The 72,089-nt window shown below is 45.4% G+C and overlaps 2 protein-coding genes and 1 pseudogene across 2 annotated transcripts; all 3 read right to left on the bottom strand.

Moving 5' to 3' along the window:
- Positions 1–27,691: 27,691 nt before the first annotated feature.
- On the bottom strand, positions 27,692–28,337 carry LOC123142645 (POU domain, class 4, transcription factor 1-like; annotated as a pseudogene).
- Positions 28,338–35,121: 6,784 nt separating this feature from the next.
- Positions 35,122–41,236, bottom strand: LOC123145431 (probable RNA-dependent RNA polymerase 1). The gene is made up of 5 exons (XM_044564839.1): positions 40,975–41,236; positions 39,347–39,897; positions 37,089–38,935; positions 36,686–36,836; positions 35,122–36,084 (listed from the first exon to the last, which is right to left on the bottom strand). Exons 2-5 carry the CDS (start codon positions 39,875–39,877, stop codon positions 35,251–35,253), a joined length of 3,363 nt encoding a protein of 1,120 aa, XP_044420774.1. The 5' UTR covers positions 39,878–39,897; positions 40,975–41,236; the 3' UTR covers positions 35,122–35,250.
- Positions 41,237–53,638: 12,402 nt separating this feature from the next.
- LOC123145430 (microtubule-associated protein 70-2) lies at positions 53,639–60,963 on the bottom strand. Its single transcript, XM_044564838.1, has 11 exons — positions 60,580–60,963; positions 60,376–60,461; positions 57,976–58,041; positions 57,731–57,901; positions 57,401–57,571; positions 57,147–57,302; positions 56,901–57,047; positions 56,300–56,371; positions 55,679–56,209; positions 55,409–55,596; positions 53,639–54,226 (listed from the first exon to the last, which is right to left on the bottom strand). The coding sequence occupies exons 1-11, from the start codon at positions 60,749–60,751 to the stop codon at positions 54,187–54,189; spliced, it is 1,800 nt and encodes a 599-aa protein (XP_044420773.1). The 5' UTR covers positions 60,752–60,963; the 3' UTR covers positions 53,639–54,186.
- Positions 60,964–72,089: the final 11,126 nt, after the last annotated feature.

Below are 72,089 nucleotides of genomic sequence, written 5' to 3'. Positions count from 1 at the left end.
CACAAGTGAGTTGTGGGCGATACAAGTCATACTTCTTACAAGCATGTCATACTTTGATTCGGCGGCATTCTTGGATGAAGCGGCCCGGACCGACATTACGCGTACGCTTACACGAGACTGGTTCTACCGACGTGCTTCGCACACAGGTGGCTGGCGGATGTCAGTTTCTCCAACTTTAGTTGAATCGAGTGTGGCTGCGCCCGGTCCTTATGAAGGTTAAAACAGCACATACTTGACGAAATATCGTTGTGGTTTTGATGCGTAGGTAAGAACGGTTCTTGTTCAGCCCATAGCAGCCACGTAAAACTTGCAACAACAAAGTAGAGGACGTCTAACTTGTTTTTGCAGGGCATGTTGTGATGTGATATGGTCAAGACATGATGCTAAATTTTATTGTATGAGATGATCATGTTTTGTAACAGAGTTATCGGCAACTGGCAGGAGCCATATGGTTGTCGCTTTATTGTATGCAATGCAATCGCCATGTAATTGTTTTTACTTTATCACTAAGCGGTAGCGATAGTCGTAGAAACAATAGTTGGCGAGATGACAATGATGCTACGATGGAGATCAAGGTGTCGCGCCGGTGACGATGGTGATCATGACGGTGCTTTGGAGATGGAGATCAAAGGCACAAGATGATGATGGCCATATCATATCACTTATATTGATTGCATGTGATGTTTATCCTTTATGCATCTTATTTTGCTTAGTACGGCGGTAGCATTATAAGATGATCCCTTACTAAATTTCAAGGTACAAGTGTTCTCCCTGAGTATGCACCATTGCGACAGTTCGTCGTGCCAAGACACCACGTGATGATCGGGTGTGATAAGTTGTACGTTCACATACAACGGGTGCAAGCTAGTTTTCCACACGCAGAATACTCGGGTTATACTTGACGAGCCTAGCATATGCAGATATGGCCTCAGAACACTTGAGACCGAAAGGTCGAGCGTGAATCATATAGAAGATATGATCAAGATAGTGTTGTTCACCATTGAAAACTACTCCATCTCACGTGATGATCGGACATGGTTTAGTTTATGTGGATCACATGATCACTTAGATGATTAGAGGGATGTCTATCTAAGTGGGAGTTCTTAAGTATATGATTAATTGAACTTTAATTTATCATGAACTTAGTCCTGGTAGTATTAGCATATCTATGTTGTAGATCAATAGCTCGCGTTTAGCTCCCCTATTTTATTTTTGATATGTTCATAGAGAATACTAAGTTGAAAGATGTTAGTAGCAATGATGTGGATTGGATCCGTGATCTGAGGATTATCCTCATTGCTGCACAGAAGAATTATGTCCTTGATGTACCGCTAGGTGACAGACGATTGCAGGAGCAAATGCAGACGTTACGAATGTTTGGCAAGCTCGATATGATGACTACTTCATAGTTTAGTGCACCATGCTTTACGGCTTAGAATCGGGGCTTCAAAGACGTTTTTGAAACGCCACGGAGCATATGAGATGTTCCAAGAGTTGAAATTAGTATTTCAGACTCATGCCCATGTCGAAAGGTATGAGACCTTTGACAAGTACTTTGCCTAGAAGATGGAGGAGAATAGCTCAGCAAGTGAGCATGTGCTCAAAATGTCTGAGTACTACAATCACTTGAATCAAGTGGGATTTAATCTTCCAGATAAGATAGTGATTGACAGAGTTCTCTAGTCACTATCACCAAGTTACTAGAACTTCCTGATGAACTATAATATGCAAGGGATAACGAAAACAATTCCCAAGCTCTTCGTGATGCTGAAATCGACGAAGGTAGAAATCAAGAAAAACATCAAGTGTTGATGGTTGACAAGACCACTAGTTTCAAGAAAAGGGCAAAGGGAAGAAGGGGAACTTCAAAAAGAACGGCAAGCAAGATGCTGCTCCCGTGAAGAAGCCCAAAGCTAGACCCAAGCCTGAAACTGAGTGCTTCTACTGCAAAGGAAATGGTGACTGGAAGTGGAACTGCCCTAGATACTTGGCGGATAAGGATGGCAAAGTGAACAAAGGTATATTGGATATACATGTTATTGATGTGTACTTTACTAGTGTTTATAGCAACCCCTCGGCATTTGATACTAGTTCAGTTGCTAAGAGTACTAACTCGAAACGGGAGTTGCAGAATGAACAGAAACTAGTTAAGGGCGAGGTGACGATGTGTGTTGGAAGTAGTTCCAAGATTGATATGATCATCATCGCACACTCCCTATACTTTTGGGATTAGTGTTGAACCTAAATAAGTGTTATTTGGTGTTTGCGTTGAGCATGAATATGGTTTGATCATGTTTATTGCAATACAGTTATTCATTTAAGTTAGAGAATAATTGTTGTTCTGTTTACATGAATAATACCTTCTATGGTCATACACCCAATGAAAATGGTTTGTTGGATCTCGATCGTAGTGATACACATATTCATAAGATTGAAGCCAAATGATGCAAAGTTAATAATGATAGTGCAACTTATTTTGTGGCACTGCCGTTTAGGTCATATTGGTGTAATGCGCATGAAGAAACTCCATGCTGATGGGATTTTGGAATCACTTGATTATGAATCACTTGATGCTTGCGAACCATGCCTTATGGGCAAGATGACTAAGACTCCGTTCTCCGGAACAATGGAGCGAGCAACTGACTTATTGGAAATAATACATACTGATGTATACGATCCGATGAGTGTTGAGGCTCGCGGCAGGTATCGTTATTTTCTAACCTTCACAGATGATTTGAGCAGATATGGGTATATATCTACTTAATGAAACATAAGTCTGAAACATTTGAAAAGTTCATATAATTTCAGAGCGAAGTGGAAAATCATCGTGACAAGAAAATAAAGTTTCTACGATCTGATCGTGGAGGACAATATTTGAGTTACGAGTTTGGTCTTCATTTGAAACAATGCGGAATAGTTTCGCAACTCATGTGTAGCGACCCGACCTCAAACGGTCAAGTCTCTCTGCTTCAGTGTCATCCCTGGATCGGTAATGCTGACACACACAATACTCGAAGGATTTATAACAGAGTAGCAATCACACACTTATTACATCGAATGTCTCAAAGAGAACTATTACAATAAATATGGCCTAAGGCCATCTAATACGATAACAGCGGAAGGCTTGGAAGATAAAGTGAGTCCATCAACTCCAATGGCATAGCTGAGCTGCACGGCAACGACCTAACGGACCTTACTCCTCGTCTGAAAAGTCTGCAACATAATACGTTGCAGCCCGAAAACGGGTCAGCACATGGAATATGTTGGCAATATAACACAGTAGAGCAAGAACAGAATAATGCTATCACTACATGCATATTTGGCTGGTGGAAAGGCTCTATGGTTATAGTTTTGCGAAAAGCCAATTTTTTCCTACAACAAAGGAATAGATTTTATTTAACTATCATGGTAGTTGAAACATCATTGAGAAGGTTCCTCCAACTCAATCCCAATTAAAAAGTAATTATCAACCCAAAAATATTAAATTAGAGTGATGAGATACATATGATAATCCAAGTACTAGATACTCAAGATGTCCACAACCGGGGACACGGCTAACCATGATTAGATTGTACACTCTGGAGAGGTTTGCACACTTTTCCCCACAAGACTCGATCTCCTCCGTTGGATTTCTTGCACTACATGGTGTTTTAGAAACGGATGACCGAGACACAGTCTTTCAAAAGCATTAACTCTAACCCCGGGTAGACAGTACCAACCTACATCCCTCTACATCTGCTAGCCTACCACTGGAAGAGGTCATGCAACTTACTCAACTATGCTAGAGCCCATAATAGCTTGTGGCTGCACACGGAAGTTTCTAGCATGAAATATCTCAGTTCCCTTTGAGCCTGGGTGGCGGACCTTAGGATTATCACACGGGACTCCGGGATATCCTAGGACAACACCGGATTCTCCAGGTGCCCGACAAGCAATCCACCCAGATGTGTATTAAAGTTGCCACCTTAAGTTGAACCATTAATTAACAACCTCACATCTGTCATGGATTCACTCACCCAAACCGCGTCTACGAGCATAGCATAGCAATATAAGCAATACATAGAAGTAACTCCTGAGGGTTTGATAATAACAGGGCAATAGGTTCTACCTCATCAACTACTTCCCAATACCCACAAGTTAATCACATCCTAATCATGCAGTGTTTGAGGATTGGAGCTAATGCATAAAACTGGGTAATAATGGGATATGATCAAAGTGTTACTTGCCTTGCTGATGATCCGCAAAACCTAGAGACTCGTAGTAGCACGCTTCGCACTCCGGGAATTCTATCGCAAACAAACAATAGCATACATAAGAAATCAAGCAAAGATGCACGGGTAAAACTCAAATAAGAAGATCTAACCAGAAAGTTCAACTTAAGAACTCCGGTTTGCAAAAAGAATCAAATCAAACGGAGCAACGAAACTCAAACTACGAAAGAAACAAGATTCGTTTACTAATCTGGACTAAAGTCAAATTTTTACAGTACCAAAATCTTCTTCAAGTTGGTTAAACAGAAAGAGGGCTTCGAGACGAAGATCTAGGCGCTTGAATCGCCTGATTCCGACAAACGAGCAAAAAGTTAAACTAAAACAAAAATTGGATCAGAAATCGCGATCGAAAATAATCGCGAAAAATCCGAGAAAAAGAAAAACTAACGAACAGGCTAACGAACGAACGTTCGCTGTCTCTGGGTAATGGGTGAAAACCATTCGTTAAAACGAACGAACAAACAGGCGTTCACTAAATAAATAAACCGACGGGAAAAACCGTTCTAAAAGAATAAACCGGAATTTTAAAAAACCGGATCTAGATCTAGGGTTTACCAAAATAAACCAACGAGAGAAAAAAAACGGCGGCGGCTCCGGCGAAGTCGGCAGCGGCGGCGGCGCGGGCGAAGGGGCGGCGGCGCGGCGGCGGGCTGCAGCGGTCGAGGCGGCGGGGCTGGCGGCGGTGGTGGTGTGGGGGTCGAGGCGGGGGCCGGCTCGGCCTTTAAAGGGCCGGGCGAGGCGGCGGCTTGGGCAAGGGGCCGGGGGAGGAGGAGTCCTCCCCGGACTCGGCGGCAGCGGCGTGCGCCGGCCGGACTCCGGTCGGAGTCGGTCGGGGCGAGGGGTGGGCTGGCGCGGCTGGCCAACTGGGCCTCGGTCCAGTTCGGTCCAGCGGATTTTTTTTAAAATAAATTCTGTGCAGAAAAACGCCGAATATAAATACTAAACGGACGCCAAAAATCCCAAAATAAATTTTCTCCGTCCTCTAAAAATCTACCGGACAAGGTGAACATTTATTTGGGCCTAAAATGCAATTTTGAAAAACGTGAATTTTTCCTATGCAAATAAAATAGCAATAAAATCCCAAATAAAATATTTATTTGTTTTTAATATTTTTCCTCCAATATTTCATTGTTTTTGGGGAAGTCATATTATCCCCTCTCTTATATTTTTTATATGAAATATTTTTGGAGAGAAAAATAATAAAACAAATTGATCCTCGTTTCGATATTTGATAAAATTCAAATATGAAAACAGTGAAATCCCCAACTCTCTCCGAGGGTCCTTGAGTTGCTTAGAATTTCGAGGATCGCGAAACGAATATGCAATAAGATATGATATGCATGAATGATCTATGTATAACATTCCAAATTGAAAATTTGGGATGTTACAAACCTACCCCTCTTAAGATGAATCTCGTCCTCGAGATTCGGGTTGGCTAGAAAATAGGTGTGGGTGGTCTTTGCGAAGATCATCCTCTCGTTCCAAGGTGGCTTCATCCTCGGTATGGTGGCTCCACTGAACTTTGCAAAACTTGATAACCTTGCTGCGGGTGACTCGGCTGGCAAATTCAAGAATCCTCACTGGCTTCTCCTCATAGGTCAGATCACTGTCCAACTGAATCGCTTCCAAGGGCACTGTATCTCTTAGCGGTATCTCGGCCATCTCAGCATGACACTTCTTCAACTGTCAAACATGAAACACATCATGAACTCCTGACAGTCCTTCAGGTAACTCCAACTTGTAGGCAACCTCTCCCATACGTTCCAAAATTTGGTACGGTCCTACAAATCTCGGGGCTAACTTTCCCTTAACTCCAAAACATTTCACTCCTCGCAGAGGTGACACTCGCAGATATGCTCTGTCCCCAATTTCATAGGTTACTTCCTTGCGTTTCGAATCTGCATAACTCTTCTGCCTGGAGTGAGCTACCTTCAGTCTATCTCGGATCAACTTAACCTTCTCTTTAGACTCCTTGATCAAATCTGGTCCAAACAACTGTCGGTCTCCAACTTCATCCCACATCAACGGTGTTGTGCACCTTCGTCCATACAGAGCTTCGAACGGTGCCATCTTCAAACTGGCTTGATAGCTATTGTTGTATGAGAACTCCGCGTAGGGCAAATTGTCATCCCAACTAGATCCATAACCTAGTGCACAAGCTCTCAACATATCCTCCAGAATCTGGTTGACTCTCTCGGTCTGTCCATCTGTGTGCGGATGGAATGCTGTACTGAACTCTAGCCTTGTACCCAAAGTCTGGTGCAGCTGATGCCAAAACTTTGAGGTAAACTGTGTTCCTCTATCTGATACGATGGTCCTTGGAACTCCATGCAGACATACGATCCTGGTCATGTATATCTTGGCCAACTTCGTACTTGTATAGGTGGTTTTCACTGGGATAAAGTGAGCCACTTTGGTCAAGCGATCAACTACTACCCATATAGAATCATATCCTGATTTGGTCCTGGGCAATCCGGTGATGAAATCCATGCCAAGCTTATCCCACTTCCATTCGGGTATCGGCATAGGCTGTAACAATCCTGCTGGCTTTTGATGTTCCGCCTTCACTCTCTTACATACATCACATACGGCTACATACTCGGCAATATCCTTCTTCATACCAGCCCACCAGAAATGTTCCTTCAAATCCAAATACATCTTGGTGTTTCCGGGGTGTATCGAGTATGGTGAGTCATGAGCCTCCTGAAGTATTAACTTCCTGATCTCTGTGTTATTGGGCACATAAACACGGTCCTCAAACCATAAGGTGTTATGCTCATCCTCACGAAAACCTTTGGCCTTTCCTTTGCTCATTCTCTCTTTTATCTCGGCAATCTCTTTGTCATCCTTCTGAGCTTCTTGAATCTTTCCTAACAATGTAGACTGAACTTCCATTGTTGCAACAAAACCTCTAGGAACAATCTCCAATCGAAGTTCCCTGAGATCCTCTGCTAACTCCTTTGGCAATCCTGTGCTTACGAGGGTGTTAGCATAACTCTTCCGGCTCAAATCGTCTGCTATGACATTGGCCTTGCCTGTATGACAGTGAAGCTTCATGTCATAATCCTTTATAAGCTCCAACCATCTCCTCTGCCTAAGGTTCAGCTCCTTCTGTGTGAAAATGTACTTCAAACTCTTATGATCAGTGTACACATCACAACGGTTTCCAATAAGGTAATGTCTCCAAGTCTTGAGCGCATGCACTACAGCTGCTAACTCCAAATCATGCGTGGCATAATTCAATTCGTGCGGTTTTAGTTGTCGTGAGGCATACGAAACAACTCTTCCGTCCTGCATAAGCACACTTCCAAGTCCTAAGCGAGAGGCGTCGCAATACACTTGGAAATCCTTGCGTATATCCGGCAGAATTAGCACTGGGGCTGTAGTCAGACATTTCTTTAACTCCTGAAAACTCGCCTCACATTCTTCCATCCATTTAAATTTGGTATCCTTCTTCAATAACTCCGTCATTGGCTTCCCAATCTTGGATTTTTTTAATGAATCTCCGATAGTATCCTGCGAGTCCGAGAAAACTGCGGATCTTGCTAACTGAAGTGGGTGCCAACCATTCAGTGACTGACTGAACCTTGGTGGGGTCTACTGCTATACCTTCTCCTGATATAACATGTCCAAGGAATCCAACTTCCTTCAACCAAAACTCACATTTGCTGAACTTGGCGTACAACTGATGTTCCCTGAGTTTCTCGAGAACTAAACACAAATGCTCCTTGTGCTCCTCTTCATTCTTCGAGTATACCATTATATCATCAATGAACACCACAACAAACTTATCCAAATATTCCATGAACACCTTGTTCATCATGCTCATGAAATAGGCAGGGGCGTTAGTCAGTCCAAATGACATGACCGTATACTCATACAACCCGTACCTTGTGGTGAATGCTGTCTTTGGTATATCCTTCTCTCGAATTTTTAGCTGGTGATATCATGACCATAGATCGATCTTCGAAAACACTTTAGCTCCTTGCAGCTGGTCAAACAAATCATTGATCATCGGCAAAGGGTATTTGTTCTTAATCGTCACCTCATTCAACACCCGATAATCAACAACCATCCTCAATGATCCATCCTTCTTCTCAACCAAGAGCACTGGGGCTCCCCACGGTGATGAACTTCGTCGGATGTAACCTTTCTCCAATAACTCCTTGATCTGCTTCTTAATCTCCTCCAGATCATTTGCGGGCATCCGGTATGGTCTCTTCGATATAGGCCCGGTGCCTGGCAACAGTTCTATCAAACACTCGATGTCCTGATCTGGCGGCATGCCTGGTAATTTCCTCTGGAAATACATCTGGGTAATCCTTTACGACAGGCACTTACTCCTGAACAACTCCTGAGAGGGAATTTACTTGATTTCTCCTTGTGGTATGCCTGGATACATACTTGATCCTTTTTCCCTCCGGGGTGGTGAGATAAATCGACTTACTAGCACAGTCAATGCTTCCTCCATACTTTGACATCCAGTCCATGCCTAATATCACATCCAATCCTTGTGACTCCAAAATTATTAGGTCTGACGGGAAAACATGGCTACCAATGGTTAAGGGTATCCGGTCGCACCATCGGCTAGCCATATACTCTGCTCCAGGTGAACTTACTAACAGAGGGGTCCTAAGGGCTTGGGTTGGTAGTTTAAACTTATCCACGAATCCCCTTGATATGTATGAATGTGATGCACCAGTATAAAAAAGAACAAGGGCGGTAAAAGACTTAACCAAAAACTTACCGATAACCGCGTCTGGCTACTCTTCAACCTCCTCCACGTTAACGTGGTTCACTTGTCCTTTGTTGAATGGATTGGGCTTCTTCCCAGCGCTCCCATTACCATTTCCATTCTTCGCTTCAGGGCACTCCGTGGGATAGTGTCCAGTCTTTCCGCACTTGAAGCAAGTAATGTGACTTAGGTCTCTCTTGGCGGGTGTGGCTGGATTGGAGCGGTTCTGGTTGTTGCTTGTTCCATTCCCAGTCCCATTCTTGGAACCATTGTGGTTATGCGAACTTCCTCCATTGTGGTTATGACCTCCATGGTTATGAACAAGTCCTCCCGAGTTCGGGGTTAGACGAGGCTTCTGCTGAGCTCCTGAGTTGTATCTTCCTTGTCCATACTTCCTCTTACGGCTCTCAATCTGCTGCTGCTTCCCTTCAATCATAAGAGCCGTATCTACCAACTCCTGGTAGTTGTTGAATGTTGCCACCATCAACTGCATGCTCATCTCATCATTCAACCCTTCCATAAATTTCTCCTGCTTCGCGGCATCTATGGCCACATCATCAGGGGCATAGCGAGATAACTTGCTAATCTCATCCACGTACTGAGCTACAGTACGGTTCCCCTGGCGTAAGTTGTGAAATTCATGCTTCTTCATGCTCATAGCTCCAGTTGAGACATGGGCTGTGCGGAAAGCTTGCTGAAACTGATCCCAAGTGACGTTGGCTATGGGGAAAGTGGCCGTATAATTCTCCCACCATGAGGCTGCTGGTCCATCCAATTGATGTGCGGCAAAGCGCACCTTCTCAGCATCTGTGCAACCTGCGGTGGTCAACTCCCTTCCAATACGGCGTAGCCAATCATCAGCAACTATAGGCTCGGTGCTACTGGAAAACACCGGCGGCTGCAACCTCAGAAAACGAGCTAAGTTGTCAACTGGAGGCGGGTTGTTGTTGTTGTTGTTGCCTTGGTTCTGGACTAATATCTGCATCAAGGCATTCTGCTGCTGGATCAACTGGGTGATCTCCGGTGGGAAGACAAATCCGGTGTCACGTCTCGGAGGCATCTGATGGGTTTAGAGGGGAGAGATTAGAATAGAAAAGGGGTCTAGTGAGAAAGCACTACCCATATGCACATGAGACAAACACAATCATATCACTCAATCAATCAAGCAAGGGCATACAAACGGTCTAGAACTATCGTTAAAAGTGCTCAAACTACTATTATATACATGGGGGAAATACTACTAATCATTTGGTGGTCATCTAGAAATTTTGATCGGTGGACGACTCCATGATGTCTGCTCCAGCTTCGTCTTCAAAGCCATCTTCACTGGGGTCGGAGTCGGTGTCGTCGATGATGATGTAGTTCTCCGAGCAAGTGGAATCGTCGTCCTCTCCTCCTGGCGCCGGGTCTCCCATGAATACTCCGATCTTCTGTATCAGGTCGTCATTCTTCTCCAATAGTGTTGCAGTTTCCTCCTCACATCCATCGCGTGTAGACTTGAGTTCTTCCAGCTCGGTGATCCTTGTCTTCGCCTTCTTCAAATCTATCATGTCTGGGCACATCTGATTCTCCTGGCGTCGAATGTGCTGGTTTACCTCCTGGATGAAAGCTGCAATGGATCTGTCCTTCTTGGTGCTGATCATCTCCCATTTCTCATCTCGGCGCCCACATATTTGGTAGATAGTGTCCTTGAGATCCTTGCTGTAGACTTCTCCAATACGTCCCATGGCAATGTGGGCTGCCATGCTCTTGCCTAGACTCCAGGTTGGTGCATCAAAGGAAAACTCTATGGGCTCAGTGATTGGCACGAATGTCCTTCCTGGAACTTGAACTTGAATCATCCAGTGCTCCTCTTCTGGTAAAGTGGAGTTGTAGGTCCCGGTGAAGCTTGTTATTCCGATGTTCAGGTACCTAGTGACTTCCTTCAAGTGTCGTCCAAAGGGGTGTCTTCATCCGGTTGTGCAAACTTGTTCCTCGAATCTGCCATCCTAAGAGTAGAAAATGGAGAGGAGTCGGAAATGAGTAGAGAAGAGTGACCTATGGCTTATCTTAGTGGTCGTGTCCTACACTCAGCGTGTGCTCTGATACCATCTTGTAGCGACCTGACCTCAAACGGTCAAGTCTCTGTGCTTCAGTGTCATCCCTGGATCGGTAATGCTGACACACATAGTACTCGAAGGATTGATAACAAAGTAGAAATCACACACTTATTACATCGAACGTCTCAAAGAGAACTATTACAATAAATATGGCTTAAGGCCATCTAATACGATAACAGCGGAAGGCTTGGAAGATAAAGTGAGTCCATCAACTCCAACGGCATAGCTGAGCTGCACGGAAACGACCTAACAAACCTTACTCCTCGTCTGAAAAGTCTGCAACATAATATGTTGCAGCCCGAAAACGGGTCAGCACATGGAATATGCTGGCAATATAACACAGTAGAGCAAGAACAGAATAATGCTATCACTACATGCATATTTGGCTGGTGGAAAGGCTCTATGGTTATAGTTTTGCGAAAAACCAATTTTTCCCTACAACAAAGGAAAAGATTTTATTTAACTATCATGGTAGTTGAAACATCATTGAGAAGGTTCCTCCAACTCAATCCCAATTAAAAAGTAATTATCAACCCAACAATATTAAATTAGAGTGATGAGATACATATGATAATCCAAGTACTAGATACTCAAGACGTGCATAACTGGGGACACGGCTAACCATGATTAGATTGTACACTCTGCAGAGGTTTGCGCACTTCTCCCCACAAGACTCGATCTCCTCCGTTGGATTTTTGGCACTACATGGTGTTTGAGAAACGGATGACCGAGACACAGTCTTTCAGAAGCATTAACTCTAACCCCGGGTGGAAAGTACCAACCTACATCCCTCTACATCTGCTAGCCTACCACTGGAAGAGGTCATGCAACTTACTCAACTATGCTAGAGCCCATAATAGCTTGTGGCTGCACACGGAAGTTTCTAGCATGAAATATCTCAGTTCCCTTTGAGCCTGGGTGGCGGACCTTAGGATTATCACATGGGTACTCCGGGATATCCTAGGACAACACCGGATTCTCCTGATTCCGACAACACCTGTTCAAGTTGGTTAAACAGAAACAGGGCTTCGAGACGAAGATCTAGGCGCTTGAATCGCCTGATTCCGACAAACGAACGAAAAGTTATACTAAAACAAAAATCGGATCAGAAATCGCAATCGAGAATAATCGCGAAAAATCCGAGAAAAAGAAAAACTGACGAACAGGCTAACGAATGAACGTTCGCTGTCTACGGGTAACGGGTGAAAACCGTTCGTTAAAACGAACGAACGAACGAACATGCGTTCGCTAAATAAATAAACCGACGGGAAAAACCATTCTAAAAGAATAAACCAGAATTAAAAAAATGGATCTAGATCTAGGGTTTACCGAAATAAACCGACGAGAGAAAAAAAACAGCGGCGGCTCCGGCGAAGTCGGCGGCGGTGGCGGCTGGCGCGGCGGCGGGCTGTAGCGGCGGGGCTGGCGGTGGTGGTGGTGTGGGGGTCGAGGTGGGGGCCGGCTCGGCTTTTAAAGGGTCGGGCGAGGCGGCGGCTTGGGCAAGGGGCCGGGGGAGGAGGAGTCCTCCCCGGACTCAGCGGCGGCGGCGTGCGCCGGCTGGACTCCGGTCGGAGTCGGTCGTGGCGAGTGGTGGGTTGGCGCGGCTGGCCAACTGGGCCTCGGCCTAGTTCGGTCCGGTGGAATTTAAAAAAAAATCCGCGCAGAAAAACACCGAAAATAAATATTAAACGGACGCCAAAAATCCCGAAATATTAGACTTCCAATATATCAATCTTCATGTCTCGACCATTTCGAGACTCCTCGTCATGTCTGTGAGCACATCCGGGACTCCGAACAACCTTCGGTACATCAAAACTCATAAACTCATAATATATCCGTCATCGAAACTTTAAGCGTGCGGACCCTACGGGTTCGAGAACTATGTAGACATGATCGAGACACGTCTCCGGTCAATAACCAATAGCGGAACCTAGATGCTCATATTGGCTCCCACATATTCTACGAAGATCTTTATCGGTCAGACCGCATAACAACATACGTTGTTCCTTTTGTCATCGGTATGTTACTTGCCCAAGATTAGATCGTCGGTATCTCAATACCTAGTTCAATCTCGTTACCGGCAAGTCTCTTTACTCGTTCCGTAATACATCATCCCGCAACTAACTCATTAGTTGCAATGCTTGCAAGGCTTAAGTGATGTGCATTACTGAGTTGGCCCAGAGATACCTCTCCGACAATCGGAGTGACAAATCCTAATCTCAAAATACGCCAACCCAACAAGTACCTTCGGAGACACCTGTAGAGCACCTTTATAATCACCCAGTTACGTTGTGACGTTTGGTAGCACACAAAGTGTTCCTCCGGTAAACGGGAGTTGCATAATCTCATAGTCATAGGAACATGTATAAGTCATGAAGAAAGCAATAGCAACATACTAAACGATCGAGTGCTAAGATAAACGGAATGGGTCAACTCAATCACATCATTCTCCTAATGATGTGATCCCGTTAATCAAATGACAACTCATGTCAATGGCTAGGAAACATAACCATCTTTGATCAACTAGCTAGTCAAGTAGAGGCATACTAGTGACACTCTGTTTGTCTATGTATTCACACAAGTATTATGTTTCTGGTTAATACAATTCTAGCATGAATAATAAACATTTATCATGATATAAGGAAATAAATAATTACTTTATTATTGCCTCTAGGGCATATTTCCTTCAGTCTCCCACTTGCACTAGAGTCAATAGTCTAGATTACACAGTAATGATTCTAACACCCATGGAGTCTTGGTGCTGATCATGTTTTGCTCGTGGAAGAGGCTTAGTTAACGGGTCTGCAACATTCAGATCCGTATGTATCTTGCAAATTTTTATGTCTCCCGCCTGGACTAGATCCCGAATGGAATTGAAGCGTCTCTTGATGTGCTTGGTTCTCTTGTGAAATCTGGATTCCTTCGCCAAGGCAATTGCACCAGTATTGTCACAAAAGATTTTCATTGGACCCGATGCACTAGGTATGACACCTAGATCGGATATGAACTCCTTCATCCAGACTCCTTCATTTGCTACTTCCGAAGCAGCTATGTACTCCGCTTCACACGTAGATCCCGCCATGACGCTTTGTTTAGAACTGCACCAACTGACAGCTCCACCGTTCAATGTAAACACGTATCCGGTTTGCGATTTAGAATCATCCGGATCCGTGTCAAAGCTTGCATCAACGTAACCATTTACAATGAGCTCTTTGTCACCTCCATAAACAAGAAACATATCCTTAGTCCTTTTCAGGTATTTCAGGATGTTCTTGACTGCTGTCCAGTTATCCACTCCTGGATTACTTTGGTACCTCCCTGCTAGACTTATAGCAAGGCACACATCAGGTCTGGTACACAGCATTGCATACATGATAGAGCCTATGGCTGAAGCATAGGGAACATCTTTCATCTTCTCTCTATCTTCTGCAGTGGTCGGGCATTGAGTCTTACTCAACTTCACACCTTGTAACACAGGCAAGAACCCTTTCTTTGCTTGATCCATTTTGAACTTCTTCAAAACTTTGTCAAGGTATGTGCTTTGTGAAAGTCCAATTAAGTGTCTTGATCTATCTCTATAGATCTTGATGCCCAATATATAAGCAGCTTCACCGAGGTCTTTCATTGAAAAACTCTTATTCAAGTATCCCTTTATGCTATCCAGAAATTCTATATCATTCCCAATCAACAATATGTCATCCACATATAATATCAGAAATGCTACAGAGCTCCCACTCACTTTCTTGTAAATACAGGCTTCTCCAAAAGTCTGTACAAAACCAAATGCTTTGATCACACTATCAAAGCGTTTATTCCAATTCCGAGAGGCCTGCACCAGTCCATAAATGGATCGCTGGAGCTTGCACACTTTGTTAGCTCCCTTTGGATTGACAAAACCTTCCGGCTGCATCATATACAACTCTTCTTCCAGAAATCCATTCAGGAAAGCAGTTTTTGACATCCATTTGCCAAATTTCATAATCATAAAATGCGGAAATTGCTAACATGATTCGGACAGACTTCAGCATCGCTACGGGTGAGAAGGTCTCATCGTAGTCAATCCCTTGAACTTGTCGAAAACCTTTTGCAACAAGTCAAGCTTTATAGACAGTAACATTACCGTCAGCATCAGTCTTCTTCTTGAAGATCCATTTATTCTCAATGGCTTGTCGATCATCGGGAAAGTCAACCAAAGTCCACACTTTGTTCTCATACATGGATCCCATCTCAGATTTCATGGCCTCAAGCCATTTTGCGGAATCTGGGCTCACCATCGCTTCTTCATAGTTTGTAGGTTCGTCATGGTCAAGTAACATAACCTCCAGAATAGGATTACCATACCACTCTGGTGCGGATCTTACTCTGGTTGACCTACGAGGTTCAGTAACAACTTGATCTGAAGTTTCATGATCATCATCATTAACTTCCTCACTAATTGGTATAGACGTCACAGGAACCGGTTTCTGTGATGAACTATTTTCTAATAAGGGAGCAGGTACAGTTACCTCATCAAGTTCTACTTTCCTCCCACTCACTTCTTTCGAGAGAAACTCCTTCTCTAGAAATGATCCATTCTTAGAAATGAATGTCTTGCCTTCGGATCTGTGATAGAAGGTGTACCCAACAGTCTCCTTTGGGTATCCTATGAAGACATATTTCTCCAATTTGGGTTCGAGCTTATCAGGTTGAAACTTTTTCACATAAGCATCGCAGCCCCAAACTTTAAGAAATGGCAACTTTGGTTTCTTGCCAAACTACAGTTCATAAGGCGTCGTCTCAACGGATTTCGATGGTGCCCTATTTGACGTGAATGCAGCCGTCTCTAAAGAATAACCCCAAAATGATAGCGGTAAATCAGTAAGAGACATCATAGATCGCACCATATCTAGTAAAGTACAATTACGACGTTCGGACACACCATTACGCTGTGGTGTTCCGGGTGGCGTGAGTTGCGAAACTATTCCGCATTGTTTCAAATGTAGACCAAACTCGTAACTCAAATATTCTCCTCCACGATCAGATCGTAGAAACTTTATTTTCTTGTTACGATGATTTTCAACTTCACTCTGAAATTCTTTGAACTTTTCAAATGTTTCAGACTTATGTTTCATTAAGTAGATATACCCATATCTGCTTAAATCATCTGTGAAGGTGAGAAAATAACGATACCCGCCGCGAGCCTCAACATTCATCAGACCACATACATCTGTATGTATGATTTCCAACAAATCTGTTGCTCGCTCCATAGTTCCGGAGAACGGCGTTTTAGTCATCTTGCCCATGAGGCACGGTTCGCAAGTACCAAGTGATTCATAATCAAGTGGTTCTAAAAGTCCATCAGTATGAGTTTCTTCATGCGCTTTACACCGATATGACCTAAACGGCAGTGCCACAAATAAGTTACACTATCATTATCAACTCTGCATCTTTTGGTTTCAACATTATGAATATGTGTGTCACTACTATCGAGATTCATCAAAAATAGACCACTCTTTAAGGGTGCATGACCATAAAAGATATTACTCATATAAATAGAACAACCATTATTCTCTGATTTAAATGAATAACCGTCTCGCATCAAACAAGATCCATATATAATGTTCATGCTCAACGCTGGCACCAAATAACAATTATTTAGGTCTAATACTAATCCCGAAGGTAGATGTAGAGGTAGCGTGCCGACGGCGATCACATCGACTTTGGAACCGTTTCCCACGCGCATCGTCACCTCGTCCTTGGCCAGTGTTCGCTTAATCCGTAGTCCCTGTTTTGAGTTGCAAATATTAGCAACAGAACCAGTATCAAATACCCAGGTGCTACTGCGAGCTCTGGTAAGGTACACATCAATAACATGTATATCACATATACCTTTGTTCACCTTGCCATCCTTCTTATCCGCCAAATACTTGGGGCAGTTCCGCTTCCAGTGACAAGTCTGCTTGCAGTAGAAGCACTCAGTCTCAGGCTTAGGTCCAGACTTGGGTTTCTTCTCTTGAGCAGCAACTTGCTTGCTGTTCTTCTTGAAGTTCCCCTTCTTCTTCCCTTTTCCCTTTTTCTTGAAACCGGTGGTCTTATTGACCATCAACACTTGATGCTCCTTCTTGATTTCTACCTCCGCAGCCTTTAGCATTGCGAAGAGCTCGGGAATCGTCTTATCCATCCCTTGCATGTTATAGTTCATCACGAAGCTCTTGTAGCTTGGTGGCAATGATTGAAGAATTCTGTCAATGACGCTATCATCCGGAAGATTAACTCCCAGTTGAATCAAGTGATTGTTATACCAGACATTTTGAGTATATGCTCACTGACAGAACTATTCTCCTCCATCTTACAGCTGTAGAACTTATTGGAGACTTCATATCTCTCAATCCGGGCATTTGCTTGAAATATTAACTTCAACTCCTGGAACATCTCATATGCTCCATGACGTTCAAAACGTCGTTGAAGTCCCGGTTCTAGGCCGTAAAGCATGGCACACTGAACTATCGAGTAGTCATCAGCTTTGCTCTGCCAGACGTTCATAACATCTGGTGTTGCTCCTGCAGCAGGTTTGGCACCTAGCGGTGCTTCCAGGACGTAATTCTTCTGTGCAGCAATGAGGATAATCCTCAAGTTACGGACCCAGTCCGTGTAATTGCTACCATCATCTTTCAACTTTGCTTTCTCAAGGAACGCATTAAAATTCAACGGAACAACAACACGGGCCATCTATCTACAATCAACATAGACAAGCAAGATACTATCAGGTACTAAGTTCATGATAAATTTAAGTTCAATTAATCATATTACTTAAGAACTCCCACTTAGATAGACATCCCTCTAATCCTCTAAGTGATCATGTGATCCATATCAACTAAACCATAACCGATCATCACGTGAAATGGAGTAGCTTTCAATGGTGAACATCAATATGTTGATCATATCTACTATATGATTCACGCTCGACCTTTCGGTCTCGGTGTTCCGAGGCCATATCTGCATATGCTAGGCTCGTCAAGTTTAACCTGAGTATTCTGTGTGTGCAAAACTGGCTTGCACCCGTTGTACATGGACGTAGAGCTTATCACACCCGATCATCACGTGGTGTCTGGGCACGACGAACTTTGGCAATGATGCATACTCAGGGAGAACACTTTTATCTTGAAATTTAGTGAGAGATCATCTTATAATGCTACAGTAAATCAAAGCAAGATAAAATGCATAAAAGATAAACATCACATGCAATCAATATAAGTGATATGATATGGCCATCATCATCTTGTGCTTGTGATCTCCATCTCCGAAGCACCGTCATGATCACCATTGGTCACCGGCGTGACACCTTGATCTCCATCGTAGCATCGTTGTCGTCTCGCCAATCTTATGCTTCTACGACTATCGCTACCGCTTAGTGATAAAGTAAAGCATTACAGGGCGATTGCATTGCATACAATAAAGCGACAACCATATGGCTCCTGCCAGTTGCCGATAACTCGGTTACAAAACATGATCATCTCATACAATAAAATTTAGCATCATGTCTTGACCATATCACATCACAACATGCCCTGCAAAAACAAGTTAGACGTCTTCTACTTTGTAGTTGCAAATTTTACGTGGCTGCTACGGGCTTAGCAAGAACCGTTCTTACCTACGCATCAAAACCACAACGATAGTTTGTCAAGTTGGTGCTGTTTTAACCTTCGCAAGGACCGGGCGTAGCCACACTCGGTTCAACTAAAGCTGGAGAAACTGACACCCGCCAGCCACCTGTGTGCAAAGCACGTCGGTAGAACCAGTCTCGCATAAGCGTACGCATAATGTCGGTCCGGGCCGCTTCATCCAACAATACCGCCGAACCAAAGTATGACATGCTGGTAAGCAGTATGACTTATATCGCCCACAACTCACTTGTGTTCTACTCGTGTATATGACATCTACGCATAAAACCTGGCTCTGATACCACTGTTGGGGAACGTAGTAATTTCAAAAAAATTCCTACGCACACGCAAGATCATGGTGATGCATAGCAACGAGAGGGGAGAGTGTTGTCCACGTACCCTCGTAGACCGAAAAGCGGAAGCGTTAGCACAACGCGGTTAATGTAGTCCTACGTCTTCACGATCCGACCGATCAAGTACCGAACGCACGACACCTTCGAGTTCAGCACACGTTCAGCCCGATGACGTCCCTCGAACTCCGATCCAGCCGAGTGTTGAGGGAGAGTTTCGTCAGCACGACGGCGTGGTGACGATGATGATGTTATACCGACGCAGGGCTTCGCCTAAGCACCGCTACAGTATTATCGAGGTGGACTATGGTGGAGGGGGGCACCGCACACGGCTAAAAGATCAAATCAATTGTTGTGTCTCTAGGGTGCCCCCTACCCCCGTATATAAAGGAGCAAGGGGGGAGGTGCGGCCGGCCAGGAGGAGGCGCGCCAGGAGGAGTCCTACTCCCACCGGGAGTAGGACTCCCTCCCTTCCTTGTTGGATTAGGAGAAAGGGGGAAAGAGGAGGGAGAGAGGAAGGAAAGGGGGCGCCGCCCACCTCTCCCTGTCCTATTCGGACTAGAGGGGGAGGGGCGCGTGGCCCTGCCCTAGCCGCCTCTCCTCTTCTCCACTAAGGCCCACTATGGCCCATTAAGCCCCGGGGGGTTCCGCTAACCCCTCGGTACTCCGGTAAAATCTCGATTTCACCCGGAACACTTCCATATCCAGATATAGACTTCCAATATATCAATCTTCATGTCTCGACCATTTCGAGACTCCTCGTCATGTCCGTGATCACATCCGGGACTCCGAACTACCTTCGGTACATCAAAACTCATAAACTCATAATATAACCGTCATCGAAACTTTAAGCGTGCGGACCCTACGGGTTTGAGAACTATGTAGACATGACCGAGACACGTCTCCGGTCAATAACCAATAGCGGAACCTGGATGCTCATATTGGCTCCCACATATTCTACGAAGATCTTTATCGGTCAGACCGCATAACAACATACATTGTTCCTTTTGTCATCGGATGTTACTTGCCCGAGATTCGATCGTCGGTATCTCAATACCTAGTTCAATCTCGTTACCGGCAAGTCTCTTTACTCGTTCTGTAATACATCATCCCGCAACTAACTCATTAGTTGCAATGCTTGCAAGGCTTAAGTGATGTGCATTACCGAGTGGGCCCAGAGATACCTCTCCGACAATCGGAGTGACAAATCCTAATCTCAAAATACGCCAACCCAACAAGTACCTTCGGAGACACCTGTAGAGCACCTTTATAATCACCCAGTTACGTTGTGACGTTTGGTAGCACACAAAGTGTTCCTCCGGTAAACGGGAGTTGCATAATCTCATAGTCATAGGAACATGTATAAGTCATGAAGAAAGCAATAGCAACATACTAAACGATCGAGTGCTGAGCTAAACGGAATGGGTCAAGTCAATCACATCATTCTCCTAATGATGTGATCCCGTTAATCAAATGACAACTCATGTCAAGGGCTAGGAAACATAACCATCTTTGATCAACGAGCTAGTCAAGTAGAGGCATACTAGTGACACTCTGTTTGTCTATGTATTCACACAAGTATTATGTTTCCGGTTAATACAATTCTAGCATGAATAATAAACATTTATCATGATATAAGGAAATAAATAATAACTTTATTATTGCCTCTAGGGAATATTTCCTTCAATTCGGACATCGGAAAGGTTCCGAGTGGTTCGGGCATTTTTCCGGAGTACCGGGAGGTTAACGGAACCCCCCGGGAGAAGTTATGGGCCTTATGGGCCATAAGTAGGAAGCACACCAGCCCACAAGGGGCTGGTGCGCCCCCTTGGGCAGGAGGCCGAATTGGAATAGGTTTGGGGGGTGGCGGCCCCCCTTTCCTTCTCTCCTACTCCTCCTTCCCTTCCTCTCCTACTCCAGCTAGGGAATGGGGAATCCTACTCCCGGTGGGAGTAGGACTCCCCTAGGGCGCGCCATAGAGAGGGCGGGCCCCTCCCCTCCTCCACTCCTTTATATACGGGGGAAGCGGGCACCCCATAGACCCAACAATTGATCATTGATCTCTTAGCCGTGTGCGGTGCCCCCCTCCACCATAATCCACCTCGGTCATATCGTAACGGTGCTTAGGCGAAGCCCTGCATCGGTAACTTCATCAACACCGTCACCACGCCGTCGTGCTGACGAAGCTCTTCCCCGAAGCTCTACTAGATCGTGAGTTCACGGGACGTCACCGAGCTGAACGTGTGCTGAACGCGGAGGTGCCGTACGTTCGGTACCGAGGATCGGTCGATCATGAAGACGTACAACTACATCAACCGCGTTGTCATAACGCTTCCGCTTATGGTCTATGAGGGTACGTAGACGTCACTCTCCCCTCTCGTTGCTATGCATCACCATGATCTTGCGTGTGAGTAGGGAATTTTTTGAAATTACCACCCCAACAAAACAACCATAGGAGCCAAATTCATTTTTTTGGAAAAAAGCGAATGCTGAATGCGGATTATGTTTACTGGGACCTAAGTGATATGCCAATGGTTATTTTATAGAAAAAAAGGCCGCAACCCCGGCTATTTGACATGCCCGGGGTCGAAGGCGAAGGAAAAGGGCATATTACAGGCTCGAAATAAAGAGTGCGGTCTACAAAAAGTTATTTTGGACCTCATGTCGCACGTCTGCGCCGCCTGTCCTCGGCGAGGGGATTCCTTGACGGAAATGGCCCCCTAGGTGAGTGTACGGATCCGAACTCCGCTAGAGTCCGTTAGATGTTTAGCCTTTGCGTCACCCGTAGTAAAGGATAATGAAGAAAGAAACAGTAATTAGAAAAAAAAAGTTCGGGAGTGCTTGTAGGCTCATCCGTATTGTGCTTCCGCCGATGCCCCGGATATCTTACGTGCATAGTTATGTACGCGCGATACAAATTTCGCAGGTATTTGAGGTGGGCGGTGGAAGCCGAACTGCTATTTCTGCTCCGGAATTGGTCGATCCTGTTGAATGGAGACTGGTGGCTTAATGGCCGACAAGGTATGCGGTTTAATAAGACCGTTTTGTACTGAAGTTGCCGCAGTATGATCTTCAGTCCGGAGGAAGTGCTTCTCCTGCTCCCTTGTAGAGTTGTGTGTCGCGTATACCATGTTCACTGTTTTTACTTCGGGGGGAAATTGCTTCTGACCCCCGGTATTTGTTTGGTGAGTCTCTTCGCCGTCGCTATCACCGGGCGGCCTCCTCCCCTTGTGTTCGGCGTTGAGCTTGCTGGCCTGCTTGAAGACCCAACAGCTTCTGTTGGTATGATTAGCTGGTTTGTCGGGGTGGCCGTGAATCTGGCAGGGTCGATCTAATATCCTGTCTAAATTGGATGGTCCATCTCTGTTCGCCTTGAATGGCTTTTTCCGTTGACCGGGTTTGGGACCGCTGAATCCGGTGTTGACCGTTGTGTCACGCGTTCTTTCATTATCATTGCGATGTTTGTGTTCGCTGCGTCATGGCTTGCCATTGCCGTCTCGGACCTCGGAAGTGCCCGGATCGCTAGTGTTGTTGCTTCTACGAGCGAGCCAGCTGTCTTCTCCCGCGCAAAAGCGGGTCATCAGAGCGGTAAGGGCTGACATGGATTTTGGTTTTTCTTGACCGAGGTGGCGGGCGAGCCACTCGTCCCAGATGCTGTGTTTGAAGGCCGCTAGGGCTTCCGCGTCCGGACAGTCGACGATTTGGTTCTTTTTAACTAAGAACCTAGTCCAGAGCTTCCTTGCTGACTCTCCGGGCTGCTGGACAATGTGACTTAAGTCATCGGCATCTGGTGGCCGGACATATGTTCCATGGAAGTTGTCGCGGAAGGCGTCTTCCAAGTCCTCCCAGCTGCCAATAGAGTTTTCCGGCAGACTGTTTAACCAGTATCGAGCTGGTCCTTTGAGTTTTAATGGCAGGTATTTGATGGCATGGAGGTCGTCGCCGCGGGCCATGTGGATATGGAGGAGGAAGTCCTCGATCCATACCGCGGGATCAATTGTTCTGTCGTATGATTCGATATTCATGGGCTTAAACCCATCTGGGAGTTCATGCTCCATTACTTCGTCTGTGAAGCAAAGAGGGTGTGCGGCGCCTCTGTATTGGGCCACACTGCGACATAGCTCCGATGGAGTCCGTCTGCGGTTTTCGGTCCGGGCGTGACTAGGCTTGTCGCGTCCGAGTAGATAGTCGTCGCCGCGCGTCGGGGCACGTCCTCGTGATTCGTAGATTGATCTAGTATGTCTTGCTCTGCTGTCCAGGCCCTGCTGAAGGTCATATGTGTAACGTTGAGCTGCTTTATCTCTGCTTTTACGGTGGGGTGGGGCGGGCTGGTGTTCGGCTTGAGTTGCCGCTCTGTCCTGACCACGTTGTGGTCGATTAGCCGCATTATGGGATGATAGCATGGGCTCCGGCGCCTCATCACTGAACTGAGGTAGCAATTTGCGCTTCGGGTAATTTTTGGCTGGGCCACTAAGGCCGTATTCCTCGGCGGCCAGGACTTCGGTCCATCTATCGTTGAGCCGACCTTGGTCAGCTTGAAGCTGCTGCTGCTTCTTTTTCAGGCTCCTTGTAGTGGCTATTAGCCGGCGTTTAAAGCGCTCCTGCTCGAGAGGTTCCTCAGGCACGATGAAATCCTCGTTGCCGAGGCTTTCCTCATCCTCGGAGAGCGGAAGATAATTATTATCCTCCGAGTCTTCGTGTATGGCCTGTTCATCAGGGCTAGCGTGCCCGTCTTCCCGTTCATCCTGTTCGGAGATTGCCCCAACAGGGTCTTCATTGCCTTCGGCATCGTCCGGAGTATTGTTTTCTCCGGTGCCGGTATTGCTGTCTTTTGCACGACGTGACTTAGAGCGGCGCCGTTGACGCCGACGTCTGAGCTGTGTCTCGGGAGGTTTTATCCTCAATTGGATCCTCTTTGTCATCGTTGTTAGTTTCTTTAGGTGTATCCACCATGTATACGTCGTATGAAGAAGTGGCCATCCAGCGTCCGGTAAATGGCGGGTTTTGGCCCTGCTCCTCATCGGCATCGTCGTCCATACCGTCGATGTCTTCAGAGCCGTAATCGAGCATGTCGGTCAAGTCCTCGACAGTGGCTATGTAGTGGGTGGCGGGTGGGAAGCGAAATTCCCCGTCATCAGCCTCCAGTTCGAACCGGACATAGTTCGGCTATGAACCCTCCGCTAAGGATAGATTTTTTAATGAGTTTAACACGTCGCCTAAAGGAGAGTGTCAGAAGATGTCCGCGGCGCTGAATTCGATGATCGACGACCGGTCCAGCTCGATATGCGCGGACGCACATGGTTCGGAACTTATGGCCGGAAACGAGTCCGAGGTTCCGGAGACACAGGTATCACCCGAGGTTGGGTCTGTGTGCGGCTCCAACGCCGTGGAATATGCAGCCTCCGTGGCGGGGTTGAGCTTCCCATCCTCGGATGGCGCGATTTGCTCCGGATCTAAGGTCGGAGTAGTTACAGGTGCAATTTCCTGAGCATGGTCCGAGGACAGATTTAGGTCATGTTCATCGTAGGGACAGGGAGCGGCTGCCGTGGTCTCAAAGCCGTCGAAGATCAAGTCTTCACGGATATCCGTGGCGTAGTTTAAGCTCCCGAATCTGACCTGATGGCCAGGGGCGAAGCTGTCGATCTGCTCCAGATGACCAAGCGAGTTGGCCCGCAGTGCGAAGCCGCCGAACGCGACGATCTGTCCGGGGAGGAAGGTTTTCCCTTGGACAGCATCGTCGTTGATGATTGACGGAGCCATCAAACCTTTTGAGGACGGCATAGTGGAACTCTCAATGAAAGCACCAATGTCGGTGTCAAAACCGGCGGATCTCGGGTAGGGGTCCCGAAGTGTGCGTCTAAGGTCAATGGTAACAGGAGACAGGGGACACAATGTTTACCCAGTTCGGGCCCTCTCTATGGAGGTAATACCCTACTTCCTGCTTGATTGATCTTGATGAATATGAGTATTACAAGAGTTGATCCACCACGAGATCGTAATGACTAAACCCTAAAAGTCTAGCCTGTATGACTATGGCTATATGTCCTTTTTTCCCTACGGACCTAGCCCTTCGGTTTATATAGACACCGGAGGGGACTAGGGTTGTACAAAGTTGGTTACAGAGAAGGGAATCTTTATATTTGATCGCCAAGCTTGCCTTCCACGCCAAGGAGAGTCCTATCCGGACACAGGTGAGAGTCTTCGATCTTCATATCTTCACAGCCCATCAGTCCGGCCCACGGCTAACAGGCCGGACGCCCGAGGACCCCTTAGTCCAGGACTCCCTCAGTCGCACTTGCTACGATAAGCCCAGGAGCACCTGATTATGCGCCTGATTCAGTTTTGATAGCGAGATGATTAGAGTGGTGGCGCTCAATTTCTTCCGCATGTACCCAACACGGTCTCCTCGCTCCCTCCCCAAATCTCTCCTCTCTCTCTCTCTCCCTATGCGTGAGGGTCGCGGAATAGACAGGAAGGCAACACAGTCATGGGCGAACGACACGAAGACCTTGTCTGGGCCACCTAACGTGCCGGGTCCACCACGCGAAGGTAGCCCGAAGCATCCCAACGCACAACCGAATCAAAATCAGCCTCACCCGCCAAAACCAGTCTGCGCAATCGACTATGGAAGCTCCAATCCAAGGAAGCTTAGTGATTTCTAAGATTTGGCTTTTAGACGTGAAGCAATTGGTTTTATGCCCCGACATTGGACTCAATGGAGCCATTTGTAAATATAATCCAATGGATTTATCGGTGCTACACATTCTTTTCTTGGCAGGAACCGGTTCTGATAGAATGTGGCTTGTGTATCTCGAAAAACAGAGGAATATCTATCACAATGCTGAATTTTTACCATGTTTCCAAAGTCTTCTCTTGCCTTACTAGGAATTTACTGCACTTCGATATTAGACAGTTTATTAATTGCACGCAGATATTAGGTATTATATTTTTTTACATGTTAATTATGTGATTAGCACTAGAATTGATAATTGATATGATATTAACTGCACTCTAAGTGGTTGTTTGGCTAATAAAGATTATCCATGGGATTATAGAGAACGTGTTTTTAGCTGATGTTTAGCAAAACCGGTTTTAGAAATTATTTTATGTAAAACCAGTTTATAGAAAAATATATTTGGCTTACTCCTGAGTCCTGACTCCTCCCGTGACCTTCTCTTGATAAAATACTCTTGCCGTGACCCCCTCTTTCTGTCTTGCCATTGGAGACGGTCCGCAAGCTCCAACATCCATTCCTCCTCTGTTTTCGGTCCTGAATCCCTCGACGCCATTACTCGCCTTCCCTTGGACCGACCCTGGACGACTCCACGCGCAGCCGCCAGTACGTGCTTACGACCATCGCCGGCGTCGGGTACTCGCCTGAAGTACTCCAGGTCTCGGTGTTCTATGTCCCATGTACCCCATACATGTCAAGAGACTCGAGGGAGGCGCGGTCGTCCTTGTCCAGCATGAGCTCGCGCGCGCCCTTGCTGACCTTGCGTTTCAGGAGCTCGCGGAGGGTGGCGTCGCCGTTGGGGCGCTCCTGGCCGCCATCCCGTATGTGATCTCTGTACACCGACCTGCCAGTGACATGCCACAGGTGACGCACATCACCGATGGCGTCGACACATCATCCTAGATCCAGCCAACAGCTAGCGGAATCCTGGGCGCAAACGCAGCGACGACCATATCGTGGCCGGAGGACTAGTACGACTGCGCGAGGAGCATCCCTACCAGACAGCGGCGCGTCGATGCGTTCGTGGCCATAGCCGTGGCTGGACGGCGAACGAGAGGAGTATCATACCAGGCAGCGGAGATGTGACGCGGCGGTGGCCATGCCGTGCCAGGCTGGAGGACGCACGCGAGGACACCGATTAGTTGCGATGGGAGTATATGCAAACCAAGCTTTTACAAAAAGACTAATAGTCGTTTTTCTATAAACGCAGATTTTGAGGTTTCCGAAAACCAAGTCTTCCAAAAACGCAAATTAGTTAGAGCATCCAAACGAGATTTTATTCTGTTAGGCTCTGTTCCTGGTTTATAGAGAATTGGTTTTCTACGTTCCACCTATCCAAACAACATCTAAATGTGTTGAGCGTTCATCATTGGAGTAGCCTGGGTCGTCGGATTCGTGATGACCGAGATTTGTTGGACCTCCGTCTTTGGATCTTTTTACATCGGTATAGATGAGTGGTTTTGTGACTTAATTGGCCCCTGTACACAAACGTAAGACGTTACATCCTACATTTGTCTATGGAGGGAGTAGTATTTCCTAGACTAATTACTAGTCTACAAATTATGTTAATGTGAAAAACACTAATTACTTTTACCAGGCACCAGAAGAATCGAATGATGAGAGGGCATGTCCCTCGGCGAATATGTTAAGATTAAACTATAATTTGTAATTAAGGGAAATCTCCCCTTGCCCATCGAACGAGTTGCACCCGTACGGATGCCTGTGTCCGTTGCAACCGTCGCCTCTCTCCCGTCCTCCTGGAACCGATGCATCTCTTCGGGATCGTCGCGTCTCTCTAGGGGATATATATACTCTCTGTAACCATTGACAAAGGATCAATCACTTTTGATTTAGAACACGTTATCACGCACGTAGAACAGCCAGCGAGAGCGAAAGGCAACAGAGAAAGGAGAAGAGAGGAAGTACTCGCCGCCGGTGAGATGACAGGCCTTGTCTCCTTCTTCCTCCGTCTGATCCGCGAGGACGGTCGCCGCTACCGCCTCATTGCCCTTCGCCGCCATGGAGTTGGTGGCCACCGCCGTTTCCGTCGCCGGATGCAAGCCATCCGTCGATTCGGCCGCGGCGCCGCTGGACGTGGCGCTCCTGGCCGCCACCGCGTCGCTGGACGATGTGCTCCTGGCCGCCACCGCGCCGCTGGACGCGCCCCCCGCGGTGCTCCCCTCGCCCCTGGACGCAACCACGATGGTGCTCCCTGCGCCCGTGGCCAGGCGCCCATGGGGTTCGACCCCTGGCTAGTGGCCGGCCCGAGTGCCTCCATGGTGCACAGGGCTGCAGCCGCGCCTGCACCGCCTCCTGGATCTCCGCCTCCACCACCTCCTCCGCCGGCCGCATGGCTCGCGCCGTCGACGCCAACGCCCGCAGCCGAGGCCGCCGGCCCGCCCGGATACTGCCCTGTGCCGATGCGTGCCGTCGTGAACGAGGAGGAGGCGCTCGCCTTCGTCTCCGCGCCGACCGGTGCCTCTGGAGTGGTCCGCCTTGGAGCCGGCATGGAGGGCGCTGACGCCACCGCCACGCCTCTGCAGGAGACGGCTGCGGGCTCGAGCAGCCGAGCCGCACGGGGCTTCGGGCGTCTCTTCGGGCGCGCCGTCGCCGCCATCGACCGTCGCCCCAGCCGCCGCCTCGGTTCGTGGGCTCCGGCGAGCCTCGGCCTCGCCAGCGCCGCGCCAGAGGGTGCTCGCCCGGACCCCGTCGTCATCGCGTCTTCTTCGGATGAGGAAGGCTCGTCGGTGTTGCGCCGGTGACCTCCGGCGCCGCGAGGGGCTGCGGCGGCCACTCCAGTCACCGGCGCCGTGCGGGGAAGGGGATCGAGCGGGTGGTGCGACTTCGGGTCTCAGACCCTTATCCGTAACCGCCGCTTCCTCCCTCTCTTATGCGGTGGGGCTGCGGGTGGGCTGGCCAAAGGCCATGGAGGCCCAGGCCCAGGCGCCTGCTGTGTCCTCCAGCCGCCTCCTTCTGGCCTGGATTCATATTTTGTTTTCTCTCTATTTTCTTAACATTAGTACTAATTATTGTATTTGTGCAATTTTAGTCTATGTTTAGTACGGTTTAGTACTTAGATTGACTACTACTTACATTTTAGTCCTGTTCTAGATTTATTCTATGTTAGGACTTGTGTAATTATTAGTAGGTGTGTTTATATTATGTAATGGATTGATAATATAAATAAAGTACCGGATTTCATCTGGGAAGAATGACATGTCCCATGTGTTTACCACATCTCATTTTTATTGAACATGTTTTTGCGATTGAGATCTTCTCTCGCATATCAAACTTGCAAATTTTTGAATGTTTCTCCCTCATCTTATTTGGAATCACAAGGTAATGAGTTGTGATCTACTGCTTATTTGCAGACTATCCTCTCTTACTGTGAGGTCTACGCTTTGTCATTCTCGACAAACAATTACCTCCAACGTGTATTCCTTATATCTGAATTGTAGCATACACAAGGTAATAGCGATGTAGCCTATTACTGTGAGATCTAAGTGATCTTCAAAGTGTTATGTTCACACAATTGAGGTTGAGAATTTTTTTCAAGTTTACACTTGAGTATCAAATTTTTGCATTCTTATTACACAACCATGATGGTTTTTAATTTACCACTCGTAAATTAATTATCTTTGGTTCTCCCATGTAGGCGAAGATGACTGCCAAAGAGTTTGAGGAGCTTGCCCTCAATGGCCACAATTACCCTACATGGGCTATGGACATGAAGATCAGTCTTGCGTCCCGTGGGATAGCGCGTGCAATACAACCCCCGGAGACTCCTCTCCCGGATGGGTCCACGCCGCTGACAGAACAGCAGAACTATGCTGCCTTATTCATCATAAGGCACCATATTCATCCAGATCTCAAGTCTGAGTATTTACAGGAGGAATCTCCTAGTACTTTGTTTCTGGCCCTCAAAATGAGGTATGAACAGCAGAAGGCAGTAGTCCTGCCAGAAGCACTCCATGATTGGACTCATCTCCGTCTTCAGGATTTCAAGTCCATCGGTGAGTACAATCATGCTGTTCATAAGATATGTTCCAAACTGCGCTTTTGTGAGAAGGAACCTACTGAGGGGGAGAAGATAGAGAAAACTTTGTCTACTATGCTCCCTTCAGATAGGATCCTCCAACAACAATACCGTGCTCGTAACTACACTGTCTATTCCGAGCTTATTCACATGTTACTTCAGGCTGAAAAGCATGATGAGCTACTTGCTAAGAATGGCTCTCAGCGCCCAGTTGGGGCACAACCTTTACCTGAAGTCCATCTGAATGTTGCAAATAGACAAAAGTTTAATGGTACCCCTCAGGGTAAACAATCCAATTTCGAGCATAAGCGAAAGCGCAATGGGAACAGGAGATCTAGATACCCAGGCAAGGGAAAAGGCACTTCAAAGCACAGGCTTGATAAATCTAAGCTTTGCAACAAGTGTGGATGCTCCACGCATTCTACTGAAAAGTGCACAATGCCCAAGCATCTGGCTATGCTGTACCAGCAATCTCAGGGACGCAAAGCACCTCAAGGGAAAAGGTTTGAAGCCAACTTCAACCTTCATCCGGATAGCGCAAAAGGAGCTGGTGGTTCGCACGATGTTCCTCATGGACCGAGCAACGCCGTGGTTCCTTATCTGCCTGAGGCTACTGCTGAAATGGAGAACACGTTGATTGAGTACACCGCAAACAACGTGTTTGGCGACTTCGACTAGTCCCTCAATCTCCTAGTGATCTACTTAATTATGTCCATTTGTGATGATTGTAATAAGAACATAAGTTTGTTGTTGTCTTTATATTGTATTGTATCAGCACATTTGATATAATAAAGATTGTATTCTATATATTACTATGAGGTTTTCTTATTGAAATTTCTTTGTTTTATATAGTTTTCTACGGGGACAATCCGATGGAAGAGGAATTATGCCTTGTGGACAGTGGTGCCACAAACTCCATATTGAGGGAGATGAAATATTTCCAAACTCTGAAAAAGACGAATGGAGATATTCTAACTATCGCTGGACGCGATACTGTGATTGTTGGTACTGGACGTGCCATATTCACCCTCCCAAGTGGTACATATGTGACAATTGAGGATGCTTTACTATATCCCGATTCTGCACGTACCCTGATCAGTTATCGAGATATCCGTAAAAATGGTTTTCATATTGAAACCCATGAAGACAACAAAGAGGAGTATCTACTCTTTACTAAAGATGACGGATATGGCAAAAAGGTACATGAGAAAATTCCTTCTCTATCGTCTGGTTTGTACTATACGTACATCAAACCTGTGGAACATGTTGCATACAAAGTAATTTTTCAGAATGTTAACGCATTCCAAACCTGGCATGATCGCCTAGGCCATCCTGGAATAGGGATGATGAGAAAAATTACTAGCAATTCCATTGGTCATAATTTGCTTGAGTCAAAATTTCCTCAATCTTCTGATTTTGTTTGCACATCTTGTGCCACGGGAAAGCTAATTTTGAGGCCCTCACACCTCAAAATACAAGCTGAACCACTTCAGTTCCTTGAACGTATTCAAGGAGACATTTGTGGTCCCATTCAGCCATTATCTGGACCTTTCCGGTATTTCATGGTTCTGATTGACGCATCTACACGATGGTCACATGTGTGTCTTCTATCCACACGAAACCATGCATTTGCCAAGATAATGAGGCAAGTCATTAAGTTGCAAGCCCATTATTCTGAAAGTCGAATTAAATCAATTCGAATGGACAATGCTGCAGAATTCTCCTCACGTGCTTTCAATGATTATTGCATGGCTTTGGGGATTGAAGTTCAATACTCTGTTCCATATGTCCATACACAAAATGGTTTGGCTGAAGCGTTGATTAAGAGGATCAAACTCATTGCAAGACCTTTGTTGACGAATTGCAACTTGCCAACCTCTTGTTGGGGTCACGCTGTTTTACACGCTGCTGACTTGATACAATTGAGACCAACTGCATATCACAGTTCTTCCCCTCTGGAATTGGTACGTGGAAATCCTCCAAGCATTTCCCATCTGCGTAAGTTCGGATGTGCTGTATACATCCCGATCTCACCACCACAGCGGACATCTATGGGCCCACATAGGAAGTTGGGGATCTATGTGGGGTACAAATCGCCGTCGATTATCAAGTACCTGGAACCCCTGACTGGGGATCTGTTCACAGCCCGTCACGCTGATTGCATATTTAATGAGGAACATTTTCCGGCATTAGGGGGAGATTTCAAGTACCAGAAAGAATGCCCGAAAATTGATTGGAATGCTCATGCCATTTCATCCTCTGATCCACGTACCCAAGAGACCGAACTTCAAGTTCAGAAGATCATTAATTTGCAACATCTTGCAAATAATCTGCCAGATTCATTTACTGATTTGAAAGGTGTTACAAAATCCTTAAACCCCGCCAGAAACGCGCCAGAAAGAGTGGAGGTACCAATAAAAACCACTCAACTCCCTATTCCTAAAAAGAGGGGGAGTAGTACGGCCTCTGACCCGGAGCATGCTTCTAGCAAGCAGCAAAGGAAATCGAGAAAAAAAACCTCGGAGTCAGTAAATGCAGGTCAACTCAACGTTGACAAACACCTGATGGGTAGTATACACCCATTGGAAGGGCAACCTCCACAACCCTGTTCCAGTATGCACAAACTAACTGGGACATCGGAACACCCAGACTCGATCGTATTGGGAAATCACGAAGAGTCACTAGGGGTGCAGGAAATTTCCATCAACTATGTTGATTCTGGAGAATCATTTGACCGTAAGACTACGACTGTCGACATATATTTTGCTGAAAAGATTGCAGATACCCTTCTCACTGATGATGATCCAAGGTCTATCGTTGAGTGCCAAAAGCGCTCCGACTGGCCTAAATGGAAGGATGCAATCCAAGCAGAAATTGCCTCGCTTAACAAAAGAAAGGTATTCACTGAAGCAATACCTACACCTCCCAGTGTTTTCCCCGTGGGATTCAAATGGGTTTTTCTCCGGAAACGGAATGAGAACAATGAGGTGGTGAGATATAAAGCAAGGCTCGTAGCACAAGGTTTCACGCAAAAACCCGGCATTGATTTCACTGAAACATATTCTCCAGTAATGAGTGCAACCACTTTCCTATATCTTATATCCTTGGCAGTGCAAAATCGTCTATCTATGCAGTTGATGGACGTCGTGACCGCATACCTTTACGGGTCACTAGATTCGGACATATATATGAAGGTTCCTGATGGAATCTCTGTCCCGAATAAAAATGCAAAACGCAACATGTATTGTGTAAAGCTGAATAAGTCATTATATGGCTTAAGGCAGTCGGGACGGATGTGGTACAACCGACTCAGTGAGTTCCTTCTTCAGAAAGGTTACTCCAATAGTGATGATTGCCCATGTGTTTTCATCAAGAAGTCCTCTACAGGATTTTGCATTATTTCTGTGTATGTTGACGATCTCAACATCATCGGCAGCACACCAGACATTGATGAAGCACGCAATCACCTAAAGATGGAATTTGAGATGAAGGATTTGGGTAAAACCAAATTTTGCTTAGGTATTCAACTTGAGCATCTTCCCTCGGGAATCATGGTACACCAATCTGCCTATATCCAGAAAATATTGGAGAAATTCAATATGGACAAATCCTATCCATCTAAAACTCCCATGGTGGCTCGATCTCTAGACATAGAGAAAGATCCGTTCAGACCAAGGGATGATGGAGAAGAGGTGTTGGGACCTGAAGTTCCATACCTTAGTGCTGTTGGAGCGCTTATGTATCTTGCAAATTGCACAAGACCTGATATTGCATTTGCAGTGAATCTACTTGCTAGACATAGCGCAGCTCCCACCAAACATCATTGGTCTGGAGTGAAGAATATCTTTCGATATCTCCAAGGCACAAAGGATCTTGGCCTATTTTTCAAGTTCCAGAAAAATCAGGACTCTGATATGATTGGATATGCAGATGCCGGTTATTTGTCTGATCCCCATAATGCCAGATCTCAGACCGGCTTCGTGTTCCTACATGGTGGCACTGCTATATCATGGAAGTCTTCGAAACAGACTCTGGTGGCAACATCTACCAATCATTCTGAAATAATTTCATTATTTGAAGCAACATGCGAATGTGTATGGCTTTGCAGAATGATAAACCACATACAACAGTCATGTGGAATGGGTTCGATAAAATCACCTACCATTATCTATGAAGATAATGCGGCCTGTGTTGCGCAGATGCAAACAGGATACATCAAGAGTAATATCACCAAGCATATTTCTCCTAAATGGTTTTTCCCCCCATAATCTTCAGAAAAGCGGGGAAATAAGCATTCTGCAAGTCAAATCATGCGACAACCTTGCTGATTTATTTACCAAGTCTCTACCAAATTCTACATTTGTGTTCATGGAATTGGTATGCGAAGACTTGGGGACTTGCAGGTGTCAGGGGGAGTCTCTTCTTGAGATATCCTTATTTTAATGACATCACATTATGCTATCTTTCTTTGTGAGTATATGTTTCAGGATCTCATCAAAGATTTTATGAAGAACTTTTGAAGGAGAATCTTTTGAGATGATAGAGCTTCCCGGACAATCGTGAAGATAATTCTACATGGTCAAGCGTAGATTAGGGGGAGTGTTAAGATTAAACTATAATCTGTAATTAAGGGAAATCTCCCCTTGCCCATCGAACGAGTTGCACCCGTACGGATGCCTGTGTCCGTTGCAACCGTCGCCTCTCTCCCGTCCTCCTGGAACCGATGCATCTCTTTGGGATCGTCGCGTCTCTTCAGGGGATATATATACTCTCTGTAACCATTGACAAAGGATCAATCACTTTTGATTTAGAACAGAATAGAAGGTCGACAAGAAAAAGGACCAAACAACAATCCACGCAAGCAAAGCGGCGCGGCCACTACAGATTCCAGCGAGGGAAGACGCCACTCGAGCCTCACTGGGATAACCGTTGTGGAAAAGGGATCGACCTGGATTTCCCTTTTCTGACGATGGTAGGATTTCATTATCAGTTGAATCGCTATTTGTGGTTTCAGTACTTTTCTCTTGTGAACCAGACCACCAGTTATCAGCAGTCTCACAATCTCAAAATTTGGATCCTCCATTCATTTCAACGCAGCAAGCACTGGTCAAACACAGGATTAATATGAACATGCATATTACGAAAAAGACAGGGGAAAAGCAGGTATGATTACAGATCAAACCACAGAAATATATTTAACGACTTTTTTTTGCGAAAGAGAAATATATTTAACGACTGCAACCAAAAGACCCCAAGGTTCGTAGACACATATCCATCACCACATATCATATAGTTTGCAATTATAATTCCTTCGACGAACATTCTAGCACGAGAATCGACATGTTCAAATATATATACAACGCAAACCACAGCCCGATGGTAGCACTCAACCGAATATCGTGTTTCGCCTCATGCTATTCTGGAGATCAAGCACATGAGGCTGCATCCTCCTTCGAAATTTCTTTCTCTGCTTGATGAGAAGCAGCTTGTCATAGACACACCATGGAAAGCTGATGAGATGTGGCCGGCCATATCCTTCATTGTAACAACCCCAGTACTCGGGGTGATAGGTAACATGATACCAAGCGGATGCCTTGGCATACAAGGCTTCAGGGACATCCCCGCTCTCACCGACGTTCATCTCGCTGAACCATGACCTTGCTTCCTTCCGCAATGATTTCACCGCCTGTCTAATAGCATCGGCGTCACTACTCTTGGTAAAATTCTTCGCCATCTTAAGAATGCATCCACTTATTATCTCAGCCTCGCTTTTTATTCCATAGTGCTCCATCAGATTACCCAACTTGAAGTCATACTCTCCCTTCATCCACACAGCTTCGTCGATGTAGTCTTGGTAGCCATCAACAATCAAATCACTGTCATAAGACCGCCTTGCCACATCCTTTGTGAAATGCTCTATGCGAGGGCTCTGCTTCTTAATTTCCCTATACAGCTTCCCTATTACTCCCTCAGATACATAGGTAACCCTGTCGAGCTTCTCCATAAAATCTGGGTACTCCTTCACATGTAGTTCAGGCGGAATTTGAGCCGGCACTCCTGTCTTTGGGTAATCAACAGCAATGGAGAAGAGCTCTGCCAGCTTAATGCATTGTGTACTTTCAGCCTTCAAGCTTTCCCTATCCGCAAAGACCACATGTGCGTTGGCAATGATTCCCAGACTCTCATTAACTATGTAATTTGCGAAATACTCATGTACTTCCTGCACAATATTAGAATAGTTCCAAAGCAGGGTGTCAGATTTTTTTGTACAGGTTGCTTGGAATTTCCTTAAAAGAAGTAATGTATGTACTCATCAGAAAAGAAACAGATTTATTTCTTCCTACTTGCTCCGATCTAAAACATAAGGTCTTTTTATCTTTTCAATTTGATCTTAAGTGTAGATCCTTCTACACTCCCAATACAGTTCTCATGTTTTTCCAAATTAGCCCCACATAAATTTCATCAACAATTGAGCCTATAATTCTAGCATTTACTATACTGGGGAGGAAAAAATTAGTCTGTGAAATAAATGAAGGGTAACATGCCTACCACCAACCTTGGTTCTTGTAACCAACTCTAAAAGTGCCTACATTTTGTATCAAGGGGAAAAGTACAAACTAACTAAAACCTGCAGGTCTCAGGAAATAGGTTCAGGTAGTCAACTCTTCAGAAACACAAGAAGCAGAGTCAAAAAGAAACTCACAATCAGAAGTACGACTTAAGATGAATAGCATGAAAAATGAATAATATGGCAATGGATGTACGGCCGTTATCATGAGTAGCATGAAAAATGAATAATATGGGCTAAAAACTTAAAATACCTCGATCATAACATCATGATCTAATGTTTCTGTTGGTGCTGGAGTATAGTCCATAGGTGCCACCATACGAGTTGGAATGAGATCTGGGTCCCATGAAACAAAATATATGTCCCCATCAAGATCACTTCCTGAACACTCGTTAGGATGAGGCCTGCATGAACAAAATTCGACACTGATTTCGATAACAAATGGCAAAGAAAATAAGAGTACGATATCAAAGTAATAATATGACATCCATGAGTGCCAACAAGTAAAAGGTTATTCGATTTAAAATGTACAGAACTGTTTTATCTTCCACTGCTAGTTTCTAGTACCAAATAAGAACATATGTACAGAAATGAGATTTAGCTAAAAGAAATATTCGAAAAACATAGAAGAAGATGATGCAATAGTAAATACTTGCCTTGGCCCCTGCTGTGGAAAGACAACACAGTTAACCATATGGTCCAGAACAGGGGTATAAACAGCCTCGAGAATACGGATATCACCAGGGTGGAGGCAAGGGTTTTTGGCAACGACAACTTTTCCAGTTACGATGAACTTGTCACTGTCATTTGCACTATTAGAAGCTTGAATGAATACCTGTCCGTACTTGAGTGTGCGGGTTTCATCCAAGCATCCCATCATTGCTCGTCCTTCTGGGATGAATATCCTAGACTTCGTTTTCAGTTCTAGCAACTTGGATGCTCTAAAGGTTTGTAGAATCATAGAAAGATATGGTTCAACATCCGGCTTGTAGCCACATAACAGCAATTCTTTAACAACATTGGTAATCTCTCCCATGGGCATAAGTTCAATTGCATCAATAGCAGCTTGTGGTTCAGTTACCATTCTGTTTAACTGCTTCACAACTTCTTGTTGCTTCAGTTCAAATATGTTATCTCTAACTCCGAGTGTCGAAAGAAGAGTGATTAACTGCCGGTTCAGGAAACATGGCTGGTACTTGCTGTATGCAAGGACATCCAGTGTGATGTTGTCTGACGGAAACTTTGACATGCTTCCTCTTAAAGAAAGTTTCCAGTGTGATGTTGGATCAATAGCGACAACACCTTTGTAACCCCCATACCTTATTTGGAAAGCAGAGGGAGTAAAGCGGGCCAATTTGCACTTCTTAGACACCTCATCTGCAAAATCAGCTGAAATGGTTCCAATTCCATCAGAGAATACATACTTCGTACCATTTTTTACATCTGGAATTACTTGCACCTCATACTTATGTACTTTCAAGGTTTCTGTTGAGGCACTAAAGGACTGACCAAGCCTTGCAGCATACTTTGCCACATTTCTAATATTACGGAAGTTCCCCATCCACTCCCTGATGTCACTGGCAGACAACCCCGGATGAGAAGCAAACATCCACGCAGAGTTATCCCGCAGCTGGCTTGAAGAGAAAGCCAAAAACTCAAAGTGCTTGTTACCAATAGTGATGCCATTCGATAGGACCGACAGAATTCTGTTGTACAGAGCAGTTCTCCTTGCATTATTTCCTGGAGCAGAACGTGGTGATAAATCAGTCGAACGAAGCTTCTCAAAGTCCTCGTCGACAAATGAAATCCGAAGGAAGTTATCCAAATCATCAGCGTAATTACGTGCAACACGATTCGAGACATTAATTTCAGGACCATAAAAGTACACTTTTGCAGGGGTAATTTGCACCCTGTAAACATATACCAACCCATCATCATCCAGAGATATGTTTGGTGATGTTAACATGTAGCGTGATCTCTGAATTTCTTTGTATTGTTCAGATAACCAATTTGTTGGATTCAAGCAAGTCTTTTTTAGGTATGACATATTTTCAAGTGCACGCTTTATATGGTCAATACACACATATCCCGGGCTGACCAGACGGTAGAAGTTGTCATCAAGTGTTGGCCCACTAAGTATCCCATTCTGAACCAAGTGGTTGATCTTGAAGATTATCTCATAGGGGACATTGGTGGAATAAAGAGATTTCACAATTGGAACAAAGCAGGTATTGCTTGAATATGAATGTCCAGGCTGGCAATGAAAGTCATCATTGTGTACTTCACAGTAAACAAAGTACTCCCGAATGTTCGGGAGATCACAATCATTTGGTATCTCCAGACACAGAATATATGACTGCCCAATGCTGGCTAATGGAGTAAAATCAGTAGTTCTGGTCCACTGATCTTCAGTATCATCCCTAAAATAGTTGTATGATGGATCGTCGTACATAGAGCCAGAATGCCGTAGATTTTGTTCGTAAATTTTTGGAGCAGCCATGACCTGGGAAACGCCAAAAAAAACTCAAACTGAGGTTATAACAAATCTAGAGTACCAAGCTTTAAATAAACAGAAACAGTTAGAACTAACTAATAAGCTACTTATTACAGAGATGAATCAGCATTTAAAGAGCTATGCAACCATCAAGGAAATATTGCAGTTGATGTTTCAATCCCATCATCTTGGGTTCTAAATGTAAAACTCAAGTAGCATAACTTCGTATAGATTGATTAGCACTATACGGAAATATTGTGGTACACTTATAAGAACGCACAAACATCTTCCCAAGATTTAGAGCAAACACATGAATTAGCAACAACTAAATATGTCACGTGAATTTGCAGGTAAATGTAAAATGAAATCATGAAAAGCATGTTCAGCACAGATAAACAAGTGTTGTACAGTTTAACATACCTGAATCAAAAGGAACTTCTTTTGTGATCCAGGTGGCTGATGAATCTGGATCTCCCATATGCTCTCATATGAAAGTTCAAGTTTGTATTTCTTCGAGTTGTAGGTCAGGCAAAAGTCAATCTTCTTCATAGCAAATCCAAACTCAACAGAAACGCCTGTTCCGCTCCACAGAACAGATAGAACTCTTTCCCTCAGAAGGCAGCCAAAATGCAATGTTGCATCCTCCTCTAGATTAAACATCGCAGTTCTTGGTTTCAGAACAATGTCACGTTCCGCAGGTCGGACCTTCAAATAATTACTTCCACTCCTAAGTGCATTCCCTCGAGCCGCATTCACCACCAGCGAAGCATGTGCTTCGGTCTCGAACTGAACAATGGCAAAAGATCTTGAGTTTGCAGAGCTGTTCTTTGGAGGCCTGAGCTTGACCGCACAGACTTTACCCACACCGACAATTCGTTCCAACAAATCCTTGACATGGTGAACATTGAAAGTTGCAGGAAATCCTGACACCTGAAGAGTCTTGCCACCCATGGTGATGGTGCGTATGAAAACTACAGCAGTGAATAATCATGGTAAAAAAATCAGTCAAGTCATTGGAAAGTATAGACAGATCTGTACACATATGGCAGGTCTTCTTTTTAGGAAGAAATTCAGGTTGCAGTTTTTATATTAGACTTGTTTTAGTTCAATCTCTAAACTAATGAATAAGGAATGTATGGAATGTCAAACACTAGTACTATAATAAATATACAATCAAATAGTCTCACTCTCACTCAAAACTATGTAGATCCATGTACAACGGTTTCACCCAAAACTATAACTGTTGTGACGAAATCCCATTACAATGGGATGCATAAACATGTCGACCAAAAAACAAACGCCCCTCATCAACAAGAAAAAGGACACCACTAACCAGCAAAGGTCAGATTTTTAAGTAATCTCAGCGGACGCCCTAGTACCGTCGAATCCTGATCGAACGCATGGTAATTACTCTGCACAGTGGCAATTTTTCTGCCATATTTTTTTTACTACATGGAAATTTTCGCTTTAGAAGCATGGCAAATCCCTTACAGCAGCATGACAACTTTATCTATTGTCGCATGGAATTCTAGGCGTTCGGTCGGAAATAATAAAAATCTGACATCAATTTGTAACATTCTCGAAAGCAAATGTCAATCAATAAAACAACCAAGGAGGTATATGTCCCCAATCTGTACGCGCGCCACGCTTCCTCACCTACTTCGATAATACCTTCCAAAAAAAAGAGGAAAAAGTCGAAAACAACGCCCTCTATTAGTGGCAAGCAGGGGCTGAGTGAACGTGGTGTTTGGGGGTTTAGCTGAACGCCGCAAAATTCAGGAAAAATAAGTTGCGCTCGAGCCTGGGCACCAAACCCATCAGACTAGCTCCGATCGATCTAATCTACAGGAGAAACCTCCGATCGACCTCGCGCGCCGCAAAAAGAACAATCTAGCAGAACCGCGGACGAAGCAAACAAATCGGCAACAAATTACGAACGGTTCGGGCCCCGGCTGCTCAATGCCACGGCAAAGCAGACACTGAACCCCAAACGACAAAACAAGTCGAGGGAAGGGAACGATCCGTCCGATCAGGCCAGGATTCCTTACCGGCCAAAGGAAGGAATCAGCCCGACGCCAGCACCGGACCAGCAGCAGGCATCGCCATGTCCGTCGCTCCCGTCGCCGTCGGCGCGGTAGATTGCGGCGCAGCGGCTGCGAGAAGTGGATGGATCTGGGGAGGGAGTTGGGGAAGATGGATGGGCGAACGAGAGGGTTGGGAGGAGTTGATGAGCGCTCGATGGTTTTCCGAGGAGGCGACGGGAGAGGAGGAGAAAGGAGGCGGACTTGAGGAGGGGAGTGTCGGTCAATGTGCACGTAACATTTAAACGAACTACGGAGTACTACTAGGTAGGTGGGGCCGGGGGATGCGGGGTATGGGATGGGATTGGGCCGCATACGTCGAAGGTTCGTTAATTGCGGAGGCTCCCAAATCTGCACCGATATAGGCATGCAATCTATAGAACTCCGCGAAGGAAAGACTGGCACGGTAACAAAATCGGCTCGTTTACTTTCCATCTTCTTTGTACTACCTTCTTCTTCTGGTTTATTGATCCTCATTATAATCTGTGCTAATTTTTAACCATAAATTTAACTAACAAAATGATCATGCATGTCATAAGAAATTACATCATTAAATATGTTCAAATACGAATCCAATGGCATAGTTTTTTTTTTGACATGCACTAAAATTTTGTTAGTTAAATCTTCGGTCAAAATTTAGCACAAATTACATGTGGACTAATAAACCAGGACGAAGGTAGTAACGTGCAAAAGGAAAGCATGCTCGTGTGCAACTATTTTACCCGTTACTCTTAGAAAGAAAACTTTGTGGAAACCACGTTTGAAATGTTGGAAAAAATCTGAAAAAAATACAGGATGTTAAGAGGGTGGTATCCCTGGCCCATCTAGTTTAAGTCCTACATTTGGCTTTAGTGCTCGGATTTGCCTGGATTTATTTCAGGCTTTTCCGGCGATGTTCGTTCAATGGGAGGAGATACTCCCATCGATTACGAGTGGCTCAGTCTCTCGGAGGTGCTCATAGGGATAGGATGTGTGCGCATGCGTTCATAGGGATTGGTGTATGTGAGCGACTTCGATTATACTGTGTTGAAAAAAAAAGGTGTTGTTTTATTGCCATGCGCATGACAATCGAGCATCACCTTCTTAGCATCTCATATTTTTTTAGATTTATTCGAAATTCCAAAACATCTTTTCCGTGTGGTTTTTATCGTATTCCACTGAATATTGGTACTCCCTCCTTCCACTTTACAAGGCCTAATACATTTTTCAAGGTTACCTTTGACCACGGGTTAGCATAATGATATATGTGTTGGAGATAGTTGCAGAAATTAAAAAATTTCTACGCATCACCAAGAACAATCTATGGAGTCTTCTAGCAACGAGAGGGAAAAGAGTGCATCTACATACCCTTGTAGATCGCGAGCGGAAGCGTTCAAGTGAACGGGGTTGATGGAGTCGTACTCATCGTGATCCAAATCACCGATGACCGAGCGCCGAACGGACGGCACCTCCGCGTTCAACACACGTACGGTTGGGGAAGACGTCTCCTCCTTCTTGATCCAGCAAGGGGGAGGGAGAGGTTGATGGAGATCCAGCAGCACGACGGCGTGGTGGTGGAAGCAGCGGGGATCTCGGCAGGGCTTCGTCAAGCTCAGCGAGAAAGAGAGGTGTCACGGGAGGGAGAGGGAGGCGCCAGGGGCTTGGGGTGCGGCTGCCCTCCCTCCCCCTCTTTATATAGGGCCCCTGGGGGGCGGCCCTAGGAGATCCAATCTCCAAGGGGGGGCGGCGGCCAAGGGGGTGGCTTGCCCCCCAAGCCAAGTGGGGCGCCCCCCACCCCTAGGGTTTCCAACCCTAGGCGCAGGGGGAGGCCCAAGGGGGGCGCACCAGCCCACCAGGGGCTGGTTCCCCTCCCACTTCAGCCCATGGGGCCCTCTGGGATAGGTGGCCCCACCCGGTGGACCCCCCGGGACCCTTCCGGTGGTCCCGGTACAATACCGGTGACCCCCGAAACTTTCCCGATGGCCGAAACTGGACTTCCTATATACAATTCTTCACCTCCGGACCATTCCGGAACTCCTCGTGACGTCCGGGATCTCATCCGGGACTCCGAACGAATTTCGGATTTCCGCATACTAATATCTCTACAACCCTAGCGTCACCGAACCTTAAGTGTGTAGACCATATGGGTTCGGGAGACATGCAGACATGACCGAGACGACTCTCCGGTCAATAACCAACAGCGGGATCTGGATACCCATGTTGGCTCCCACATGTTCCACGATGATCTCATCGGATGAACCACGATGTCGAGGATTCAATCAATCCCGTATACAATTCCCTTTGTCAATCGGTACGTTACTTGCCCGAGATTCGATCGTCGGTATCCCAATACCTTGTTCAATCTCGTTACCGGCAAGTCACTTTACTCGTACCGTAATGCATGATCCCGTGACCAAACACTTGGTCACATTGAGCTCATTATGATGATGCATTACCGAGTGGGCCCAGAGATACCTCTCCGTCATACGGAGTGACAAATCCCAGTCTCGATTCGTGCCAACCCAACAGACACTTTCGGAGATACCCGTAGTGCACCTTTATAGCCACCCAGTTACGTTGCGACGTTTGGCACACCCAAAGCACTCCTATGGTATCCGGGAGTTGCACAATCTCATGGTCTAAGGAAATGATACTTGACATTTGAAAAAGCTCTAGCAAACGAACTACACGATCTTGTGCTATGCTTAGGATTGGGTCTTGTCCATCACATCATTCTCCTAATGATGTGATCCCGTTATCAATGACATCCAATGTCCATAGTCAGGAAACCATGACTATCTGTTGATCAACGAGCTAGTCAACTAGAGGCTTACTAGGGACACGTTGTGGTCTATGTATTCACACATGTATTACGATTTCCGGACAATGCAATTATAGCATGAACAATAGACGATTATCATGAACAAAGAAATATAATAATAACCATTTATTATTGCCTCTAGGGCATATTTCCAACAGTCTCCCACTTGCACTAGAGTCAATAATCTAGTTACATTGTGATGAATCGAACACCCATTGCGTCCTGGTGTTGATCATGTTTTGCTCTAGGGAGAGGTTTAGTCAACAGATCTGCTACATTCAGGTCCGTATGTACTTTACAAATATCTATGTCTCCATTTTGAACATTTTCACGAATGGAGTTGAAGCGACGCTTGATATGCCTGGTCTTCCTGTGAAACCTGGGCTCCTTCGCAAGGGCAATAGCTCCAGTGTTGTCACAGAAGAGAGTCATCGGGCCCGACGCATTGGGAATCACCCCTAGGTCGGTAATGAACTCCTTCATCCAGACTGCTTCCTGTGCTGCCTCCGAGGCTGCCATGTATTCCGCTTCACATGTAGATCCTGCCACGACGCTTTGCTTGCAACTGCACCAGCTTACTGCTCCTCCATTCAAAATATACACGTATCCGGTCTGTGACTTCGAGTCATCCAGATCTGTGTCGAAGCTAGCGTCGACGTAACCCTTTACGATGAGCTCTTCGTCACCTCCATAAACGAGAAACATATCCTTAGTCCTCTTCAGGTACTTCAGGATATTCTTGACCGTTGTCCAGTGTTCCATGCCGGGATTACTTTGGTACCTTCGTACCAAACTTACGGCAAGGTTTACATCAGGTCTGGTACACAGCATGGCATACATAATAGACCCTATGGCCGAGGCATAGGGGACGACACTCATCTTTTCTCTATCTTCTGCCGTGGTCGGGCATTGAGCCGTGCTCAATTGCACACCTTGTAATACAGGCAAGAACCCCTTCTTGGACTGATCCATATTGAACTTCTTCAATATCTTGTCAAGGTACATACTTTGTGAAAGACCAATGAGGCGTCTTGATCTATCTCTATAGATCTTGATGCCTAATATATAAGCAGCTTCTCCAAGGTCCTTCATTGAAAAACACTTGTTCAAGTAGGCCTTTATGCTTCCCAAGAATTCTATATCATTTCCCATCAACAGTATGTCATCCACATATAATATGAGAAATGCTACAGAGCTCCCACTCACTTTCTTGTAAACACAGGCTTCTCCATAAGTCTGTGTAAACCCAAACGCTTTGATCATCTCATCAAATCGAATGTTCCAACTCCGAGATGCTTGCACCAGCCCATAGATGGAGCGCTGGAGCTTGCATGCCTTGTTAGCATTCTTAGGATCGACAAAACCTTCCGGCTGCATCATATACAATTCTTCCTTAAGAAAGCCGTTAAGGAATGCCGTTTTGACGTCCATTTGCCATATCTCATAATCATAGTATGCAGCAATTGCTAACATGATTCGGACGGACTTCAGCTTCGCTACGGGTGAGAAAGTCTCATCGTAGACCCCTTGAACTTGTCGATAATCCTTAGTGACAAGTCGAGCTTTATAGATGGTAACATTACCATCCGCGTCTGTCTTCTTCTTAAAGATCCATTTGTTTTCTATTGCTCGCCGATCATCGGGCAAGTCTGTCAAAGTCCACACTTTATTTTCATACATGGATCCTATCTCGGATTGCATGGCTTCAAGCCATTTGTTGGAATCTGGGCCCGCCATTGCTTCTTCATAGTTCGAAGGTTCACCGTTGTCTAACAACATGATTTCCAGGACAGGGTTGCCATACCACTTTGGTGTGGAACGTGTCCTCGTGGACCTACGAAGTTCAGTAGTAACTTGATCCGAAGTACCTTGATCATCATCATTAGCTTCCTCTCTAATCAGTGCAGGCACCACAGGAACATCTTCCTGAGCTGCGCTACTTTCCGGTTCAAGAGGTAGTACTTCATCAAGTTCCACTTTCCTCCCACTTACTTCTTTCGAGAGAAACTCTTTCTCCAGAAAGGACCCGTTCTTGGCAACAAAGATCGTGCCTTCGGATCTGAGGTAGAAGGTATACCCAATGGTTTCCTTAGGGTATCCTATGAAGACGCATTTTTCCGACTTGGGTTCGAGCTTTTCAGGTTGAAGTTTCTTGACATAAGCATCGCATCCCCAAACTTTTAGAAACGACAGCTTAGGTTTCTTCCCAAACCATAATTCATACGGTGTCGTCTGAACGGATTTCGACGGAGCCCTATTTAAAGTGAATGCGGCAGTCTCTAAAGCATAGCCCCAAAATGAGAGCGGTAGATCGGTAAGAGACATCATAGATCGCACCATATCCAATAGAGTGCGATTACGACGTTCGGACACACCATTTCGCTGAGGTGTTCCAGGCGGCGTGAGTTGTGAAACTATTCCACATTTCCTTAAGTGTGTGCCAAATTCGTGACTCAAATATTCCCCTCCACGATCTGATCGTAAGAACTTTATTTTCCTGTCACGTTGATTCTCAACCTCACTCTGAAATTCCTTGAACTTTTCAAAGGTCTCAGACTTGTGTTTCATTAGGTAGACATACCCATATCTACTCAAGTCATCAGTGAGAGTGAGAACATAACGATAGCCACCGCGAGCCTCAACACTCATTGGATCGCACACATCAGTATGTATGATTTCCAATAAGTTGGTTGCTCGCTCCATTGTTCAGGAGAATGGAGCCTTGGTCATCTTACCCATGAGGCATGGTTCGCACGTGTCAAATGATTCATAATCAAGAGACTCCAAAAGTCCATCTGCATGGAGCTTCTTCATGCGTTTGACACCAATGTGACCAAGACTACAGTGCCACAAGTATGTGGGACTATCATTATCAACCTTACATCTTTTGGTATTCACACTATGAATATGTGTAACACTACGTTCGAGATTCATTAAGAATAAACCATTAACCAGCGGGGCATGACCATAAAACATATCTCTCATATAAATAGAACAACCATTATTCTCAGATTTAAATGAGTAGCCATCTCGAATTAAACGAGATCCTGATACAATGCTCATGCTCAAAGCTGGCACTAAATAACAATTATTGAGGTTTAAAACTAATCCCGTAGGTAAATGTAGAGGTAGCGTGCCGACGGCGATCACATCGACCTTGGAACCATTCCCGACGCGCATCGTCACCTCGTCCTTTGCCAGTCTCCGTTTATTCCGCAGCTCCTGCTTTGAGTTACAAATATGAGCAACCGCACCGGTATCAAATACCCAGGAGCTACTACGAGTGCTGGTAAGGTACACATCAATAACATGTATATCACATATATCTTTGGTGTTGCCGGCCTTCTTGTCCGCCAAGTACTTGAGGCAGTTCCGCTTCTAGTGACCACTTCCCTTGCAATAAAAGCACTCAGTCTCAGGCTTGGGTCCATTCTTTGGCTTCTTCCCGGCAACTGGCTTACCGGGCGCGGCAACTCCCTTGCCGTCCTTCTTGAAGTTCTTCTTACCCTTGCCTTTCTTGAACTTAGTGGTTTTATTCAACATCAACACTTGATGTTCCTTTTTGATCTCCACCTCCGCTGATTTCAGCATTGAATATACCTCAGGAATGGTCTTTTCCATCCCCCGCATATTGAAGTTCATCACAAAGCTCTTGTAGCTCGATGGAAGCGACTGAAGGATTCTGTCAATGACCGCGTCATCCGGGAGATTAACTCCCAGCTGAGTCAAGCGGTTGTGTAACCCAGACATTTTGAGTATGTGCTCACTGACAGAACTATTTTCCTCCATCTTACAACTGAAGAACTTGTCGGAGACTTCATATCTCTCGACCCGGGCATGAGCTTGGAAAACCATTTTCAGCTCTTCGAACATCTCATATGCTCCGTGTTGCTCAAAACGCTTTTGGAGCCCCAGTTCTAAGCTGTAAAGCATGCCGCACTGAACGAGGGAGATCAGCACGCTGCTGCCAAGCATTCATAACGTCTTGGTTCTCTGGGATGGGTGCGTCACCTAGCGGTGCTTCTAGGACATAATCTTTCTTGGCAGCTATGAGGATGATCCTCAGGTTCCGGACCCAGTCCGTATAGTTGCCGCCATCATCTTTTAGCTTGGTTTTCTCTAGGAACGCGTTGAAGTTGAGGGCAACATTAGCGTGGGCCATTTGATCTACAAGACATATTGTAAAGATTTTAGACTAAGTTCATGATAATTAAGTTCATCTAATCAAACTATTCAAAGAACTCCCACTCAGATAGACATCCCTCTAGTCATCTAAGTGAAACATGATCTGAGTCAACTAGGTCGTGTCCGATCATCACGTGAGACGGACTAGTCAACATCGGTGAACATCTTCATGTTGATCGTATCTTCTATACGACTCATGCTCGACCTTTCGGTCTTCCGTGTTCCGAGGCCATGTCTGTACATGCTAGGCTCGTCAAGTCAACCTAAGTGTATTGCGTGTGCAAATCTGGCTTACACCCGTTGTATTCGAACGTTAGAATCTATCACACCCGATCATCACGTGGTGCTTCGAAACAACGAACCTTCGCAACGGTGCACAGTTAGGGGGAACACTTTGTTGAAATTATTGCGAGGGGTCATCTTATTTAAGCTACCGTCGTTCTAAGCAAATAAGATGTAAAACATGATAAACATCACATGCAATCAAATAGTGACATGATATGGCCAGTATCATATTGCTCCTTTGATCTCCATCTTCGAGGCGCCATGATCATCTTCGTCACCGGCATGACACCATGATCTCCATCATCGTGTCTTCATGAAGTTGTCACGCCAACGATTACTTCTACTTCTATGGCTAACGTGTTTAGCAATAAAGTAAAGTAATTTACATGGCGTTATTCAATGACACGCAGGTCATACAAAAAATAAAGACAACTCCTATGGCTCCTGCCGGTTATCATACTCATCGACATGCAAGTCGTGATTCCTATTACAAGAACATGATCAATCTCATACATCACATATATTTCATTCATCACATCCTTTTGGCCATATCACATCACAAGGCATATGCTGCAAAAACAAGTTAGACGTCCTCTAATTGTTGTTGCATGTTTTTACGTGGCTTCTATAGGTTTCTAGCAAGAACGTTTCTTACCTACGTAAAACCACAACGTGATATGCCAACTTCTATTTACCCTTCATAAGGACCCTTTTCATCGAATCCGATTCGACTAAAGTGGGAGAGACAGACACCCGTTAGCCACCTTATGCAACTAGTGCATGTCAGTCGGTGGAACCTGTCTCACGTAAGCGTACGTGTAAGGTCGGTCCGGGCCGCTTCATCCCACGATGCCGCCGAAACAAGATAAGACTAGTAGTGGCAAGAAAATTGACAACATCTATGCCCACAACAAGTTTGTTTTCTACTCGTGCATAGAAACTACGCATAAACCTGGCTCTGATACCACTGTTGGAGATAGTTGCAGAAATTAAAAAAATTCTACGCATCACCAAGAACAATCTATGGAGTCTTCTAGCAACGACAGGAAAAAGAGTGCATCTACATACCCTTGTAGATCGCGAGCGAAAGCGTTCAAGTGAACGGGGTTGATGGAGTCGTACTCGTCGTGATCCAAATCACCGATGACCGAGCGCCGAACGGACGGCACCTCCGCATTCAACACACGTACGGTTGGGGAAGACATCTCCTCCTTCTTGATCCAGCAAGGGGGAGGGAGAGGTTGATGGAGATCCAGCAGCACGACGGCGTGGTGGTGGAAGCAGCGGGGATCTCGGCAGGGCTTCGCCAAGCTCAGCGAGAAGGAGAGGTGTCACGGGAGGGAGAGGGAGGCGCCAGGGGCTTGGGGTGCGGCTGCCCTCCCTCCCCCTCTCTTTATATAGGGCCCCTGGGGGGGCGCCGGCCCTAGGAGATCCAATCTCCAAGGGGGGCGGCGGCCAAGGGGGTGGCTTGCCCCCCACCCCTAGGGTTTCCAACCCTAGGCGCAGGGGGAGGCCCAAGGGGGGCGCACCAGCCCACCAGGGGCTGGTTCCCCTCCCACTTCAGCCCATGGGGCCCTCTGGGATAGGTGGCCCCACCCGGTGGACCCCCCGGGACCCTTCCGGTGGTCCCGGTACAATACCGGTGACCCCCGAAACTTTCCCGGTGGCCGAAACTGGACTTCCTATATACAATTCTTCACCTCCGGACCATTCCGGAACTCCTCGTGAGGTCCGGGATCTCATCCGGGACTCCGAACGACTTTCGGATTTCCGCATACTAATATCTCTACAACCCTAGCGTCACCGAACCTTAAGTGTGTAGACCCTATGGGTTCGGGAGACATGCAGACATGACCGAGACGACTCTCCGGTCAATAACCAACAGCGGGATCTGGATACCCATGTTGGCTCCCACATGTTCCACGATGATCTCATCGGATGAACCACGATGTCGAGGATTCAATCAATCCCGTATACAATTCCCTTTGTCAATCGGTACGTTACTTGCCCGAGATTCGATCGTCGGTATCCCAATACCTTGTTCAATCTCGTTACCGGCAAGTCACTTTACTCGTACCGTAATGCATGATCCCGTGACCAAACACTTGGTCACATTGAGCTCATTATGATGATGCATTACCGAGTGGGCCCAGAGATACCTCTCCGTCATACGGAGTGACAAATCCCAGTCTCGATTCGTGCCAACCCAACAGACACTTTCGGAGATACCCGTAGTGCACCTTTATAGCCACCCAGTTACGTTGCGATGTTTGGCACACCCAAAGCACTCCTATGGTATCCGGGAGTTGCACAATCTCATGGTCTAAGGAAATGATACTTGACATTTGGAAAAGCTCTAGCAAACGAACTACACGATCTTGTGCTATGCTTAGGATTGGGTCTTGTCCATCACATCATTCTCCTAATGATGTGATCCCGTTATCAATGACATCCAATGTCCATAGTCAGGAAACCATGACTATCTGTTGATCAACGAGCTAGTCAACTAGAGGCTCACTAGGGACATGTTGTGGTCTATGTATTCACACATGTATTACGATTTCCGGATAACACAATTATAGCATGAACAATAGACAATTATCACGAACAAGGAAATATAATAATAACCATTTTATTATTGCCTCTAGGGCATATTTCCAACAATATGGCATGCATGTTACACAAAGCATACCATCAAATTCGTATGTGAAAGAAGTTTCTAATGATATAATTTTTATATCATCGTCTCATATACTACTCCCTCTTTCCCAAAATATAATGCGCCGGTTGACTCTTCTGGTCTTCGCTGCACAACTTTAACTATAATTTTCACTTATTGTATGTCTATAAAATTAGTATAGAGATATATGAAATAAAAAAATTTGCAAGAAAAATACGATTCTGCCATTTATACATGTACAATTCATGTGCTTTGATATATATTAGTAGTTAAAGTCATGCATCAAAGACTGTGTAAAGTCAAGCGTGCCTTATATTTTTTGAAGGAGGGAGTAATGATTTTATTATTGGTAAAGGCTAGCTCGAAAGACGTACTAGGCCCTATATATATAGAAGGAGGGAGTATATATGTCATATTCTTCCCTAATGTTGCATCCGCAGAGCTGGCTTCTCTTTTTTCCTTGTTGTGGGACTTCACACCTACCACAGATCATGATATGTTTCCTCATTGGTGGTCGCTCTTTCTCCACCTGAGCGGCATATACATGCTATCTATGGTTGAGGAGGACATTGACACTCACGCTATGACCATTTGGTCCTCCAAGGTGCCCAACCACGTGAAGATTTTGCATGGCTATTGTTCAGGGACCGGCTTAACTCCAAGGTCAACCTTCGTCACAAACATATCTCAAGCGATGCCCTGTGCCCACAATGTGGACATGCCTCCAAGGACACTCTACATATCTTCATCCTATGTCTGCATGCAGATAGGATTTGGCAGCGCATAGGCATCATCCCACCCATTGCATTTATGACATTTGGGTATTGCCGAATACCGCTTGGATTGGATCTATCTGTTTGGTCCACCTTAGTCCTCATTATCTTTGGAAGATTTGGGCATCACCGAATGTTATGGCCTTCAACAAGGTTGACCATCATAGCTCCACCACTTTCAGACTTGTTGTTGAGGATTTGACTCTACGGTCTCATAGATTGAAGAAGCTTCTTCAAAAGAGTGATGCCTTCTCGTGACGGCCATACACCTCTGCACGATCTGTTGTGCCTTTTCTTTGTCTTGCAACAAAGTGGAATTTTTTGTTACTTCTTGGCTCGGAGATGGTCTTGACAAAGGTCGTTCACGGAGGATAGATACCATCACAAACATAGTACCCCATGTTGTACTCATCTCCATTGATGATATAGTTACATGCAGGAGCTTTGCCCGCACACAACCTTGCAAACAATGGAAATTGATGCAGCACGTTGATGTCATTGTGAGACCCTAGCTTGCTAAAGAAAGAGTGCCAAATCCAAAGGTATTGTGATGCAACTGCCTCAAAGATGATCATGGGCTTTTTATGATGACCCTAGTATTGCCCTTCTTGAGCATATGGGTAGTTATTCCATTTTCAGTGCATTCACTTCAGAGATCCGAGCGTACCTGAAACCCTCTTGATTCCCCAAGTGCCATGAGTCATGTTGTGTCTTCAACATTTGGTTCTCTCAAGTACTCAAGTTCAAACACCTTAACCACTTAAACAGAAAATCTAGCCATGGTCTCTAGGCATGTGCTCGCCTGCTCGGAGACATCCGGAGGTACTCATCCCACGAATTTGTGATTATGCCATATCAGGCATTCTTGGAGCAGTGATGCACTTCTAAAGACCTGAGAACCCAATGTGGCCAACTACATCCTTCTCCATCTTGAAGTAATCATCATAGGCCCTGACGCATGTGGAGAAGCACATGAAAAATGGTCGCTGCATCTGGAATCGACATCAAAAATAGTTTTTGAATAGCACATCGGGGGCAAAGTAGTCATCGCACGGAGTCATATGCCCCTGTGCCATGTCCCTTTGTTGAACCCTTGAAGTTAAGAACATGCATCCTCCTCTGCACACTTCGTTCTTCAAGAATCGTCATCATCATCCGGCGTAGAAGTACTCCTCGTCTTAATCCATTGTGTTTGCTTCAATGTGAACAACGAAAACTTCAAATTCTTGCATTATGGCTTTTGCCAAACACCTGTTGGTGACCGCTGTGGACGGCATCCGCATAGGCAGAGGGTAGTACAACGTCAGTGTTTACCAAGGCTTGCGCAGCATCAGCAGGGGTCCAAAGAGGCCTACGCGGCATGGGGTGGGGGGGGTGAGGGGGCTATGGTGACGGCTTGGGAGCGCGAGATAGAGAGCAGAAGAGGAGGGTAAGACTATGAAAACGTGCAAGCTTTGGGTGTGACATGGATGTTGGAGTCTAACGTGGCAGACATACGAACTCCCCAGAGCGCCCTTCGATTTGGGGCCTGGATGCAGGATTTCAAACCAGACAAAGGCCGATTTGGTGATCCGTGTTAGATAGCTAAAAACATCCCGGCAGCCCTAGGCATTTACTGGTGCTGATCCGCATTTGAGATGCCCTAACTAGAAGGGATTCGGCACTTGGACGTGAAATCATGGTCTCTACCAGCCAAAGAATCGAATATGATGAGAGGGCATGTCACTCGACGAATGGAAGGTCGACAACGAAAACGGCCGAACAACAATCCACGCAAGCAAAGCGACGCAGCCAGGTCCACTAAAGATTCCAGCGGGGAAAAACTCCACTCGAGCCTCACTGGCTGGACCTGGGTACTCGAGCAGATCACTAGCGGTATCATGCTAGTGACACCTTTGATTCAGCTCCTCAAGCAAGACACCTTTGATTCCAAAAACCAACTCCAGCCCAGCAACAACGAACGAATGGTACAGAGGGCGACCACAGCAGGGTACAAATGATATTCACAAACCACAACCCGGACAAGCAAAAAGAAACCACACTAGCTAAAAAATTACAGATGGGGAGAAGAGAAGATCCCCGAAGACGCGGGGTCGGTCTTCCTCCAGCCTATACAACCACAACGCGCACTGCCTTGACAAAATGAGAGCGTGCCGCAAGGTTAAGCAAGCCTTACCCGAAGGGTTTACTACACCTTCACCACTACTCCCTCTGTAAACTAATATAAGAGCGTTTAGATCACTATTTTAGTATTCTAAATGCTCTTTTATTAGTTTACGGAGGGAGTACATTACAGCGAAGTCGGTGTCAGATGATGCAAAGCCTACTCTTTTCCCCAATCTAGGTATCAGAGGGTCATCTGTGCTAATCTCAATCACAAAATTAATTGGGGGACACGAAGGGAAACAGAACCTATCAAAGAATTCCATGCTGCCTGGTGTTAGAGGTGCGATGCGTTATTGGACATTGCGCGCCAACCCACCACGTGGTGCACTTCTGCAACGAAGCAACAGAATGGAAGGTGGATTTAGTAAGGCTTGTCTCAATGAAACGATAATATCTGGGCAACAAAAATAAGCATAGGCTACACAGTACTAAAAAACTATAGGTAAAACTCTAGCTGTTTTGAAGAATGGTACTGAGTACTGTTTCTTGGTAAACTTTTGGTATTTCAGTCAAGTTCACACTAAATACCAAAGCTTTATTCCTCCAAACGGGCCCTGATGCTAGTTTTGTGCCAGATAATGTCTGCAATAACTACTACTCCCTCCGTTCACCATTATAAGATGTTTTAGATATTTCAATATGGACTACATACGGACTGAAATGAGTGAACAAACACACTAAAACGAGTCTACATATATTTGATTTAGAAAAAAGTTAGAACATCTTATAATAGTGAACGGAGCCGGAGGGAGTAGCAATTAACAACTACTCCCTCCGTTCACAAATATAAGATGTTCTAACTTTTTTCTGAATCGGATATATATAGACACGTTTTAGTGTGCTTGTTCACTCATTTCAGTCCGTATGTAGGCCGTATTGGAAATATCCAAAACATCTTATATTTGCGAGCCGAGGGAGTAATATTTAAGAAAATGATGTCAGCAAGACTAGGAGGGTCAGTGCTCAATCTTACCACGGGGAAAAGTTCATTGTTTACAAGCAAGCAAATGGTTAGACAAGGCATTATTTGTTGAGCCTAATAAAGGCAAATCTCAATCCACCTAATGATACTTTGTAAGGTTTGGTTTGAGGAGCCAAACGGTGAATGAAACATCTGATCCAAACTCCGAACCTAACTCACTTGTTTTTTCCTCAGAAACCATGCAGAGGGCAGCAATTTAATGCATTAAGATAGAACTTGATTGGTTTGAGCAGGACCAGATGGCCCATCACCATCTCATCCCTCACAAGTACAAGTCATCTAAAAATATGACGGGGCTATCGCAACAAAAATCGTGGGATCCCATGATGGAGGAACCATCCTAGGCTAAGGTGGTCCCTAAAGTCATTAAGCAGTACTGATGGAAACATGATGAGTAATTCAAGTTAACAATACTTGGAGTTGTCGGGCAGATGGCAAACTTGAAGTTTAAGCAAAAAATACAGTGTTGGAGCCTTGGAGGTAAATGTTAAGAGATCAAGTTCTCAAAATGTAAGGCATTCTTGGCGTACCTTCCGGGAAGTGCCTGAGAAACTGTGCCAGGTCCTCTCAAACTACCAAGGCGCTTGGCCTTGTTCTCTTGTTCCTTCTCAAGGCGCATAGCAGAAACTTCTTTCTCCATAGCAGCTACCTCTCTCCTCATCTTTTTAGCCTCCACTTCCATGGCTTTGGTTAAGGTGTCTACTTTCTTTGCTAACATCTGTAAATGAGGGGGTAAGTAAGAAAGCATTGTACCACGGCGTCTCCTCAAAATGCAATAAGCAGAAACTCCAGCATCATACCTCAATTGCATCATCCTTGTCCTTTAGGCTTTGGTCTTTCTCATGGCATGCCTTTCTCAATGAAACCACCTCCTTCTGCAGCATGTCATAGAGTACGCCAGAGACCATATCAGTTGAATCACTATTTGTGGTTTCAGTATTTTTCTCTTCTCCACTAGCCTTCCAGCTATCAGTAGGCTCGCAGTCCCCAACAGCATCTGTAGATCTATTGAGTAAATGAGGTCCATTCACAAGGACCTTTCCCCTGTCTAAAGACCTCGTACCACCATCGAAAGACCTTGAAGTTCCTTTAGCGTGCTTGAGGACCAAGCTGCTGCCAGTAGAAAGAGAGGGCCTAGAATTGAAAGATGGAGATCTCCTCATTAATGCACCAACCGGGGAGACTTTGGACATATTATCAGCTCCACCTAGCGATAGACGACGGGAAGATCCACTACTTGTATTCCTTCCTTCTGTAGGAGGACGGCTAGAACCACTTGGCGGCCCCCTCAATCCATCTTCTAGAACTTTTAGGCGCCACTGATACTTTTCCTGAGTCCGGAGAATATATAGGAAATTATTCAACAAAAGATCAACTTGTCTTAAAGTGTAGCTCAAATTCAACATGACAGACATCTTTACCTTTACTTGAGCTTCCGATCGAGCCGTTCGCTCTGCAATAGCAAGTTTGTCACGAAGTTGCTGCATCTCACCCTGCAGAATATGGTGGGAAAAAAACATTGCATGAAACTTGAATCATGTATGCCTCAGAGAGTGAGACCCACTACTTCTAATTATCTCAACATGCGCTTCGAGATCATCAAAATTGTTGTAGCCTTAGATTTACTAGCTTGATCCACTAGCATCCGTCCGATGTACGCATGAGAATCCTCTACCGTGCAACATGCATTAGTGCATTCCAATGGGTTTTAAATGCCATTGCTTCCACATCATCAAAATTGTTGTAGCCGTTAGGTTAGCTAGCTTGATCCACTAGCATCCGTCCGGTCTACGCATAAGAATCCTCTACCATGCAACATGGATTAGTGCATTCTTAGTGGGTTTAGAATCACATTGCATTTAATGTGACATGCACAACTTTTCATGTTAAGATTCATTTTTGCTTATGCAGAAATGACACACATAGTCTAGATCGTAAGGACTGAATTAATACTCTATATGTCCAACTCCGCAGCAACACCCGGGGTATCTCAGTGAACAAAGAAAGCTTTAATCATCTTACCTGCAGAAATCTGCGCTCTTCAAGCCACTGTTTAACAGGCATTACTTTGTCATTGCCATCTTTCCACTCATTTGCAACTACAACAGCAACCCTGTTTGCTGTAACTTTTGTTCGAGCAAGTTCACGGTCAAGAACTTTTCTTTCTTCCTGGTGTGTCATGATCACAAAATAGCATGGGTCATCTTTTTGCGTAAATAATCAATGAGGATTCAAAGAAAATACAACAGTTGAATGCTAGTATGTTACATTCATTTCCTGGACTTTCCGCTGGTAATCTCTAACAGCATTAGCAGCTGCACCACCAGCAAGGACAGCCTCTTCAAGCTCTCTGACTGTTTGACTAAGCTTTTCGACTTCCGCAACTTTTTGGCGGTGCAACCTATCCAAAATCTTATTTTCTTCCTGCAATCAGGGATGAAACCACTTGAGCAGCTATATTTGAATAACTTGACAGAGTTGTTTTCTCCCAACAAGCTTGGAAAATACAAGATATCTCATACCTGGCAGATCTCAATTTGCTTCATCAGATCTTGGTTCTTGTTTTGCATGTCATCAACCATAGCAGCTTTTGCTAATGCAGTTTGTACAGTCCTTTCTGCCTCTAGCAGTGCTGCCTCCTTTTGCTTTGTCAAACGATCTAATGCTCTGTTGTCCTCTTGGAGCTTTGCAATCTAAAAAGAATCAAGTTAAGCTTTTGTCAATTATATACCAAACATGCATCCAGTGGACACAAGGGCTTGGATCCGTGGATATGCTGGGTGCAAAGTAGGATAAAAATATGACAATTTCATCAGTCTACAAGAGAGTTAAGATGTGGATAACACACATACCTCTTGCCGAGCAAGCTTTAACTCAGCTTCAAGTGGTGCAAGAATGGCTTCAATAGGTGGCATATCATCATCCTTTTGGGCTGCATGTACTCTACGCAGTGTTGCTTCTGCTGCAAACTGGGCTGCCATAGCTGCTTTTTTCTCATCATTTGTTTTTTTCAGTTCTAGATTCTGCAAAAATAGAACAAATGCTTATGAGGGAGCGCTCGGGAGGGGAGGGGGGCTAAAAGAGGTTGGGAATATACTTTGCTATCGAGGAGAGACTCTGTCAACTTGAGCTTCTCATCCAGCTTCTCCAATTCATCAGTGAGCTGTCATCGCAATGTAACAAATCAGCAATCATGTTGACAAACGGAGAACAAACATTGATCTTTAAAACTTGAAATGTTTTTGCTTGGTTTTCCCTAGTTCTGTTCAAGGGAACATTCCAATTTGCATTATGACAACAAGCAAAAGTAACATATGCATTGATGCTAGTGTTGGTATGTGTGTCAGGTCATCTTAACAAAACTTAGTGACTTTAAGTACTGGGTTAAAATTTCCCTGAGGGACACTTCAATCAGAAATAGTCAAAAGGGGGCCACAGAGATAGCTTACTATCCAATAAAAATGAGCATAGTAAGATAACTTTCATTTGATAAATAAGAAGTATCTGACATATCAAAACAAACAAGCTTTACTCAACATGTCATTCCTTGCTCATGCCTAGGTATCTCATACTGCCATACAAAATGGCACAATCACCTTCAGCAGATACAGATTCTAACCTTCGCAAATCAGATTCAAATTTTACTTCTGGTCTTTAGCATACCCAGTTACTTCATTTATGAAGAAACAGTCAGACTCAGTTGACCAAATGCAGGGGCAATAGAATACACAGCACTAACATGACCAAAAGGTACAGAAAAGGCAGACACATCATTAAAGCAAACACAGCAACCAGAGATGCACTAAAGATCAACCAATATCTAACTGAAAAAAAGGCCCAGTTAAAGGATCTTTAGTTGATCTGAACAACACAACTTGGGTCGCTCAATTTTCCAGGAGCTACTTCGTTTGGCAATTTAAAAAGCATGTTAGGATAGGATACATATTTGTTCAGAAGCCTACAAGTTGAGTTGCAAAGGGGGAAAAAGGAATCAAGGACCTTAAAAGAACAAGTAAATTTCATAACAAATCATATAAGTACACATTTAAGTTTACATTCCAAAGAAATTCTACATAAACATTTCAATACACCTCACATCCATCAGTTCGTTTGTATGAAACGGAGTCTGGAAGATATACATATCTGTCACGTGGGATCCTCAAGCTAGCAGCCAAATTTTCTGTAGTTCTTACAAAATTTGTAGCTGTTCAATACTTCTAAAGTTATGATAAAATGTGTCCAAATTTTCAAAATTAACTGTAAGAAAACAACATACCATTTTTGGCAAAAAAAACATTTATTTTAACTAAATATCCAAGCATCTTGAAGATTTAAAATTACCTAAATTATAATAGGCAACATATAAGCCTACTCCAAATCAACCATCATTTAGGTGAAATCATGTAATTTTCATTTTTTTTTTCTTTATTAAATCTTAAAAAACTAAAAATTCAAACAATTAGCGTTTATGAATTCACACGCCTCCGATCAAAATTTATATTCAAATCCATGTTTTCAAAATGATATATTTTTTAAAGACTGTAACATTGTGAGATTTCCTCTGCCATTATGCCAATAATAAGATGAAGTTAAATTCCACTGACAGGACATTTATGTTGTGGCAGCACCTAAGGAATCCTGAAAATTGGGTCAAGGAATTAAGGTTGAATCCTTGATACCTCCAAGTATTGGTTATTGCAGTTTGCTCATCAAATAGAGAGCAATTTGTACATCATATTCACCCCTTGTGCATACTAAGAAATCTGAGTGGGCACTGAGCAGGCTCAACAAACATGCAAACTACACACCAGATAAATTACAACCAGGACTGACGTACTGAACATCAAAATATCTATTAGCACTCGGCATCAAAATAGCTTTGAGTGCCACAGACGTTAGCACTTGCAAAAGTACAGCTTCAGAACAAGCGTAATGGGAATCAATTCTATGAACTAAGACAGGGGCAACTTTATTTAGCTCTTGCCATCCTGGCGACCTGACACATTCTTCAAGTTGGTTTAGCTCAAACATATCTTGAAAAACTACTGCAAAAGACAGGGACTTCATAGCCCTGCATGAACGGTCATAACACTCTGAATCTCTGATTCACTAGTACCTCTCCCAATGAACAAGACAACCAGAGTATAAGATCAGCCAAAAAGAAAGAAAGTAAAAAACACAGCCTAGCAAGAAATAAACATGTTGAGTAAAACATTAAGCTTATGTTGAACTTTCAGAGTTTCAGTATGCCGCAATGGATAGAAAAACCGTCCGCATCCATGAATCCCACAAAATAATGTCCAGCAAAAAACAAGGGGAAGATTGTTATCTTGGCCCTGACACTCGGCCAAAATCACCTCCGCATCGAGCAAATATGCCCCCAAAATCTCCTATTTGGCTATAAATTCTCTTGCACCGACACTATTCCAAGCTCGAAAGTGGAAAAAATGGTCGTAGAAAAACAAGACAAGAATCAGAAGCAAGCTTGGGGATTTACCTCCTCGACGGCCTTCTCCCGCGCCCTCTCCGACAGGCGCAGCGCCTTAATCTCCGCCTGCGCCTCGCCCAGCTCCCTATCCTTATCTGAAACCACACCAAAAACACCAACCATTCCGCCGTCAGATTCGAAAGGGCGGCGGCAATCCACCGAACACGAGCGGGAACCAGAGCAACGGCGAGCCAGGCAGGGGAACCAACTCACCCCTGACTTCGTTCTCGAGCCGGTTGAGCTCGACCTTGACGGGATCCGAGCCGTGCATCAGCGTGAGGAGCTCGTCGGCGTCCAGGCCCACCTGCGCCGCGCCGCGCCTGCGCGAGGAGCCCCTGTGCGCCGACGCATTCCCCTCCTCGCCGCCGCCGCCGCCGTCTGCCATCTCAGATCTGGGCCCCGGCGCCTCAGCCCACCATCCAAATCGCGCGCCCCCCGGGTCCGCCGGTGGCCGCAATGCCGTCCGGCGGGGAACCCTAGCCGCTCGCGGTGTCGGGGCTCGGGTTGGGGCGCTCTGCTTCGCTTTTGCTTTGCTTCGCGTGGGGTTTGTTGTCTTGCTCGAGCGAGGGCGGCGTGTTTGAATAGCGGAGAGGGTGAGGGGGGAGGTGCTCGGGGGGATTTAAAGCGTCGGCTTTTCCGAGTGATTAGCAGCTAAAAAGCCGGGCTAATTAACCGTTGAGCTAATCAAGCCATCGAGGTGGTTACTGGTCAGCAGAGGAGGAGGGGAAGATATTGGAATCTCAAGGTTTAAGGTAGGGGGAGATCGCACATGAACATCAGAACAAACAAAAACAAAACTAAATATTAGTACTTCCTATGTAAAAAAATATAAGAGCGTTTGGATCACTTCACTAAAGTAGTGATCTAAACGCTCTTATATTTCTTTACAGAGGAAGTACACTCTAATCTTTTTTTTTGAAAAAGAGAAATATATTAATATTAAGTACATATCAATTATACTCAGCATCTGCATCAACAAGATGTCTAAAAACATCAGGATGCACACAGCTAGAAATAATAAAACAGGAGAAAAAAAGAAAATAAAAAACTGCTAAGGTGATCGATCATCCGCAATAGCAACACTCTAACCACCACCAAAGACAACATCCGGACTACAAAGAAGGTTTTCCAAAAGCAACGCCTCCAAGAAGAAAACAATGCACAAGCGTTGTCGTTGCCCGATCAAAGATCTTTTGGGGAATGTATCAATAATTCAAAAAAAATCCTACGTGCCACCAAGATCAATCTATGAGATGCTAGCAATGAGAGAGAGAGTGCATCTTCATACCCTTGAACATCGCTAAGCGGAAGCGTTACAAGAACGCGGTTGATGGAGTCGTACTCGCGGCGATTCAAATCGCGGAAGATCCGATCTAGCCCCGAACGGATGGCGCCTCCGCGTTCAACACACGTACAGCCCGGGACGTCTCCTCCTTCTTGATCCAGCAAGGGGAGAGGAGAAGTTGAGGGAGAACTCTAGCAGCACGACGGCGTGGTGGCGATGGAGCTCGTGGTTCTCCGGCAGAGCTTCGCTAAGCACTACGGAGTAGGAGGAGGAGTTGGAGGAGGAGAGGGCTGCGCCAGGAGATGGGTGCGGCTGCCCTCTCTCTCCCTCACAATATATAGGGGAAAGAGGGGAGGAGGAGGCGCCCTAGGGTTTCCCTAGGGGAGGGGCGGCGGCCACAGGGGAAACCCTAGATGGGTTTGGGCGCACCCCACCCCTAGGAAACTTGCCCCCCAAGCTGGGAGGGGCGGCTGCCCTAGGGCAAGCGCCCCCACCTCTCCAGGTTACGTGAGATGGGGTGGGAGGGGCGCTCAGCCCCTTAGTGGGCTGATGTGCCCCTCCCCTTGTCCCATAAGGCCCCCCAACGCTTGTCAGGGCCTCCGAAACCCCTTTCGGACACGCTGGTCGTCACCCGGTACCCCCGGAACAATTCCGGACTCCAATACCCTTCGTCCAATATATCGATCTTCACCTCCAGACCATTCCGGAGTTCCTCGTCACGTCTGGGATCTCATCCAGGACTCCGAACAACCTTTGGTAACCACATACTATTTTCCATAACAACTCTAGCGTCACCGAACCTTAAGCGTGTAGACCCTACGGGTTCGGGAACCATGCAGACATGACCGAGACACCTCTCCGTCCAATAACCAATAGCGGGATCTGGATACCCATATTGTCTCCCACATGATCCACGATGATCTCATCGGATGAACCACGATGTCGAGGATTCAATCAATCCCGTATACAATTCCCTTTGTCTATCGGTATGTTACTTGCCCGAGATTCGATCGTCGGTATCCCAATACCTTGTTCAATCTCGTTATCGGCAAGTCTCTTTACTCGTTCCGTAACGCATGATCCCGTGGCTAACTCCTTAGTCACATTGAGCTCATTATGATGATGCATTACCGAGTGGGCCCAGAGATACCTCTCCGTCATACAGAGTGACAAATCCCAGTCTCGATTCGTGCCAACCCAACAGACACTTTCGAAGATACCTGTAGTGCACCTTTATAGTTACCCAGTTATGTTGTGACGTTTGATACACCCAAAGCATTCCTACAGTATCCGGGAGTTGCACAATCTCATGGTCTAAGGAAATGATACTTGACATTAGAAAAGCTCTAGCGAATGAACTACACGATCTTGTGCTATGCTTAGGATTGGGTCTTGTCCATCACATCATTCTCCTAACGATGTGATCCCGTTATCAATGACATCTAATGTTAATGGTCAGGAAACCACAACCATCTATTGATCAACGAGCTAGTCAACTAGAGGCTCACTAGGGACATGTTGTGGTCTATGTAATCACACATGTATTATGGTTTCCGGTTAATACAGTTATAGCATGAACAATAGACAATTATCATGAACAAGGAAATATAATAATAACCATTTTATTATTGTCTCTAGGGCATATTTCCAACAGTCTCCCACTTGCACTAGAGTCAATAATCTAGTTACACTGTGATGAATCGAACACCCATAGTTCACATCGCCATGTGACTAACACCCAAAGATTTTACTAGAGTCAATAATCTAGTTCACATCACCATGTGATTAAGACTCAATGAGTTACGGGGTTTCATCATGTTATGCTTGTGAGAGAGGTTTTAGTCAACGGGTCTGCAACATTCAGATCTGTATGTACTTCGCAAATCTCTATGTTATATCGTAGATGCTGCTTCCACGCTCCACTTGGAGCTATCCCAAATGGTTGCCCCACTATACGTATCCGGTTTGCTACTCAGAGTCATCCGGATAGGTGTTAAAGCTTGCATTGACGTAACCCTTTACGCCGAACTCTTTATCACCTCCAAAACCGAGAAACATTTCCTTATTCCTCTAAGGACAATTTTGACCGTTGTCTAATGATCCATTCCTGGATCACTTTTGTACCCCCTTGCCAGACTCGTGGCAAGGCACATATCAGGTGCAGTACACAGCATGGCATATCGGATAGAGCCTATGGCTAAGGCATAGGGGACGACCTTCGTCCTTTCTCTTTCTTCTGCCGTGGTCGAGCCTCAAGTCTTAATTTCACACCTTACAACTCAGGCAAGAACTCCTTCTTTGACTGATCCATTTTGAACTCCTTCAAAATCATGTCAAGGTATGTGCTCTGTGAAAGTCTTATCAGGCGTCTTGATCTATCTCTATAGATCTTGATACCCAATATGTAAGCAGTTTACCCATGTCTTCCTTTGAAAAACTTCATTCAAACAACCCTTCATGCTTTCCAGAAAATCATTTCCGATCAACAATATGTCATCCACATATACTTATCAAAAATGTTGTAGTTCTCCCACTCACTTTCTTGCAAATACAAGTTTCTTGCAAACTTTGTATAAACCCAAAAACTTTGATCACCTCATCAAAGCGTATGTTCCAACTCCGAGATGCTTGCTCCGGTCCATAGAAGGATCCCTGGAGTTTGCATACCTTTTAGCATCCTTAGGATTGACAAAACCTTCTGGTTGTATCACATACAGCCTTTCTTCACGGAAACCGTCAAGGAAACTTTGTTTTGACATCCATCTGCCAGATTTCATAAATGAAAAATGCAGCAACTGCTAACAGACTTTAGCTTCGCTGTGATTGAGAGAGTCTCATCACAGTCAACTCCTTGAACTTGCCAGAGACCTTTTTGAGACAAGTCGAGCTTCATAAATGGTGACATTACCATTAGCGTCTGTCTTCTTCTTAGAGATCCATTTATTCTCAATGGCTTGCCGATCATCGGGCAAGTCCACCAAAGTCCATACTTTGTTCTCATACATGGATCCTATCTCGGATTTCATGGCTTCCAGCCATTTGTTGGAATCTAGGCCCACCATCGCTTCTCCATGGCTCATAGGTTCATCGTTGTCCAACAACATGACCTTTAAGACAAGGTTACCACTCAGAAGTTGTACACACCCTTGTCGACCTACGAGGTTCGATAGTAACTTGATCTGAAGCTCCATGATCATCATCATTAGCTTTCTCTTCAACTGAGGTAGGTGCCACAGAAACATCTTTTTGTGTTGCGCTACTCCCTGGTTGACGTAAAGGTTCAACTACCTCATCAAGTTCTATCTTCCTCCCACTCAATTCTTTCAAGAGAAACTCTTTCTCGAGAAAGGACCTGTTCCTAGCGAAAAACACTTTGCCCTCAGATCTGAGATAGAAGGTATACCCAATTGTCTTTTTTGGGTATTCTATGGAGACACAATTTTCCGCTTTGGGTTCGAGCTTTTCTCGCCGAAGCCTATCGACATAAGCATCGTAGCCCCAAACCTTAAGAAACAAGAACTTAGGTTTCTTGCCAAACCATAGTTCATACGGTGTCGTCTCCACGGACTCAGATGGTGCCCTATTTAAAGTGAATGTAATTGTCTCTAATGCATAACCCCAAAATGATAGCGGTAGATCGGTAAGAGACATCATAGATCGCACCATATCCAATAGGGCGCGATTACGACGTTCGGACACAGCATTACGCTATGGTGTTCCAGGTGGCGTCAACTGTGAAACGATTCCACCTTGTCTTAAGTGATTGCCAAACTCATAACTCAGATACTCTCCCCTTGATCATATCGTAGGAACTTGATCTTCTTGTTACGATGATTCTCAACTTCACCCTGAAATTGCTTGAACTTTTCAAACGTTTCAGACTTATGCTTCATTAAGTAAACACACCCATATCTACTCAATTCATCGGTGAAGGTGAGAAAATAGCGATATCCACCGCACGCGTCAACACTCATCGGACCGCATACATCATCATGTATGATTTCCAACAAGTCACTTGCATGTTCCATTGTTCCAAAAACAGGGTTTTAGACATCTTGCCAACGAGGCATGGTTCGCATGTGTCAAGTGATTCAAAATCAAGTGACTTCAAAAGTCCATCGGCATGGAGGTTCTTCATGCGCTTTACACCAATATGACCTAAGCGGCAGTGCCACGAGAAAGTGGTACTATCATTATCAACTCTACATCTTTTGGCATCAATGTTATGAACATGTGTATCACTACGACCGAGATTCAATAAACCATTCACATTGGGTGCATGACCATAGACGGTATTATTCATGTAAACAGAATAACCATTATTCTGTGACTTAAATGAATAATTGTATTGCAACAAACATGATCTAATCATGTTCATGCTCAACGCAAACACCAATGCAAACAACATTTATCTAGGTTCAACACTAATCTCGAAGGTAGAGGGAGCGTGCGATGGTGATCACATCAACCTTGGAAACACTTCCAACATACATCGTCACCTCGCCCTTAGCTAGTCTCCGTTTCTTCCATAGCTTTTGTTTCGAGTTACCAATCTTAGCAACCGAACCGGTATCTAATACCCAGGTGCTACTAGGAGTACTAGTAATGTACACATCAATAACATATATATCAAATATACTTTTGTTGAAGTTGCCAGTCTTCTTATCTACCAAGTATTTGAGGCAGTTCCACTACCAGTGACTGTTCCCCTAATAGAAGCACTTCGGCTCGGGTTTGGGTTCTTGGGTTTCTTCACTGGAGTGGCAAATGGCTTGCCATTCATGAAGTTTCCCTTCTTGCCATTTCCCTTCTTGAAACTAGTGGTCTTGTTAACCATCAACACTTGATGCTCCTTCTTGATTTCTACCTTCACGGCCTTAAGCTCGATGAATAGCTCCGGGATCATCTTCCCTTACATGTTATAGTTCATCACGAAGCTTTAGTAGCTTGGTGATAGTGATTGGAGAATTCTGTCAATCACTCCCTTATCTGGAAGATTAACTCCCATTCGATTCAAGCGATTGAAGCACCTAGACATTTTGAGTACATGCTCATTGGTTGAGCTATTCTCCTCCATCTTGTCGGCAAAGGTCTTGTCAGAGGTCTCAACCTCTCAACACAGGCATGAGCCTGAAATATCAATTTCAGCTCTTGGAACATCTCATATGTTCCATGGCGTTCAAAACGCCTTTGGATCCCCGATTCTAAGTCGTAAAGCATGGCGCACTAAACTATCAAGTAGTCATCAGAACGTGTCTGCCAGATGTTCACAACATCCACAGACGACACTAGAGGGGTTGGCGCACCGAGCGGTGCATCAAGGACAGAAGCCTTCTATGTAGCAGTGAGGACAATCCTCAGACTATGGCCCTAGTCCGCACAATTGCTTACAATATCTGTCAACTTAGTCTTTCTCTAGGAACGTATTAAAACAGGGAGCTAAAGCGCGAGCCATTGATCTACAACATAATTTGCAAAGACAATTTTGGACTAAGTTCATCTAATCAAATTATTTAATGAACTCCCACTCAGATAGACATCCCTCTAGTCTTCTAAGTGATACATGATCTGAATCGACTAGGCCGTGTCCGATCATCACGTGAGACGGACTAGTCATCAACGGTGAACATCTCCATGTTGATCGCATCTACTATACGACTCATGTTCGACCTTTCGGTCTCTTGTGTTCCGAGGCCATGTCTGTACATGCTAGGCTCGTCAAGTCAACCTAAGTGTTTCGCATGTGTAAATCTGGCTTACACCCGTTGTATGCGAATGTTAGAATCTATCACACCCGACCATCACGTGGTGCTTCGAAACAACGATCCTTCGCGACGGTGCACAGTTAGGGGTAACACATATCTTGAAATTTTAGGGAGGGATCATCTTATTTATGCTACCGTCGTTCTAAGCAAATAAGATGCAAACATGATAAACATCACATGCAATTCATAAAGTGACATGATATGGCCAATATCATCTTGCGCCTTTGATCTCCATCTTCGAGGCGCGGCATGATCACCATCGTCATCGGCATGACACCATGATCTCCATCATCCTGGTCTCCATCATCGTGTCTTCATGAAGTTGTCTCACCAACTATTACTTCTACTACTATGACAAACGGTTAGCAATAAAGTAAAGTAATTACATGGCGTTTATATTGACTCGCAGGTCATAAAATAAATTAAGACAACTCCTATGGCTCCTGCCGGTTGTCATACTCATCGACATGCAAGTCGTGATTCCTATTACAAGAACATGATCAATCTCATACATCACATATATAGTTCATCACATCCTTTTGGCCATATCACATCACATAGCATACCCTGCAAAAACAAGTTAGACGTCCTCTAATTGTTGTTGCATGTTTTACGTGGCTGCTATGGGTTTCTAGCAAGAACGTTTTTTACCTACGCAAAAGCCACAACGGTGATATGCCAATTGCTATTTACCCTTCATAAGGACCCTCTTCATCGTATCCGATCCGACTAAAGTGGGAGAGACAGACACCCTCTAGCCACCTTATGCAACAAGTGTATGTCTGTTGGTGGAACCTGTCTCACGTAAGCGTACGTGTAAGGTCGGTCCGGGCCGCTTCATCCCACAATGCCGCCGAATCAAGATAAGACTAGTAACAGTAAGCAAATTGAACAAATCATCGCCCACAACTACTTGTGTTCTACTCGTGCATAGAATCTACGCATAGACCTAGCTCATGATGCCACTGCTGGGGAACGTAGCAATAATTCAAAAAAATTCCTACGTCTCACCAAGATCAATCTATGAGATGCTAGCAATGAGAGAGAGAGTGTGCATCTTCATACCCTTGAAGATCGCTAAGCGGAAGCGTTACAAGAACGCGGTTGATGGAGTCGTACTCGCGGCGATTCAAATCGCGGAAGATCCGATCTAGCACCGAATGGATGGCGCCTCCGCGTTCAACACACGTACAGCCCGGGGACGTCTCCTCCTTCTTGATCCAGCAAGGGGAGAGGAGAAGTTGAGGGAGAACTCTAGCAGCACGACGGCGTGGTGGCGATGGAGCTCGTGGTTCTCCGGCAGAGCTTCGCTAAGCACTACGGAGTAGGAGGAGGAGTTGGAGAAGGAGAGGGCTGCGCCAGGAGAAGGGTGCGGCTGCCCTCTCTCTCCCTCACAATATATAGGGGAAAGAGAGGAGGAGGAGGAGGCGCCCTAGGGTTTGTTGGGGAACGTAGTAATTTCAAAAAAATTCCTACGAACACGCAAGATCATGGTGATGCGTAGCAACGAGAGGAGAGAGTGTTGTCCATGTACCCTCGTAGACCGAAAGCGGAAGCGTTAACACAACGCGGTTGATGAAGTCGTACGTCTTCACGATCCGACCAATCAAGTACCGAACGTACGGCACCTCCGGGTTCAGCACACGTTCAGCTCGATGACGTCCCTCGAATTCCGATCCAGCCAAGTGTTGAGGGAGAGTTTCGTCAGCACGACGGCGTGGTGACGATGATGATGTTCTACCGACGCAGGGCTTCGCCTAAGCACCGCTACGATATTATCGAGGTGTAATATGGTGGAGTGGGCACCGCACACGGCTAAGAGATCAATAGATCAATTGTTGTGTCTATGGGGTGCCCCTGCCCCCGTATATAAAGGAGCAAGGGGGAGGCTGGCCGGCCCTTGTTGGCGCGCCAGGAGGAGGAGTCCTCCTCCTAGTAGGAGTAGGACTCCCCTCTTTCCTACTCCTACTAGGAGGGGGAAAGGAAGGGGGAGAGGGAGAAGGAAAGGGGGGCCCCCTCTCCTAGTCCAATTCGGACTAGAGGGGGAGGGGGCGCGCGGCCCCTCCTGGCTGCCCCTCTCTCTCTCCACTAAGGCCCATAAGGCCCATTACTTCTCCCGGGGGGGTTCCGGTAATCCTCCGGCACTCCGGTTTTCTCCGAAATCACCAGGAACACTTCCGGTGTCCGAATATAGTCGTCCAATATATCAATCTTTATGTCTCGACCATTTCGAGACTCCTCGTCATGTCCGTAATCACATTCGGGACTCCGAACAACCTTCGGTACATCAAAACATATAAACTCATAATATAACTGTCATCGTAACGTTAAGCGTGCGGACCCTACGGGTTCGAGAACTATGTAGACATGACCGAGACACGTCTCCGGTCAATAACCAATAGCGGAACCTGGATGCTCATATTGGCTCCCACATATTCTACGAAGATCTTTATCGGTCAGACCGCATAACAACATACGTTGTTCCCTTTGTCATCGGTATGTTACTTGCCCGAGATTCGATCGTCGGTATCTCAATACCTAGTTCAATCTCGTTACCGGCAAGTCCCTTTACTCGTTCGGTAATACATCATCTTGCAACAAACTCTTTAGTTGCAATGCTTGCAAGGCTTAAGTGATGTGCATTACCGAGAGGGCCCAGAGATACCTCTCCGACAATCGGAGTGACAAATCCTAATCTCGAAATACGCCAACCCAACAAGTACCTTCGGAGACACCTGTAGAGCACCTTTATAATCACCCAGTTATGTTGTGACATTTGGTAGCACACAAAGTGTTCCTCCGGTAAACGGGAGTTGCATAATCTCATAGTCATAGGAACATGTATAAGTCATGAAGAAAGCAATAGCAACATACTAAACGATCAAGTGCTAAGCTAACGAAATGGGTCAAGTCAATCACATCATTCTCCTAATAATGTGATCCCGTTAATCAAATGACAACTCATGTCTATGGCTAGGAAACATAACCATCTTTGATCAACGAGCTAGTCAAGTAGAGGCATACTAGTGACACTCTGTTTGTCTATGTATTCACACAAGTATTATGTTTCCGGTTAATACAATTCTAGCATGAATAATAAACATTTATCATGAAATAAGGAAATAAATAATAACTTTATTATTGCCTCTAGGGCATATTTCCTTCAGGGTTTCCCTAGGGGAGGGGCGGCGGCCACAGGGGAAACCCTAGATGGGTTTGGGCACACCCCACCCCTAGGAAACTTGCCCCCCCAGCTGGGAGGGGCGGCTGCCCTAGGGGAGGCGCCCCCACCTCTCCAGGTTACGTGAGATGGGGTGGGAGGGGCGCTCAGCCCCTTAGTGGGCTGATGTGCCCCCTCCCCTTGGCCCATAAGGCCCCCCAACGCTTGCCGGGGCCTCCGAAACCCCTTTCGGACACGCTGGTCGTCACCCGGTACCCCCGGAACAATTCCGGACTCCAATACCCTTCGTTCAATATATCGATCTTAACCTCCGGACCATTCCGGAGTTCCTCGTCACGTCTGGGATCTCATCCGGGACTCCGAACAACCTTTGGTAACCACATACTATTTCTCATAACAACTCTAGCGTCACCGAACCTTAAGTGTGTAGGCCCTACGGGTTCGGGAACCATGCAGACATGACCGAGACACCTCTCCGTCCAATAACCAATAGCGGGATCTGGATACCCATATTGGCTCCCACATGTTCCACGATGATCTCATCGGATGAACCACGATGTCGGGGATTCAATCAATCCCGTATACAATTTCCTTCGTCTATCGGTATGTTACTTGCCCGAGATTCGATCGTCGGTATCCCAATACCTTGTTCAATCTCGTTACCGGCAAGTCTCTTTACTCGTTCCGTAACGCATGATACCATGGCTAACTCCTTAGTCACATTGAGCTCATTATGATGATGCATTACCGAGTGGGCCCAGAGATACCTCTCCGTCATACGGAGTGACAAATCCCAGTCTCGATTCGTGCCAACCCAACAGACACTTTCGGAGATACCTGTAGTGCACCTTTATAGTCACCCAGTTACGTTGTGACGTTTGATACACCCAAAGCATTCCTACGGTATCCGGGAGTTGCACAATCTCATGGTCTAAGGAAATGATACCTGACATTAGAAAAGCTATAGCGAATGAACTACACGATCTTGTGCTATGCTTAGGATTGGGTCTTGTCCATCACATCATTCTCCTAATGATGTGATCCCGTTATCAATGACATCTAATGTCCATGGTCAGGAAACCACAACCATCTATTGATCAACGAGCTAGTCAACTAGAGGCTCACTAGGGACATGTTGTGGTCTATGTAATCACACATGTATTATGGTTTCCGGTTAATACAGTTATAGCATGAACAATAGACAATTATCATGAACAAGGAAATATAATAATAACCATTTTATTATTGTCTCTAGGGCATATTTCCAACAAGATCGTAGGTTTTCACCCTCAAGAAAAGACTGTGTTCCCAAAACAATGCCTCCAACAATGTCACTGCCAGGAACAACCAATAAAGCCAGACCTTGGGTTTTCACCCTGGAAATCACGACTCGATACTCAAAGGAGCACCACCAACAAAGAAATCCTCCAATGCTGTCACTCCCACTTGCAGAGTCCACTACTAGAAGTCTTGTACCACCAGGCTCATAGGA

Source organism: Triticum aestivum, chromosome 6D (assembly GCF_018294505.1).
Source record: "Triticum aestivum cultivar Chinese Spring chromosome 6D, IWGSC CS RefSeq v2.1, whole genome shotgun sequence".
NCBI classification, from domain to species: Eukaryota; Viridiplantae; Streptophyta; class Magnoliopsida; order Poales; family Poaceae; genus Triticum; species Triticum aestivum.
Note: the sequence above shows the minus strand (reverse complement) of the source record. Positions and strands in the feature narration are given on the sequence as shown.

Bases quoted from the DNA above. Each gene is read 5' to 3' on its own strand.
- LOC123145431 (XM_044564839.1), bottom strand. From the start codon at position 39,877: ATGGGTGGCAAGACTCTTCAGGTGTCAGGATTTCCTGCAACTTTCAAT. The intron at 36,837-37,088 runs GCAAGTATTTAC...TTGTTCATGCAG, and splicing joins TTTCCACAGCAGGGGCCAAG to GCCTCATCCTAACGAGTGTT. The intron at 36,085-36,685 runs GTATTTTAAGTT...AATATTGTGCAG, and splicing joins ATCATGATGTTATGATCGAG to GAAGTACATGAGTATTTCGC.
- LOC123145430 (XM_044564838.1), bottom strand. From the start codon at position 60,751: ATGGCAGACGGCGGCGGCGGCGGCGAGGAGGGGAATGCGTCGGCGCAC. The intron at 60,462-60,579 runs GTGAGTTGGTTC...GTGTGGTTTCAG, and splicing joins GCTCGAGAACGAAGTCAGGG to ATAAGGATAGGGAGCTGGGC. The intron at 54,227-55,408 runs GTACGCCAAGAA...GCTTCGTTGCAG, and splicing joins TCTCAGGCACTTCCCGGAAG to AAGTGCACCACGTGGTGGGT.